Source organism: Callorhinus ursinus, unplaced genomic scaffold (genome assembly GCF_003265705.2).
Source record: "Callorhinus ursinus isolate GAN/ISIS: 27379988/994484 unplaced genomic scaffold, GSC_fseal_2.0 scaffold7, whole genome shotgun sequence".
NCBI classification, from domain to species: Eukaryota; Metazoa; Chordata; class Mammalia; order Carnivora; family Otariidae; genus Callorhinus; species Callorhinus ursinus.
The window spans coordinates 61,253,573-61,325,661 of record NW_027397069.1 but is presented as its reverse complement, the minus strand read 5'-3'; the positions used below and the strand labels follow the sequence as shown (position 1 = coordinate 61,325,661).

At 38.6% G+C, this 72,089-nt stretch overlaps 1 protein-coding gene across 2 annotated transcripts; it reads right to left on the bottom strand.

Moving 5' to 3' along the window:
* Positions 1-16,812: 16,812 nt before the first annotated feature.
* Positions 16,813-67,631, bottom strand: SOHLH2 (spermatogenesis and oogenesis specific basic helix-loop-helix 2). Of its 2 annotated transcripts, none has more exons than XM_025875032.2 (11): positions 67,511-67,631; positions 57,958-58,172; positions 48,426-48,487; positions 48,241-48,345; positions 46,610-46,709; positions 44,570-44,680; positions 25,373-25,520; positions 25,130-25,221; positions 24,120-24,241; positions 19,185-19,441; positions 16,813-17,792 (listed from the first exon to the last, which is right to left on the bottom strand). In XM_025875032.2, the coding sequence occupies exons 1-11, from the start codon at positions 67,556-67,558 to the stop codon at positions 17,772-17,774; spliced, it is 1,281 nt and encodes a 426-aa protein (XP_025730817.1). In that variant the 5' UTR covers positions 67,559-67,631; the 3' UTR covers positions 16,813-17,771. The 2 variants fall into 2 exon arrangements, with proteins under 2 accessions (XP_025730817.1, XP_073750775.1); XM_073894674.1 differs by having other exon boundaries at positions 19,185-19,309.
* Positions 67,632-72,089: the final 4,458 nt, after the last annotated feature.

The following is a 72,089-nucleotide window of genomic DNA, read 5'->3' as shown; positions in this document are numbered from 1 at the left end:
CAGTTACAGAGCAGATGGTGTGAAGTGGTCAGGTTCCGGTAAGATTTTAAAACTTGAGCAGACAGCATTTACTCATCAATCAGATGGAGGGTCTGAGGGAAAGAGAGGAGTCAAGCATGACTCAAAGTTTTCTGGCTCATTTACCAAGAGGGAGGAAGAGGGCTGGTTGGGGTAAAGTAATCAAGATTTCGGCTTCTGCTTTGCTTTAACGCACAGCCCTCTCTATGACCCGGTGTCTTTTCACACAGTATGTTAATTGGGCCCCAACCCTCTTGGCCATCTTCTTTGACCTGATACAGCTCACTCCTCCAAGCCTCCCCCTTTTATAATTATTCTGTGCCTTTCTCATATTCCCATTATGCAAGAAAGTTGGCCAAACATTATTTTCAGAAGTTGGTATCATACAAACATTAGGATTCTTCTTTTTTTATCTTGGACATCAGCCATTGAAATCACTGCTCCCATCTGAGCAATTAATTCCTGTTTTCTATGCAGGTTGTGATCTGCTGAAGAGAAAGGAAGAGTCCCTTAAGCCCCTTTTGGCAAGAAACTTTCTGCTCCTGCAGGAGGGTCAAGTTGAAAAGCCCCATAACACTTGCAGGGAAACACTGATAAACATCCCCATACTCTTCTCATCCTATCTCCTTATAGCTAGCTCCCTGGCCCATTTAATCATATTGCATCCAGAAAGCTGCTTGTCAAAATGGTGACGGTGATCAGTGTGAGGTGTCAAAAGTAACTTATTACTAACAGTAAAGATAGATATGAAAATTATTTATTTTTTTTAAAGTGAATTGGAGTTAGCTAAAGTGTGTTCCTATATTTGTAACTCTCCCTTGCATGCTGGACAGGGAATAAAGTAGAATTACCACTTGCTGGTATGTTGGGAATGCCATCAAACCTTGAACATCCCTGTAAACCTGAGCAGTCCTGTGAATGGCATCCACCGTGCGAATCAGTAGAAAAAAGATTGAGGGCTGCTGACTTAGCTACCTAAAATCAGCCATGTGGAGGGACTCAAGAGAGGATATGCTGTCTTTACAAAGCTTAAAAGTTTATTAGAGACTCCAGATGTAGAGAGAAAGACCAATTTAATGCTAGTGTTTCCTGCGCACATGGGGTGCTGGGTTTATAGACCTGCCGTGACTTTTTCAGTGATCACCTCCCCCTCTTACAAACTCCCTCCCCTTGCCTCATCTCACATGCGGGGCTCCATCTGTGTTATTGATTGGTGCCTCCAGCAGGCAGGAAGTCCAACAAAGCAGCCTGAGAAAGCAGCAGAAGCAGCTGCTTACCCAGGAGGATTTGGGGGGGTTATCTCTTGACACAAAACTCATTTGCCCCCACTGGCCTCAGATGGGAACAGTAACATCATCAGCAACAATAATCATAGCAGCTAACACATAATGAATGGTGACAATGTGCCAGGCCCATTTTTTCAATGAATTTTCCCACGACCTGGAGAGGCAGGCTCTATTAAACTCCTCCTCAAATGAGGAGACCAAAGTGTAGAGGGGTAAGGCCACCTGTTGGTAGTCACCCACTCATTAATGATGGAGGCTTGTCTGACTCCAAAGCTCTTACACTTTTGGCTTCATGTCTAACCGGGCTTCAGAGTGCCAGTTGATTCACCTTTTTTGGTCAGACAATACAGACAAAGGCATTGTATTCCATTGGTTGGTAGAAAAAATAAATATTCTGAGCAGTTGATGTAGGGACAGCAATATTCAGGTTTTGAGTTACTTGAAGAAAACCATGGGGTGCCTGGGTGGCTCTGTCGGTTGAGTGTCCAGCTCATGGTTTTGGCTCAGGTCATGATCTCGGGGTCATGAGATTGAGCCCCGAGTCTGGCTCTGTGTTCAGTGGGGAGTCTGCTTGAGAGTCTCTCCCCTTGCCCCTCCCCCACCCTCCTCCCTCTCCCTCTCTCTCTCCCCACTTCTTCTATATCCTAGCCCCCTAGCAACCACTTTTTTACTATGAGTTTTCTTCTTTTTTAAAAATTTCACATATAAGTAATATCATGTAGTATTTGTCTTTTTTTGTCTGGCATATTTCACTTTGCATAACGCCCTTTAGGTTCATCCATACTGTTGCAAATAACAGGATTTCTTTTTTAAGACTAAATAATATTTTGGGGCACCTGGATGGTTCCATCAGTTAAGCATCCGACTCTTGATTTCAGCGTAGGTCATGATCTCAGGATTGGGGGATCAAGCCCAGCACTGGGCTCCATGCTCAGCATGGAGTCTGTTTGTCTCTCTCCTCTGCTCCTCCCCTGTGCTCTTGTTCTCTTTCCCTCTCTCTCTCAAATAAATAAAATCTTTTAAAAAAAGACTAAATATTTTATATGTATAAATATATTAAGATGTGTATAAATATGTATTTATATATAAATATATAAAATAAACTTATCATATATATTTTTTCTTTATCCCTTCATCTGTCCATCAACACAAGTTATTCCCACACCTTGGCTATCATGAATAATGCTGCAATGAACATGAGAATACACATATCTCTTCAAGATAATGGTTTTGTTTCCTTTGGACACATACTCAGAGATGGGATGGCTGAATTATATAGTTCTGTTTTTAATTTTTTGTGAACCTCCACACTGTTTCCCACAGTGGCTGTGCCAGTTTACATTCCCACCAACAGTGCACGAGAGTTCCCTTTCTCCACATTTTTGCCAACATTTGCTCTTGTCTTTTGACAACAGGCATCCTAGCGGGTGTGCAGTGATAGCCTTTAAGTCTGATGTAGCCCCACATGTTGATTTTTGCTTTTGTTGCCTTTGCTTTAGGTGTCAAATCCAAAAAAGTACATCTAAGACCAATGTCAAAGAGCTCACCACCTATGTTTTCTTCTAGGAGATTTATGGTTTCTGTCTTTAATCCAGTTTGAGTTGTTTTTTGTGTATGATTTAAATTGGGGTCTGTAATGTTCCCAGATATAAAATCCATCAAGTCCCAGCCCTATTTCTTGTCCAGAGTGCTACAAAAACCAACGCAGGACCAAATATTTGAATCTGAGCAAAAATGTTAAAATTTCCACTTCAAAAGCTGAGAACTCTCAGGACCAAGACAAAATGTGCTGTCATAGATGAAAACCCAGACACATGTAATCCTTGGTTTCAACCAAGTCATTTAAAAGCACTTGTTACCAAGGCACCTGTGTGGCTCAATCAGTTAAGCGTCTGCCTTCGGTTCAGGTCATGATCCCAGGGTCCTGGGATCAAGACCTGAGTTGGGCTCCCTGCTCAGTGGGAAGCCTGCTTCTCCCTCTCCCTCTGCCCCTCCCCCTGCTTGTGCTCACACTCTCTCTCTCTCAAATGAATAAATAAAAATCCTTAAAGAAATAAAAAATAGACACTTTTTTTAAATTTTATTTATTTATTTCAGAGAGAGAGAGAATGAGAGAGAGAAAGCACGAGAGGGAAGAGGGTCAGAGGGAGAAGCAGACTCACCGCTGAGCAGGGAGCCCGACGCACGACTCGATCCCGGGACTCCAGGACCATGACCTTAGCCGAAGGCAGTCGTTCAACCAACTGAGCCACCCAGGCGTCCATAAAGACACTTTTTACAAAGAAAACAAATTTTTGTTTTTCTCTTTGCCACAAGTGCTAAGAATAACAAGAATAAATGTAAACAGTAATGCAAAACGCTGGATAGTGTGTTACTATACCTCCAATATGTATGTCCAGGCAATCTGTAGATTCAATACTGCTCCTCGGTCAGTTTTTGATGAGCATTACCATCCTGTCCTTCCCTCCTGGAGCTGAAAGTAGTTTGGTTTTCTGCCTTTGAGTATGTTTTTCATGTTTTGATGTAGTATTAATTGCTTTTCAGACACAAATTTTCAGAATACTGAAATTCTATTTATTCTCAGTCATAAATTATCCTATTTTAATTTTTTAAATTACAGTTGTTTCCAAAGGCTATTTTTGTTGTGAAGGTGTTAATTATTTTCTGGGCCTAAATTGTGATAGCTGGCCTAATTATTGCAGTCCAACACTGAGCTTGGTTTATTATTGCCTTGTTTAGCTCCACTGAGGGACTGACCTAAAATGCCTCTTCTTTTTAAAGCTGGAGAATAATGTGATAGGATTGTTGCAACAGTTTCCTAGCCAATCTCTCTGCTTTCATTTTCATCCTCACTCTCCAGCTCAATCTATTCTCAAGGTAGCAGCTGAATGAGATTTTTAGTGCAAAAATCATATCTTGTTGCTCCTCTGTTAAAACTTTCCAAGGGTTTCATTTCACTCAGAAAATAAATCCTCAGGCTCTACTAGGCCCTATGTGATCTAGCCCCTGATACACACCACAACTTGATTAAATCTCACAAACATAATAATGGGCAAATGAAAATACACACAAAGAAATACATATTATTTCAAATAAATACATATTATTCCAAAGCAATTTTTCAGAACAGGCAAAACGATGTGTTAAAAGTAATGATAGTTATTTTGGGGGAGGAGGGAGTTATAGTAAGTAGAAGAGGGAATAAGTTTTCTGGGGTGTAGAGAGTGTTCTATTTCTTGACCTGGGTATTGGTTCACTGTATGTTCACTTTGTGATAATTCATTGGGTTGTATACCTACTATTTGTACATCTTCCAGGAGGTTAATTATACTTCAGTAAAAATGCTTAGAGAGAGAGAATGAGAGGTGATGAAGAAGGCAAACATAAAACAATTTTGGGGGTGCCCGGGTGGCTCAGTCGTTAAGCATCTGCCTTTGGCTCAGGTCATGATCCCGGGGTCCTGGGATTGAGCCCCACATCGGGCTCCCTGCTTGGCTGGAAACCTGCTTCTCCCTCTCCCACTCCCCCTGCTTGTGTTCCCTCTCTCACTGTCAAATAAATAAATAAAATCTTAAAAAAACAAAAAACAATTCTCTCAAGGAGTTTTCCTTCTAAGGAGACTAGAGAAATGGAGCAGTAACTGGAAGGCAGTGAGTGTAGGTGGAGAGTGGAGTGTGGAGAAGGAAGTAGAGTCAAAATATTTCTATTTGTTTGTTTGCTTTTAAAGTAGGATCCCTGCCCTACGTGGGGCTTGAACTCATGTCCCTAAGATCAAGAGTTGCATGTTCTCCCAACTAAGCCAGCCAGGCGCCCTTTGAGTTTTTTCTTTTTAATGAGAGATATTAAAGCATGTTTATTGTGCTATGAGATCTACTCTGTACAAAGGGACTATCCAGTGTTTCAAGGCGGGGAGCAATTGCTAGAGGGATTTCCTTGAGTAGTCAAGAGGGGATGAGACCCAGGATGGGGATAAAGTGGGAGGCCTAGAAAGGAGTGTGGTACAAAGGATTTTGCTGATGACTGGATTCCAGAAGAAGAGTTTGGGTTCAAGGTGGGGTGGGAGGTTGGGTCCAATAGGAAATGTCAAGAGCTATAATGGTGGGAGAGTAACATGAGAACCTTAGGACTTCTGGTGGAGACTGAATTAAACAGGCATGGGACTAGTTCGTCCCCTGGCCTGGTAGGGGCAATTGTTTCTAATTATTGCCTCTTTGGGGATTGGTTTCACTTGTAGTGGTGGGGCAGATTGTGTTGTGATTGGAGGGAAAAAGGCAAGCTGTCTTTATGCCCTTATGTCACCTCTGGAGGAGAAGAAGCTCTTGAACTTATAATGAATTCCTAGATATGGGATTGTGGAATTACGAGTATGTACATTTAAAATCTTGACCAACATTGCCAAAAAGGTGATGCAAATTTAAACTCCTGCCCACATGTGACAGTTTTCCCCCACTCCCTTGCCAATACTGAGTTACAGTTTATAACCTTTGCCAAATCTAGTAGTGGGGAAATAGCTCATTGTTTTTATTTATCAATGATTATCATAAACATCTTTTCATACATTTGCTTTCCTTATGCTTCTTTATGAAAATGTTTATTAACTTTGCCCATTTTTCTTTCTGGTTGCTTGTCTTTTCCTTATTGATTTAAAGAGCTCTTTATATACTGGAGAAATAAGCCATTTGCCAGTCATATTAATTGAAAATATGGTGTGTGTGTGTATATGTTTAATCACATGGGTCTGGGTTTCATTACCATTCTTTAAAAGAAGTCACCACTTCAAGTTTATAAAAACATACATCTGTTTAATAACTGTTTTGATTTTGATTTTTAATTCCTAACTCTTTAATATATCAGGAATTAATTATGTTGAATGAGGTAGGAATGCAGCTTTACTGCTTCTGTCTTTTCTCCCAAATAGCTAGCAGTGGTCCCATCACTGCTTCTGGAACAATCTACTTTCCCTTAACATACTTGAAATGCTAACTTTATCTTCCCGTTTTAAAGGACTTACCATTCAACTCAAGAGGAAGGCTCATCTGGATCCAGTCACATTCTATCAAGCTAAGGACTTACCCTTCTTTCTCAGCACATTGAGTACTTGGTACTTACTTCGTATTCCTGAACTCTGTATCTGGGGTTACATTAATCTGGGTCTCTTACTGTGTTTCTGTGTCTTTAGTTTCCTACTAATTGCTATCGACTGGAAATAAACAACTGATCAGTAAATACAGTCCCTTCCTACATCTGCTATAAAAATAGAAATTTATTACCTTATAAAGCCTAACTCCCTGGAAATGGTTGCTCTCTGAAAATATTGGCACTTCCTTAAAGTACTCACAATCTCTCACTTTCTTGTGTTCTCTCTCTGTGCACATATTCTATTCAAGTACAATCTCTCTTAGTGATAAGATCGAAGCTACTCAGTTAAATGGCCATTAGAAAGAATGTTATCAAAATTATTAAAATAAAACATATGCTTTAAGTATTTGTTTTATGGAATGTTCATATCCCAGAATATGATTCTCAACTGCCGACACTATTAGATAAATGAGGCCTTGCTGTAGTTACTGGTGTATGTGTTCTCTCAATAAGGTCACTTTCTCACAAATGAGAAAGAACACTCCCAGAGTTATACCAATAAGAGCACCCACTCCATACCCACGATGCTGAGCATCCCATTCTCTAACCACTACATCTGATCTTACCCCCTACCTCATCCTTACATCTCTGTGCTCTCTCTGGTGCTGTGAAGCCAATGGTTTTTCATCCATACAGGACAAAGACCTCAATCCACCCATCCTCTTTACTGTGTCCTTCCCACACTCCTTACCTAGCCAACATTCCCCAGTTCTTTTTTTCCCCCCAAATGATACCTTTCTAAAAAAAATTGGGGGGGAGCATCTGTGGCTCAGTTGGTTGGACGTCTTTTAATTTTGGTGCAGGTCAAGATCTCAAGGTCATGAGATCAAGCTACACATGGGGTTCCACACTAGGCATGGAGCCTGTTTAGGATTCTCTCTCCCTCTCCCTCTGCCCCCAGGCCCCCACACTCTCACAAGCATGCATGTGCACACTCTCTAATATATATGTATGTATATTTTGAGGACAGTTGACATACAATGCTAAGTTACTTTCAGGTGTAATACAGCGTTTTTCAGTAGGTTTATACATTATGTTGTGCTCCCTCGTTCATTATCGTGACTGTCTTGTATACTCCACTGACTCCCTAGACCGTATCTTGTCTGTCAGAAGTGCTTAGTGAGACTCCAATTAAATCTCTACCTATTGAACAGCGTCCTCCAGGCAGCTGAATCTGCCTGGAGAAAAAACAAACACGTGCTGGCTGGTCTCACTTCGGTTCATGACCATATGCTTCAACTGAGGGCTCGCGCTGCACAACCACCCTATGCTGCCATAGTTTAATCACGCTCCCATTCTCCTAGAAAGCTGTCAAACATCCTCCTCTCTTTCTCCAGCCTTTCAAAACTCCCACCACCACATCTATCCTCTCTCCTGCACCTGGGCTCACGTATGCTGCCTTCCCTCCTACCGCCACCGACAGGATACACCTGCTCTTGTCTCCGCGATCCTCTGGCTTTACTCAAAGAAGTTGCCTTACAAATATGTCCTTCTTCACGGGATAAATTCTATCAGCATGCAGACATGTAGAAATGTCTCCTATTCTAACCAAACATACCTCCCAGCAACTGCCCCATTTCCCAACCCTCCTTCGTGGCAAAACTCCATTTAGAGCTGTCTATTCTTGACGCCTCTACCTCTTCTCCCATTCTCTCTTGAACCCCTCCCATCAGACTGATATCTTCACTAGCCCATCCAAACCTTTATTTTTAATAACTACGTTTCAGCGCTCATAGTCAAAGCACCATCATCAATTGCCTGGATTACTGAAAGAGTGTTCTAACTGCATCTCTCCACTTCTGCTCTGGGTCCCCAGTCTACACTCTGCCCAGCAGTCGCACTGGCCCTTTCAAAATGTACCTCAGATCACGTGCCTCCTTGCTCTATCTTAGACTGGCTTCCATCTGTTAGGAAACCACAGGCCTTTGAGAATCTACATCATATTGGTCCCCATTCTCTCCTCCATTCCACTCAAGCCTCATGGTCCTCACGGCTCCTCCTCAAATACACCCACCCCAGAGCCTTTGTAGTGCTTGTACCTCTTACCTGGAATGCTCTCTCCCCAGATCACTCAAACAGCTTGCTATCTGACTTTAGTCAAGTTTCTTCCAAATGCCAACTTTTCAACTTCTCTCCCCTGACCTGTTTATCTAAAATAGCATCCAAACTCTCCCTGTCCCCACTTTCTCTCTTCCTTAAGGTATTTATCACAGCTCATAACTAGCTGACATGGCATTTTATATTTATTTATTTCAGGTATTCCCCCCTTAGAAATTAAGCTCCTTGAAGTTAAGGAGTTTGCTCGAACGGTGCCTGTTACGTGGAGGGTTCTCGATAACTATTTCTTGACTGAATATATCACACAGATATATTTTGATAACCATGCAGAGATATAATTATGTTGTTTATTGTAATAGTTTGTAAAAAAAATTTTAAATGAAGAAAAAATAAATCTGTCATTGGGAAACTAGTTAAATATATTTTGAGATATTCTTAAAATAGAACACAAAGTCAGCTATTTAAAAGAATGAAGTCTTGGGGCACCTGGGTGGCTCAGTCATTGAGCGTCTGCCTTTGGCTCAGGTCATGATCCCAGGGTCCTGGGATCGAGCCCCGCGTCGGGATCCCCGCTCCACGGGAAGTCTGCTTCTCCCTCTCCCATTCCCCCTGCTTGTGTTCCCTCTCTCGCTGTCTCTCTCTCTCTCTCTGTCAAAATAAATAAATAAAATCTTAAAAATAAATAAATTAATTAATTAATTAATTAAAAGAATGAAGTCTTGACATACCGGTATGGAAAATATCTATAAACAAGTAGGGGGGAAAATGAATGCAGAACAATATTCTATGATTCTAATTTTGTAAGAAATCTAAATGTCTCTCCACATGCATAATTCATATGTTTTTGTGTGCCTAAAAGAAAATCCAGAAGGAAACATACCAATCTGTTAAGAGTGGTTACCTCCAGAGAGAGCACGATTTCAGGGGAAGAAAGAGATTTTTACTCTATGTTATACAATTTTGTTTCAATGTTATAAACCCACGTTACTCTTATAAAACAAAATCTTTGATAAGATCAAAAAGGCACGAACGATTAGTGTTGGTTGATGGTGTCTGAGGGCAAGAAAGCAGAAATTATGTGGGGAAACGACCAGTGGGATGCTGCATGCTTTCAGCAAAGAAGGGGCAGAGAGCGAAGCTTGTGCAAAAAGGAGTAAGAAAGTATAACGAGCAATTTGTTTCATTTATTGAGCCCCTACTATGGGAAAGGTGCTATCCTCAATGACATGTTGTGTGCATTTTCTCTAACCCTCAGAACAAACTTGCAAGTTAGGTATTAGCTCTACAGATGACAAAAATGAGGCTCAGAGAAACTGAGTACTCAAGAGCCCTGAATAAAGACCAGAAGCAATGGAGCTGGGGTTCAAATGTGCCATGCTACCTCTCACATAAATGAGCCCCTAAAGCTGGCATATGATGGTGGAAGAGAAACCCTGGACCTGGAGATGAATAACCCAGGAGTAGGCTCCTTGGCAACCCTAGAATCATGTGGAGAATCCAAATTGCTTATTCCCTCCCTGCTACAAAAATGCTTCAGCCTGACTCTGGTGGGAGGTGTGGGAAGTGGTGGGCAATGGGGAAGAGGGTCTCAAATATAAGTGTTCTGCTCTTCCGGCTAGTCACAGAGGAAGGCAGGCAGCTTCTGAGAGAGACCCTCACTGTTTTGGGTCCTACAAAGCTGGAAGAGTGGCATGAAATGATATTGAGAACTGTGATTCTTCTTCCTCCTGTGTAGACGTTGTCCTGGTGAGCAGAGAGGCTGCAGGAAGGGAAGCAAAAATTCTCTTGCAGCAAAATAATAGCAACTACCACTTAGGGAGGGTCTACTGCATGCCAGGAACTTTATACACATTATCTTCAGTCCTCAGAACCTGATCAACTAAGTGAATACTGTCACTTGCATTTTACAGAAGAGGAAACATGTGCAACTAAGTAAATAATTAGCTCAAATTTATGCCACTAATAAGTGGTGGAACTAGTCTTCGATCAAGCCACTCTGACCTCTAACCTCATGCTTTTTTCCAAGACACTCAACCACTCTGGGAAGCTTAGGGGCCCACATGTAAGGCAGTCATCCAGAGCTGAACAGAGCAAGAGCATCAGGCATTGATGATGAAGAGGTGAGGGCCAGGGAAATGTAAAAGAGCAAGTCGTATTAGGGACATACTGTGGGAAGCCTGGACTGGCCATAGAAGGAACACAATCACCCATGGCTTGGCCTTGCCTTTAAGGGGTAGCAGAATATCCATGTGTAGACAGTGAAAAATAATTTGCAGCTGGAAGCCCACTGTGACTAGCTTGGCTTTGCCAATGGGATCTGATTAGTATTCTTGAGCTTCCATTAGCATTTGAAGGAAATACCCAAATGACATAAAGCCAATCCTAGTAGCTGAGATTTAACATTTTAACTCCATTTCTCTAATGCAGTTAACCTGGTTAGGTACCCTCTTTTTGCAATCTATTTTGAGCCTCAACAAGCAAACCATTCATACAAGCACCTTCAAGTTCATCTCCCCCAAACCAGGCCAGAGGACGTGCCTCCTTGTGGAGTGAATTTACATCATTTGCTACAGAGCTGGGGAACTGGGAGTATTTTTCCCAGCCTTAGCTGGACCAGAGCCAAGGTTGTAAGTACAAATCCTTCAACATGATCTCCCTGTAACTGCCCCTTGGGCTGACACAATCCCACACCAAGAGCAGCATTTTACTGCATCCTTTGTTTTCCATTTTAGGGAGAATTGATAGTGATACTAAGTACAAACACATTCTCTGCCAGTCAGGTTCTGTGGCAAAGGTTTTTAAAAAGGAGCTGAGAAGTCTTGTGGCCAGTAATAATATTTACATTGAAACTCAGCTCTTGCTACAGAGAGTGAGGGCAGTGATGGTCAAGAAAGGAATTCCCTTCCCCATATACAATTCTCACATGACTCAAGAAAGCAAGGGAGTATTTTGAGCTCAGAACAAATCCTGCAGTCCTTTCTCAGTTACTTAAGATTAGGATTAACCCTTTAAAAAGGCTTTTTTAATGCCAAGATAATATGTTCATATTCAAATTTTTCAAACACTATTTTTTACTTCTAAAGAAAAAGAAATAACTTAATTGGTATCTCCCCCCCTGGCCCCTTCCTTTGACTCTGTCGAAAGCTTAGAGGCATTTTTGTCCAGGTCTGGACTCACTAACCCTATAAAATAATTGAACTTCCTTTTACACTGGAAAAAAGTCTGGAATGTCTTTTTAGCAAGATGTTTAAAATCACTATTTTACCAATTAGATGTCATAAAAGGGTAGGTCTATAGTGCTCCATGAGGAGATAAAACCAATGCTTCAATCACATTGGCTTTCTTTTTTGATTATAGTAAATAAAAAAGTATTTTAAAAAACATAATTACTTATAGGGAAGTGAATTCTATGGGTTTTTCACCCCTTAATGCTTTATAAACAACAGGTTTAAGAGTATTAGAATACCACACCATGAGAAACGCAGTATGAGACCAAAGCCTAAGGCGGGGGAGGCAGGGGGAAGAAATCAATGTTTATTCTCGTTTGCACCTACCCTGACATACACATGGCTATGGGAAAGATTTTCTCCTTTCCAGTAGTTTCTAGTTCAAAACTGAGATCAACTTCAGATCTATGGGGGAAAATAACTGGCAAGGACTTTTCACAGTGCTTGCAGTACTGAGATCTTTTGTTGGGGTTTAAAAGTGGCATGGGGTCTCATAAGGCTTAAGCCCTAGAATTTTTAAAGATGTGGGCTATTATTTTGAGACACAAGAAAACAGCCTGAGACAGGATGAAAGGAGACAGAATTCAGTGTTTGAAAAAACACACTCCACCCAACACCCTCACATTGGCCTTAAGACTATTTGGGGAAGAAATAAGTGGAAAGGAATTATCTGTTTGCAGGGACTTCTTAGGATATACGGTTTAGCAGACTTTTCAGAAAAAGTTTATCTGTGCATTTTTGAAGTCTGTTTCCCTGAAGTTTCTCCCAGCAGTGCTCAAGCCCACCTAGTTTATAACCTGACTTCTAGAAATCCTTGTTTCCAGCAAAATATGAAAAATCTTTTTTTCTGGAGTCTGAAGAGTAAAATTCACCAGCATACACGATACTAAGTAATGTGATCACATGTGCGTCTTCCTGTTTTTTGTTTTCAGGAAGAACATTATTCTGGGATGTAAAAAGAACCTTCAAAAATACAGAAATAAGAGGTTTCACTGTCTTCCATGGGAGTGTCATATTTCCATGGTGATGAAACAAGCTCTTGATACCGGATCAACCAAGGTGATCCGCGGGCTCCCGGCTTCCTTCTTCTATGTAACAGGGAGACTGGCAGAAGGAAAAAGAGAAAACCAATGGTGTGCCCAAGGGTTGCACAGAAAATTGATGGACTCTGGCCTCAAGATTTTATGTTATGTCGATGTCGAGTATTCAAAGAAATGACATGTTTTCCAATATTATTTTGCAAAAGTGGCATTCTGCTTTTAACAATAGCTTTAGAGTAATTTTATAAAATGTGAAAGATTTAATAAAAATGAGAAAGCACCCGCCTTCACGTAAGCAGTTTCCACTGCCATCAATATGAACCAAAGGGAGCAAAACCCTACCTTACTTTTTTTTTTGGTTTTCACTCTTCATAGTTATACTTACTCAAAACTCTCTGGGTCTTGAACCTTTGAGTTTTCCCACAGCTATACTCTGGGCATGAAATGTTTTTACCTAATTATCTGACTCACCAAAGCAGTTTCTGAAACTCAACTCCTCAGCAAAACCTTTCCTAATCAACGAGTGTGGAAGTAATTATTCTCTCAATGCTGACCTGTCTAGTTTAGGAGACCTATGCTCCTCATGCTTCACCTCTTGACATCAACCCTTAACATACATGTGATTAGCAGGTTATAAATCTAACAGTGGCTCTCAGACCTGGCTGACTATCAGAATCATTCTATTCTGGGTACTAAGCCCCATTCTAGAAATATGGAATCAGAATTTCTGGGACAGGAGTCCTGATATGTATTGTTTTCATAAATCTACAAGTGCTTATGATGTACTGCCAGGTTTGGAAGTCAGTGATGTATGGTTTTACTCTCTGTCTATTCCATTTATGTATCCTCTATGAGTATCTGCAACCATTTATGTGCATTGGGATTTTTGTTTTTTTCTTTCTCTTTCTTTTCTCTTTCTTTCTCTTCTCTTTCTTTTTCTTTCTTTCTTCTTTTTTTCTTTCTTTCTCTCTCTCTCTTTCTTTTTTCTTTCTTTCAAGACCACCCTGAGATCATGACCTGAGCTGAAATCAAAAGTCTGACACTTAACTGACTGAGCCACTTAGGCGTCCCTATGTGCTTCGGGTTTTTAAATAGGATAATCAGATACCCACAACACATCTGGCCATGTTAAAATGTGGATTCCTGAGTATTAGCCTAGCCAAGTCTACCAATTTGACCCTGTGGGGTATGGCCTGGGAATCTGAATTTTAACATGCTGTGCTCCGCCCCATCCCTTCCCCAAAGTGATCTCCCTATATGGGAGTCACACCAGAATACCTACAGAGACCAGGCGAGTCACTTCAATGAATGAGGCAAGCTAGGTGGGAAATGACCAGAGTAAAACTGATGCCCCACAAAGAGGGGTAGGCATTACCTACCTGAGCGGTTTGTTGCTATTTTCTCACACTAGAAATAGACCAAGTATTGCCTGAGTTTTGAATTTTTCAGAACTTAGAGATTCAGAGAAACTTCCCACAATTCAAAAAATAACCAGCAAACAAACACAGCTGCCACTGACAAGTTGTGCCCTCTGCCTCTGAGGGTTTTACCAGAGCATCCCAAATCTCTGGTAACTTACAACGCCATGAAACACCATGGGCCTGCCCGACTGACTCCTTATGATGAATTATAATAGAATTGCAGGGTTAGAAGGCCCTTATGAGTCATCCAGGCCAATCCCACCATTTAATGTTTGAATCCCCAACTTGAACATTCCCCCATCCCGGGTGATGACTCTGCAGACCACATCATCTCTCATCCAGATCTCCCACCTCTGCTAGCCAAATCTGAATGCCTCTTGGCAACCTCCATGCGGATACCCTACACACAACATGTCCCCACACAGAACTGTCATCTTCCAGCACCAGATCTCCAAATGTTCTTTCCCTGTGTTCCCTCAGTGGCCATCGGTACTACCTGTCCAGCTACCAAAGCCAGAAACCTAGGTGTTAGCCTTACTTCTTCACAACCCCCATACTGGAACATCTACCAAGTCTTGCTAACTCTGCCCCCTTAACATTAATCAGATTTGTCTACTTCTCTTCATTCCCACTGCCAATGACTTATCTCTGGCCATCTCTTGCTTGAATTACTAAATAGCCACCCCCTTCCCCCAGTTTGTTTTAGCCCCCTTCAATTCATTCTGCCTTTAATTCACTGAAGCCAGAGCAGTGATTCTAAAATGAAAAGCTGATTATGTCAATATCATGACAGCAGTGAGTGCCATGATAAGTTCAATCAAGGCAGTATCACGTAGCCCTTGGCTGTCTCTTTGCTCCATTCTTTCTCCATCCCACACCTGAACTCCATGAACAGCCCTGTGGAATTTCCTTTACTCCTCCATTTGTGCTATGCAATGCTTTCCTTGGTACCTTTGCAAAAGCAGTTCTCACTGCCTGAAAACTCATCTCCCTCACTTGTCCCCACATCTCTGCCATCTGGCTTAGCTATGCCTCCTGGTTCTTAAAATCTCAGCTTAATCATTATCACAATTATCACAACCCGGTATTGAATGCTTTGTATATGCCCGGGCACTGTTTTAGGGACTTGTACACATATCTCATTTAACCTTCACAACAACATTAGGAGGCAAGTACTTCAGAAAGGAGGATATCTTAGATGTTACTATCCTCAAAAGCCTCCCATGAGTCCCCTGAATGGATGCCTGATGCTTATAGGTACCCAGTAGTACCTTATATTTTCTTCTGTCATAACACCCACCAAACTCCACCATAATTCTGTTTTACCTGTCTCTCCCAGTAGACTCTAAGTTCCTGGATACAGAAGGTAAAAAAGACTATGCCTCATGTACAGTTGTGTTCCCAGCATTTAAGACAATGCCTCTCAAATAGTTGCTGAACAAATTAATACATGACTGGATAATTCTTGAGTTATTCAACATTTGAGTGTTCTCCTTTAAACATACAACAGTGGTGTTTATAAACATTACCAAGTACTGTCATTTCTGCCATGTTGGGAGACCATCTAACTCATATATTAGAAAAGAGGGGAAGGAAATAGATGTAAACAGACTGATAAACTATTAATGAAAACTATAGTGATTACTAAACATCAACTTTCATTCTTCCATCTGTCTTTACTTCAAATGGGTTCCTAAGTGCTTGACTATGTCTCTTGCTTTCCTTTCTCATAGTCATTACTCAAGTTCAGACCCTTATATCTCTTGTCTCCACATCCAAGCGCCTGTGCCTCCATCCATCCATCCAGCAAGATGGCTGACATTGAGGATATAGAAGTGAGGAAGACTAAGTCTTTCTCCTCAGGAAAAAGTCTAATAATTTCCCTGGGCCACAGAAAGGGCTCAATAAACATTTGCTTCTGCCCTTCCTCCTTGTTCAAACAGGGACAATGTCTGTTATATCAGCAGTGTGAAACCTACAAGCTGTCACTTTTTCTAGGCAAACTCCTTGCACCTTTTTCATTGTAAAAATAACACTGCCACTGTCTCACGACCAGCCAAGATGATTCTACAAAGGAAAAACCTGCTCTTTTTTTATGGGCTAAGGCTCAACTAACTCTTCCTCCTAGGCTGAGAGTTGAACTTACTTGGAAGAGCATAATTTAGAAACAAATTTGGACACCTGCATGAAGTTCAGGATCATGGGAAGCAGCACTGGAAAAAACAGAGCTTTAACAATGGATCTAGTAGCCTTGCTCTTTATGTTGAAAGGAAAAGGGGACTGAGAGCAGCAAGGAGCCAGGATGTATGGCTTGCACTCCTCAGGTCTTCTGTTGAGTTCCCAGCCACAGATTGTCTCTCAAGATCCTCATGTGCACCTAGGGAAATCCCGATGCAAAGTACAAGTCCCAGTAACAATTAAGACCAGTTGTGAACACAGGAAGTAGTCTTGAGTGCCCAAAATACCTCAACAGGTTCTCTTACAACGTCAAAGCAATCACTCCTAAAAGCAAGTGAGTCGGGCACACATTTATAATAATAAGCATAGAATCTTAGTTGGAAACTTTTAGTTCCTTTATAAAGTTTTTCAAACATCTACAGGTTCCATCATCATGGCATCCTCAAAGAAAAGTTACACAGTTTTAACATAAAAATTAGGCTATGCCTAAAGTAATATTTAAACTTTTCAAAAATCTTACTTTTTGAAAAGTAAAATTAAATTCCCTACATCATACTACTAAAAGAGGGAACACATATTTATTAAACAAAACAAAAACAGGTTACCATTTTCAGGGTCAAAATTGAATATTTTCTTTAACAATAAAACTTATATTATGCATAAGACCATTTCGGTGAAATATAAAACAAATATTTTCTCCCCTTATTTTCAGCAGTCTTTCCTAATATTGGTAGGGAGGAGGAGATGAAAAACAAAGAAAAACCTGTTAGGCTGTAACTGAAGATCCAGAAGGGAAAATCTACCTATTAGCTACCATTTCACTCAAGGGATTATGAAATGCAGAAACAAACACATCAATTTATTCATTAGGAGTCAAGCGAGGAGGTAAACACTTCTCTCAAACTAAGACATCTAAGTTTGGATGGTGAATAACGAAGGAAGCACTCTAAAATGTCAGATCTAGAAAGAGAACACCTAGAAATGAGTGACAGGAATTCACAGTGATACTAAAAATAAGAATCAGGTTGCAACATCTATACTCAGTGATGCCAGAGTATCAAAGCACCTTCCTAATCTTACCATTTTATCAAGTGGATCATAAATTGTGGAATCTTTTGTGAGAGGGGAAAAAAAAAAAGTCTAAGTCACCAGGCCATTTGTTCTTGTAGTGCTCTGGCTAGGGAGATCCAAGTATATATGAAGACAGGTGAAAGCGGGTGGCTAGCACTTTTGCTATCCGTCTGCAGAAGCTTTTAGCACATTTATCAGAAGCCATACAGTGCAAGCTCTTTTGATATTAGGTCTCTGGGTGTAGCTTTCAAGATCATTCTTTGTTCCATTCTTCCTGTATTGTCAAACTGCACCCAATAGGTGGTCTAGAGTGTGAATTTCAAACATGTGCTATTAATATGCCCAAAACTGTTGCTGCAAAGGGGAAAGAAAACCACATTAATTGAATCTTGGCCTGTTCTTACTCATAATGTCACAAATAGAGTTCCTATGTCTTAAAGCAATATGAAATGATTTATAAAACCATGTGAAATCTTCAGGTGAAAAAACCCATTAAAAATGTATTATTTACTGTTATTAAAAGTAATTATTGTCTTACAACAATTCTCCAACAAAAACTACACACAGAAGTGTAGGTGAACAATAAACAATCTCTTTTTCATTTACCCTGGTTTTCCTGTTGGTATACTGATGATCGTTAGCAACAGTATTACAGATGTAGATAATTCATATTTCAAAATTTCTTTGTAACTGTTTTTAAAATATTTTTCTCATAAATGTTTTTTGGGAAGGTCACTATTATTCCCATTTTATAGATGTCATTTGGAAAATAATAGTAGCACCTACCTCAAAGGATTATTCCAGGGATTCATTAGATCATCCACATTAAGCACACAGAGTATTTGGCACATTACTTATTGAGTGCTCAAAACATGTTAGCTATTATTAATATGCAAAATTATTAACAACTATAGTAAGGTTATCGGAAGTCCATTTAAAACAGGCCAGGCTGGTTTGGGTCTTCTTCTAGAACGGGACAGTTCTTCCAAAAAAAAAAAAAAAAAAAGATACCACTGTTTATATATACTGATCCATCTGCCTAGATTGCTATTGCCCTGCTCACTTCCAACTCCTGACCGCTCTACTGGGCTAATTCTTATTCTTCGGATCTCAGCTTAGATAGTATTTCTTCCAATATTTCTTCCAGATTATAGTACAAATACTAGGGTGCTCCTCCTCCGTGCCCCAGCGTGGATCACAATTTCTAGCTTCTATGTCTACTTCCCTATGACACTAAGGCAAGGATCCCGTCTATTTATACACTTCATTCTTGGTGCTTAGCACATTGCTAGAACAGAGGGGATGCTCCATAAATATCTGTGAAAAGAGGACATCTGGGATCTGAAATCAGCCCAGTTGGTGTTGGAAGATCAGATTTTCACAGAGTATGGTTGCTGCTGCCAGCCAAAGAGATCAAGAAGCAGGCAGTTAGGGGCCAGGTGAGGGTGAGGCTGGTGAGGTGGGATGTGGCATCCTAGAAGGAGGAGGGCTAAAGGGAGGGGCTCTAGAGGAAATCAGGTTCCATCTGGCCACTTAAGGTCATACCAGCAGTGCCACATCCAGATTCACTGATCCTGGATATCTAGATACCAGTCCTGCAGCATGGGGAATGCGAGCCTGGGTTAAGCACACCTGGTCCCAGTCTAAGAGACTTCTGACCAAAGTATGAGCAACACAATGCCAGCCAGGGGCCCCTGATGGCTGGAATGAAAGAATCTGTCTGACCTAAGACCCCAGCAGACTTACCAGACAGTTGGGATGCGTTGTGCACGTCTGGCCCAGCACAGAATTGCAGTGCTGAGGAAGAAACTTTGAGACTCTGGGCACAGCTGATGGAAAATGAACTGAAATGTTCTGATTTGTTACGGCAGCTGCATCATAGGAAGGGATGACTTTAGAATAGTATCTGACAGCATGGAAGGAATTAAGGGAGAGAGCTTTGCTGGGAATTCGAGTTTTATACATATCACCAATTGCATCCTCTGAAGTGGAGCTGGACTGACCTTTCATAAAAAAGAAAACAAATATCCATCAGTATTCACAACTCTGTAACTTGGAATTACTGTATTTGAAATAAATTGTCTTCTATTTCATTTCCTCATGTTACAAGCTTATACTACTCTTATACTCCAATGCTGATGGCAGAACACAGTCAACTTTTTAGCAGTGGCAGTTAGCACAATACACATACTATAAATCAGTGTTAGTGTGTTATCAGAAGACAGATTTTCGAGGAGTACCAGATCTCTGTGCCTGTGTTTGTGTGTTTGTGTGTGCCTGTGTGTGTGTGCATGTGTGTGGCTTTCATCATAATCAAAACCGTGACCATCCCTATGATCCCTACGAAGCAAGGAAGAAGGAGAAGGAGAAGGAGAAGGAAGAAGAAAGTAGAACTCTATTCAGTCACAAATAAAGTTTGGTCGATTTTCTATCAATGAAGTGGGTTGTATAATTATATATCCATATTCTGTACAGTAACTAGAAGGCAGAAAAAGATATAAAAATATATTATGAATGTTATCAATTTAATCTGAAATAACACTGTGAATACCTATTTATTTTCTATTGGACATTAATAATAATGAAAGTAAAGAAATTTTATGTCCACTTTACAAATGTATCTAGAATATTTGTGAAAAATCGTTTTAGCAAATATGTACAGAGATTTATGGAAAGGACAGGTAAAGGTAACCTAATAAACTCTAAACACTGAACTAGATCAGCGCTTCTGTGTTATGAACCAGACATAAGCAGACACCTGGTGACCTTGGGTGGTCATTTCACTTATCCAGCCTTCAATTTACTGACCTAGGTGGTACAGTGACATTGGAAGACTTAACTGATTTCAACGGTTCCAGCGCTCTTTCTAAAACAAGTTGGCAACCTGCATCATGAGCTATATATGTGCTCACATTCTCAAACTCATCCATCACACACTTCCAGGTATCTAGCCCAAGGAAAAGTCCAAAATATAGAAAAATCTATGTATGGTGAAATATTTCCTTTCATATATATAGAATCACTTTCCCCACAAAACTACAAATACTAAATGTAGCAATTGGAGGATGATTCAGAAGATTTTTCTAGAAATTATTTGATAAACCACTAAAACCATTACAATGGTGGTAAGGGCTGCATAAGAAAAAATTAAAGTATATATGACACAATGTTTAGTAAAAGAAGACAACAAAATTGGATGTCCAATATGAGTACTACTGTAGAAAAATATACATAGAAAAAGACTTGAAGGAAATACATTAAAAATGAACAGTGATTATCTTAGCTGCGCTAGTGAAGGAATAATATTGCTTTCCAAATGGAAAATTATATATAAACAAAATTAAAATTTGGGAGGGGTCTGACTCAATGACCTTCAAGGTCTTCCCCAGGCTGAACACAGTCTATGATCCTAGTATATCTGTGTCTTCCCAGGAGCAACTGCTTTAGGTGATGAAAACCAAGACATGCTGGGGCACAGAAAGGCCAGAACTTACCACCAGGAAAACAGTGTTTCAGAGTTTCTGCAGAATATAAACAGTGAGAATGCAGAAGTAAGCATTGTATGTTCAAGAAGTAACATTGACAGGCATATGCCTGTGGCCCGACCTCTTTCTGATTTAATCTGTGCTGACTTAATCGTTCTGGGTGATATTCAGCCAAAACTACTTGAAGTAGATTAACCATGGCTCATGGCTACCCTTTTTTTGCTTTTCCTCTCCTCTGCTCCAAATCTGGAGAAAAGTCTAAATTGACTAATAAAATACCCTGAAGCTTATTTGACTTTAGAACAAGGAGAGCTATATTCCATTTTTGACTTTAGTCACCATTGCTAGTAACATCATTTGTTCCTGCAGCGTTTACTATGTCCGCATATTATGCACAGTGCCTCTACTACAGCATTTAAAGCACTATAGGAATTGTATTTTGTTTTTGTGACCCTCTCTGCTACTGATTTGCCAGCTCCATAAGAACAAGAATTCATCTTGTTTGTCCTTGTGGCCCCATCTTTCAAGCAGGGACGTTTAAGCTGAGAACTATGTGAACGGGGAGTTCCACAGGTAGAGGATGGAAAGGACATTCCCAGAACAGGGAAGGTGCTGAGGTAAGCGTGTGGAATCCCTTCGAGGAACTAAGCACAAGAGTGACCTCAGACTCAGGCAATGAAGAGAGAGGTCAGGGTGTCCTGTCACCTAGCATTCAACATGAAGATTAGGAGCTCAGTTCTTTACTGGTTTCTCAATGAAGAGTAACCTTTAGGAATAGAAAAGTCACAAACTGGTAGTTGGGTTCTTTTACTCTGGCTCTGCTTTTTTCCATCTTCTTATTGCTACAAGTACATGGGCATGCCTAGACTTTATAACACAAATAGGAAAAATGCCTCACAGTGGGTAAATATTTGTTTCACAAGGAATATTCATATAGCGAAGGTTTCTTGAGTACCAACTGCATGCTGGTCAGTGCTCTAGGTACTAGAAATACGGCAATGAACAAAAGAGGCAAAAAAAAAAAAAAAAATTCCCTGTCTGGGGCGCCTGGGTGGCTCAGTTGTTAAGCATCTGCCTTCAGTTCAAGTCATGATCCCAGGGTCCTGGGATTGAGCCCTGCATCAGGCTTCCTGCTCCACGGGAAGCCTGCTTCTCCCTCCCCCACTCCCCCTGCTTGTATTCCCTCTCTCGCTGTGTCTCTCTCTGTCAAATAAATAAATAAAATCTTAAAAAAAAAAATTCCCTGTCTTCATGGAGTTGATATTTTAGTGGGAGAAGACAGGCCGTAAGAACATATCCAAATAAAGAATATTAGAAGGAAATAAGTGCTATGAAAAAAATGCAGTAGAGAAAGTGGATAAGAAGTCCCATGCATTATGTGATGCTAGAAAGGAGTACGCAGTTTTAATTGAGGGGTTGAGACTCACTGAGAAGGTGACATTTAAGCAATTAAAGCAAAGATGTGTAGGAGGTAAAAGGTTAATATGTTAAATGCTTAGTACATAGTGCTCAATTAATTTGAGTACTTCCCTTTCCTTTAGATTATATTCATGTAATAAAGCCACCAATGTGCTTCTCATCTATCAGGAAGATGAGATTTCTACTGGACAGTCACATGCAAAAGAATGAAACTGGATGCCTATCTTATACCATACACAAAAATTAACTCAAAATAGATTAAAGACTTAAACATAAAACCTGAAACCATAGAACTCCTAGAAGAAAAGAGGGTGTATTGGAGATACTTTTTTGGATTTGACACCAAAAGCAAAGGCAACAAAAGCAAAAATAAACATGGGGGGACTATAATATCAAACCAAAAAGCTTCTCCACAGCAAAGGAAACCATCAACCAAATGAAAAGGAAACCTATGGGATGGGAGAAAATATTTTCAAGTCACATATCTGATACGGGGTTAATATCCAAAATATATAAGAACTCCTATAAGTAACAGCAAAGAAACAAACTGATTTAAACATGGACAGAGGATCTAAATAGGAATTTTTCCAAAGAAGACATACAAATGGCCAATGGGTACATGAAAAGAGGCCCAACATCATTAATTATCAGGGAAATGTAAATCAAAACCACAAGATATTACCTCACACCCATTAGAATGGCTATTACCAAAAAGACAAGAAATAATAAGTGTTGGTGAAGATATGTACTTGTGCCCTGTTGGTGGGAATGTAAATTGATGTAGCCACTATGGAAAACAGTATGGAGGTTCCTCAAAAAAATTAAAATAGTGCTACTATATGATCCAGCAATCCTATCTCCGGGTAATTTATCCAAAAAAAATGAAAATACTAACTCAAAAAGATATAGGCACCTCTATGTTCATTGCAGCATTATTGACAACAGCCAAGAACAACCTGAGTATCCACTGATGGATAAATGGATAGAGAAAATGTGATTGGTATAGATATATAAATACACACACACACACACACACACACACAGAAATATTATTCAGCCATAAAAAAAGAATGAAATCTTTTCATTTATGACAGTATAGATAGACCTTGAGGGCATTATGCTTTGTGAAATAAGTCAGAGGAAGACAAATACTGTATGATCTCATTTATATACAGAATCTCAAAAAACAAACAAACATATAAAAATTGAGCTCATAGGTACAGAGAACAGATTAGTGGTTTCCAGGGGTGGGGATTGGGGGGGGGATGAAATGGGTGAAACCAGTCAAAAGGTATAAAACTTCCAGTTACAAAATAGAAAAGTCATGGTGATATACAGCATGGTGATTATAATTAATAATACTATTCTGCATATTTGAAAGTTGTTAAGAGATTAGATCTTAAAAGTTCTCATCACAAGAAAAAAATATTTTAATCTTATTGACAGATGTTAAGCAGACTTATTGTGGTGATCATTTCACAATGTGCACACATAACAAATCATGTTGTACACCTGAAGCTAATATAATGTTATATGTCAGTTATTCCTCAATAAAAAGAAAATGAGCTTTCTGGGAACGATGGTCAATTTTAAACCCAATTTCCGAGATAACACCATATGAACGTCTGTGGCCATCTTTTGTACTTCGAGCAGGTAATACCAAAAGTACTCTAGCTACACTCCTTTCCCTGGCTACAGCAATGAATGCATGGGAGTGCAAGGGTGCCCAGGACACCACGCAAGCCAAGCCTACTACAGGGTATCAGGTGCAGCTCACCTGTCACGGCTTCATCCAAGGAGCCCCCTGAGGCAGGAACAGAGTACACATTCAAGCACTTATTAGCCAGGAATCTGATCCCTCTGACAGGTGAGTAAGTGCTTGTCAACACACCATTTTCCCTTAAAAGAGCAGGAAAAAAAAAAAAAAAACCTTACACAATTCTCCAAGAAGACTACATGAACACTGCTGAGTTCAACTGTTCTTCTATCATTCAAGTTCTAAATAACACAGATGGAGCCTACACTACGGATAATTTAGGCCTAACAACAAATGGCTGAACAGGATTCATGATGATAAGTTTAGAATGTACAGGAATGATTTGCTTTATAATTTTTCTTTGTTTATATATTCTAATAAATTTAAAAAAGAAAGCATTCATTTGGCACGTCACATTTTGTACTAGCAAATTCTTTAAAAACCCCCAACTGAAATAGGGCTGGACTGCTCCAGGGCCCATGACCTCCTGTGACAGAGGAATGCTAGAATGCATCCTGCCTCTGTCGGTCTGCCAGTCACGACCATCACTACCGATAAAGCCTTATTTTAAGATCTTCAGAATTAACAAGAGAAGAAATAAGAGTGAGTCAAATGATGAAAGGACATGGGCCTGAGAATATTACATATTTTATCACTGCGACTAAATGACACACATTGGCAATGGGAAAACTTCACGGATTTTTTTTTTGGGAGACAGAGTGTGGGCACATGGGGGGCGATGGGGGGGTAGAGGAAGAGCAGAGGGAGAAAGAATCTTAAGCAGGGTCCATGCCCTGCATGGAGCCCCACAATGGGCTTGATCTCACAACCCTGAGATTATGACCTGAGCCGAAATCAAGAGTTGGACGCTTCACTGACTGTGCCATCCAGGTGCCCCAAGTTCACTGATTCTTAATAAATACTTGAGTTTTCACAATGGGTGGGTTCAGTGCCTGTCTACAATACTTCTAGTGTTAGCATCAGAGGAAACTAACAAGCCAGCTTCCAATTCATAAGAGTCTTCATCATACCTTTGTGCCATGATCGTGGCTGGAAGGGATAGCTGGATGGACATCTGCTGTTTCTTACAAAACCTCCTATTGCTCTGAAGTACTTCTGTAATCTGAGAGAGAGAGAGGGAGAGAGGGAGAGCTATTTAGATAGATATTTTTTCATATACACAAACACACATACATTTCCAATTATAAAAAATAAAGCTGTGGCTTTAAAGCACCATGTATGAGGATAAAATTCAAGGGCTTGGAGTCAAATACCTGGCCCATAATGGCTGGAGGGATTTTCTCCCGGATGTACTTCACATAATCAACTGTTGCCTCAAGAATCGAAGCCGAGTCATTCTTTCTTCCCTTTATATATGGCAACAGAGTACGCAGTTGCTCACAGCAATACTTGATTCGTTCTCTGAGCAGAGAATTGTAATAAATCAGGAATAATTAGTCTCACTTTCTTCTTTGTACACAAGGACAAACAATTCTTCCTCCTGGGTTTGTTTGCAGAGGAACTGCCTCCCTCTCCATCTAGTCTGTTTCACAGAAAGGCCGTGTCCCCCTAAGCCAGCAGCCTCCACAGCCCTGGAACCACAGCTTCCTGGGGCGTCTGCTCACACTGCTGCCAAGTACAATGTCTGTGCTGAGGGCAGCCCCAGGTCACTAGCCCCAGGCCCCCTGCAGTGTGCAGAATGACCCTGCCTAGGGAACCTCCCTCAGAGAAGGGAATGGCATGCTACACACAGGTGCTTCTGCGATTCACACTAGAAGCCTAGCGGATGAAGACAGTCAGGAGATACTCATGTCACTGTGACCTGGACCACATTTCCAAAATCAGATCAATTAGTGTCATGTGCTACATGTAATTCTGTGTTCTGAGCCAAAGAAAAATCAGAAAGCTGTTTTCTTCCCATGAGGTAGGTATGAATGGAACAAATAAACCAATATGCAAATGAGAACATCATTCAGGCTAGTATCAGCCTGATAACCTAAGTCTTTCGTAGCTCCGAAGGGAACTGCATTGGAAATGTAAATCTAAGCCTTTGGTACCTTCATTTATGCATGTGTTCACTTAACCAACATTATTAAACACCTGTTTTGGGCTGAATAGCACCTTGACATATATAAGGTCAAATGGTGGCTCTGTCAATTACCAGCAGGAATCTTTGGCAAGTCACCAAACCTTTCTGAACCTCAAAATGGCCAAAAAAAAAAAAATCCATTAAAAAATCCAATTTGGGGCACCTGGGTAGCTCAGTCAGTTAAGCATCTAACTCTTTGATTTCGACTGGGGTCGTGGTCTCAGGGTTTTGGGACTGACTCTGCAACAGGCTCCACGCTCCGCAGGGAGTCCACTAGGCGTTCTCTCTCTTCCTCCTACTTCTCCCATTTGTATGCACATGCTTACGCTCTCGCTCTCTCTCCCAAAAATAAATAAATAAATAAATCTTAAGAAAATTCAATTTGACATATAGCCTGTGAATAATTCAAATATTCTAGGTCAGTGGTGTTTTAATTGGACTTGGAGCATCTCTGAGGGTTCTACAGAGGTGTTTCAGGGACTATTCCAGAAAAAATGTCCACAATTTGACGATGTGTATGAAGAGCTCTGAAATTTCTCATACCCTTTGACATGCTACTTGCACTTACAAGGACCTAAAACACAGAACAAACTTTTTGCAAAATGATATCCATTATAGCAGTATTATCAGTAAGATATAAAAAACAACCTAAACACAAAATAGATGGATACTTAATTAAGCTATAGTATACTAACGCAGTAAACAATTCTCTGGCAGTGGAAATGAAAAGCTATAAATCTTATTGGGGGAAAAACAGGATATTTTATAGGATATAAGTATAAAATATAAGGCAGCATATAAAATATGGTCATAGACATCAAAGTAAAAATAAAGCATAGAAGAAGAAAGTGAAACCATCAAGTAATAGTTATTTCTGGATGGTTGGGTTATGGAAAATAGTTTCTTCCTTTTATTTTTTTATGTTTCCCAAATATTTGTGCTAGGTACAAGTCACTTTTATACTAAAAAATCATATTATTTTTTTTTCCAACATTCATTAGGAAAATGTTCAAACACACAAAAAGAATGAAAGAATTTAGGATCTTAATTCTTGAAAGTTGAAAGAAGTAAGAATTTGTGCAGAGAAAATGTATATACTGCACCTACCTAGAATCTACAATGAACATTCACTGTCCTTGCTTTGTCATATATGAAGCATTCCCCTGCCATAATCAATCCACTGTATTATACTGAAGCATTTCAAAGTAAGTTGTAAACTTAAGGCACTAAACTCTTAAACATATTAGCTAGAATTAATTTATTTTCAAATAAAAGTTACATAAAATACACAAATCTTAAGGGTACCATTCTATGAGTTTTGACAAAGGCACAAAACTATGTAACAAAAACCCTAATTAACATTATTACAACTCCAGAAAGTTCTTTATGTTCTTCCCAATCTTTGAAAAGGGTCAAAAACATTTCTGATATTTTTCCATCCCACATTTGTTTTGCTTGTTTTTGACCTTCATATAAATCAAAACTTACAGCATGTGCCATTTTATGTAAGATTTTCTTCTTTCACTAAGCACAATATTTTTGAAATTTGCCCATGTGGCTGTTGATTATCAGTAGTTTGTTTCTTTTTATTGAGTAACAGCATTCTATAGTATAAATATGCCACAGCTTATTTATCCATTCTCTTACTGATGAACACTTCGGCTGTTTCCAGTTTTTGGTCATTATGGATAAAACTGCTAAATCATTCCATACGTCTTTTTGTGAATGCATGTTTTTATTTCGCTGGGAACATATCTAGGAATAGACTTAATGGGTTAATTTTATAAATTTATAAGAAACTGGTAGAACTTTTCCCAAAATAGTACCATTGTACACTCCCACCATCAGTGTATGAAGGTTCCTGCTGTTCCAGATCCTTGACAACATTTAATATTGTCAGTAGTTCTAATTTTAGCATTTTGGCCTTTCTGAGGAATACATGGTAGTACCTTGTGCTTTAATTTGCATTTCCATGACAAAAAATTATGTTGAGCACTTTTTTTGGTGCTTATTGGGCACTTGCATATCTTCCTTTGTGAAGTGTCTGTTCAAGTATTTTATCTTCATTTTAACTGGATTGTAGGTCTTTTTGGTATTGAGCTTTAGGAGTTCTGTATTATCTGTAATACCGGAATTTTGTCAGCATACTTATTTAGCAAGTATTTTCTCCCAGTCTATGGTTTGCCTACTTATTTTCTTAGTGGTGTGTTTTGATAGCAAAAGTTTTAAATTTTGATGAGTCTAATTCATTTACTCTTCTTTTATGGTTATTGATTTCTGTGTCTACGGAACGGCTGCCTACCCTCAGCTTGTGAAGACATTTTCCTACGTTTTTTTCTAGAACTGTTCTGTCCAGTACAGTCCATTAGACTGGTCTATATAGACATATATAGCCATTAGTCTACATAAATATAAACTAGTTAAAATTAAATAAAACAAAATTAACTTCCCAATAGACATATTTCAAATACTCAACAACCACATATGACTAGCAGCTACCTTATTGGACAATGGATGCAAATATAGGGCATTTCTAACATTGCAGAAAGTTTTATTAAACAGTGCTATTTTAGAAGCTTTATAGTTTTAGCTTTATAGTATAAATCAGTCTATGCTCCATCTTGAATTAACTTTTATATGGTATGAGTAAGGGGTCAAGGTTCACTGTTTTTCCATTTGGATATCCAGATATTCCAACACCATTTATAGAAAATATTTTTATTTCCCAATAAGTTTGCTCTGGTGATTTACTGAAAATCAAATGAACACAAATGTGTGGCTCCTTTGATCTATTGGTCATTATGATAGTAACATATTGATTACTGTAGCTGTATTTTAAGTCTTGAAGTCAAATAGTTTCTTCCATTTTTGTTGTACTTTTTCTTTCAAGATTACTTTATTCTAAGTCCTTTTATATTCTAGGCCTTTTTCATTTTTTAATCAGATTATCAATTTTTACCAAAAAACTCCCTACTGGAATTATGGTTTATATTCAAATAAAGTTATATTTCAATTTGGTGAGAACTAACATCTTAACAATAATGATTCTTGGGGCGCCTGGGTGGCTCAGTTGTTAGGCATCTGCCTTCTGCTGGGGTCTTGATTCTGGGATCCTGGGATCAAGCCCCACATTTGGCTCCCTGCTCAGCGGGAAGCCTGCTTCTCCCTCTCCCACTCCCCCTGCTTGTGTTCCCTCTCTTGCGGTCTGTCTCTCTCTGTCAGATAAATAAATAAAATAATGATTCTTTTGATTTGTCATTATGGTATAATCCATGATTTAGGTTTTCCTTAGTTTCTCGCAGCAACATTTTGAGTGATCAATGTATAGATCCTATGTGTCTTTTTAAAAAATATTTTATTTATTTATTTGAGAGAGAGACAGAGAGAGAGTGAGCATGAGCAGGGGTAGGAGCAGAGGAAGAGGGGGAAGCAGATTCCATGCTGAGCAGGGAGCCCAATGTGGGACTCGATCCCAGGACACTGGGATCATGACCTGAGCAGAAGACAGACACTTAACTGACTGAGCCACCCAGGTGCCCGATCCTATGTGTCTTTTGCACGTTTTTTCCTAAGTATTATAAGGCTCTTTTACTCTGTTGTAAATGTAATTATTTTTAATTTTAATTTTTTAAAATATTTTATTTATTCGAGAAAGAAAGAGAATGCAAGTGGGGGAAGAACAGAGGGGGAGGGAGGGGGAAAGAATCTCAAGCAGACTTCCTGCTCAGTGGGGAGCTCAATGCAGGGCTTGCTCTCATGACCCGGAGATCACAACCTGAGTCAAAGCCAAGAGTCATACACTTAACCAACTGAGCCACCCAGGCACCCCGAATTTTCATTTTCTAATTGTTTGCTGCTTATATATAAAAATACAATTAATTTTTGTACATTGATCTTATATCCTGCAACCTTGCTATATTAATTTTTTGGTTCTAGAGGTTGTTTTGTGGGTGTCTTAGGACTTCATACACAATCATGCCATCTATAAATAAGAAAGTTTTGCTTCTTACTTTCTAATCTGTAGGTTATTTCTTTTTCTTACCTAATTGCAATGGCTAGGACAGTTTAGTCAATAATGAATAGAAGTGGTAGGAATGGACACTCTTACTTTTTCCAGATCTTTCTAAAGAACATGGTCAGATTTTCATCATTAAGTACTACTAGCTACAGGTTTTCACAAATGCCCTTTAACAGATTGAGGAGCTTCTCTTCCATGTCTGATTTGCTGAAAGTTTTTTTTTAATTTTGAAAGAGTATTGAATGTAGTCAAATAATTTTTCAGAATCTGTTAATCATATCGTTTTTCTCCTTTATTCTGTTTAACGTGAATCACATTGATGTTTTGAATATTACACCAGCTTTGCTTTTCTAGGATATAACCTGTATGGTCATGATGTATTTACATCTTCATATATTACTTGCTTTGATTTGCTAAAATAATGTTAGACATTTTTATGTTCCTGTTCATGAAGGATAAATTGGTCTGTAATTTTCTATTTTTTAATAATATCTTCATTAGGTTTAGGGTTATGCTGGCTTCATGAAATGGGTCAGGAAGTATTCCTTCCTCTTCCATTTTCTCTAAGAATTTAAGGTTAGTATTCTTTAAATATTTGACAGAATTCATCAGTAAAACCATCTGATCTTAATATTTCCTCTTTGGTAAGCTTTTTAATAACAAGTTCAATTTCTTTACTATATAGAACTATTCAGATTTTCTGCTTCATCTGGTATCAGTGTTGATAAATTGTATTTTTCAAAAATGTGTCTATTCTGTCTAAATTGCTGAGCTTGCTGGCATAAAATTCTTCAAAATATATCCTTTTTATATTTAAATATTTATAGGATATATAGTGATAATTCCTCTTTTATTTCAAGATATTGGTAAAATGCTTTTGGTCTCTCTCCTCGCCTGCCTGCTTTCCCCACTTTCTATTTATTTTGGATTTAATTTACTTTACTTTTTCTGGCTCCTTAAAATGGACTCTTATTAGGTCATTGATTTTTAGACCTTTCGCCTTTTCTAATATAAGCATTTAAAGCCATAGTGTTTTCCACAAGCTTTGTTTTAGCTGCATCTCCCACATTTTGAAATATGCTTTTCTCACCATCATTCAGTTTGCAATATTTTCTAATTTTTCTTGTGACATTTTTCTTTTACCCATGGATTATTTAGAAGTATGTTTTTAACCTTTCAAATATTTGAGGTTTTCCTTTACATCTAATTCTTACTGATTTTTAATTTAACTTCATTGTCAGGGAACATACTCCCAAATTCAACTGTCTTAAATGTAACAAAACATATTATATCCCCCAGCATACAATTTATCTAAGTGAATGTACCATGTGCCTTTGAAAAGAATGTGTATTCTTCTGTGGTTGCTGTATATAATGTTCTATAAATACCTACTAGATCAAGGTGGTTAAAAGTGTTCACATCTTCTATATCTTACTAATTTTTGGTGTCTAACTGTTGTATAGAGAGGGATGTAAAATCTCCAACAATGTTTACTGATATTTGTATCTTTAATTCTGTGAACTATTGTTTCAATTACCTAGTCACATACTATTTGTGACTGTTATATCATTCTGATAAGTCGATTCTTTCATCATTATGAAAAGCTGCCCTTTACTTCAAGTGATACTGCTTGTCTTGAAGTCTACTTTATTTGGTATTAATGTAACCAGTCTGGTCTTCTTATACATATGTTTCACAGTATATATTTTTGTATTTATTTACCTTACTGTGTCTTTATATTTATGGTGGACAACAGATAAATGGATCTTGTTTTTTTTGTTTGTTTTTATCCATTCTGACAATCTGCGCTATAAGTTGAATATAGGTGGATGACAGTCTACTGTTTTACGACTTTTTTCCTGTAGTTTCTTTGGCTTTTTTGTTCTTCTGTTCCTACTTTCTTGTCTTCATTTTGAATAATTTTTAAAATCCAATTTTAATTTGTTTATTGGTTTCAAAGCTATGCCTTCTGCATATCTCTTTGTTGGGCTAGGGTTGTTCTGGGGATTATAATATATAACTTTTCACAGTCTATTTAGAGTTAAAATTTTATGACATCACATAAAACATATATGCTGCAATCATGTAAGTACCTTTGCCCCACTCATCCTTCATGCTATAGTTGTCACATGTACTACATCTATATATACAGTTGATCTCTGAACAGCATGGGTTTGAACTACATGGGTCCATTTACACACAGATTTTTTTCAATAAATACAGTATAGTACCTTAAATGTATTTTATCTTTCTTATGATTTTATTAATTAATTTTATTAATATTTTCTTTTATTTGGCTTTGTGAGAATATAGTATATATATATATATACACTATACACACATATACATATATAATATAAACTATGTGTTAGTCAACTGTTTATGTTATTGGTAAGGCTTCTGGTCACCAGCAGGCTATTAGTAACTAAGTTTTGGGGGGAGTCAAAAGTTATACACAGATTTTTGACTGCATGGGTATCGGTGCCCCTAACCTTTGTGTTGTTTAAGAGTCACCTGTATTACCAGCTCCACAATATAATGCTATAATTTTCACTTATAACAGTCTGAAGCATTTTATATAAATATAGAGGGAAAATGTCTGTTTTCTAATATTTATTCACATATTTATCATTTCTGATTCTATTCAGCCCTTCCTAAAGATCCAAGTTTCCATTTGTTATCATTTCCATTTAGCCTAAAGAATATCCTTTAGCTCTCTTACCCTGTAGGTCTGCTGGTGTCAAAATCTCTGAGTTATCTTTTACATGAAAGTAACTTATTTCATTATTTACCGTTAGGAAATAATACCTGATGGAAATATGATTTACACAAAGAAGTGGTGGGTATCAGACATAATAACTATGGTAGCATACATAAAAGGCTAATTTATTTCTAATTTATTAATATCTTAAAAACCAAAAGTAGGTCTCTGACAGATCTGGAGCAGTTATGTCTGCTGCTCAGGTTTCTACTAGAGATGCAAGAACAAAATGTTCTCATACTTTCTACCTGTCTGATTGTGGCAGCTAAGACTAAATGGGAGAATAGAGGGGGAAAAAAACATGGTAATACAGAAAAAACACAGAGAATTTTTGCAACTCAGAAATAACCTTATAAACAGTGAAGATACTGTTTAACTTTAAAAAAAATCTAAAACCTGAGCTAAAAGAAAAAACAATAGTTACAGGTTAAAATGACTGAAAATTATTTACCACTTCTTCAATAAAGGTATAGGGTCTATTTCCCCTCCCCTTGAATCTCTGCTGGCCTGTGCCTGCATTAATCAAAAGATATCCAGAGAAATACCTACAACAGTTCTAGGACTAGCATTTAAGGAGACATAGCTTCAATACTGGCCTCATTAAATCCTGAGCCATGAGCGAAGACTGGCTAGCTTGCTGAAGAGACCATGTGGAGAGGTGGGAGGAGTACAGGAAAAGAGAGCAACTGATCTGAGCACAACGTTTCAACCACGCCCCACCTAGGGACTATCCGTGTGGATGAAGCTGGCTGGGTGCTCTAGACAGGCCATTTACCACGGGGGTAACCACAGTAAATGCCATGTGGGGAAGAATCACAGAATCAAGGTCTACTAAAATTGATAATCCATAAAATTGTAAGATATGATGAATAGGCTGTTGTTTTAAGCTACCAAGTTTTAGGGCAATTTGTTACATAGCAAAAGATAACTGGAAGAATAGCTTACAATTTAAAGCAAAAATAATAAAACGTGGGGCTGATAACATACGTAAAAATAAAATGTGTGACAACAATAACAAAAATAGAAGGTAAGTGGAAATATACTACTGTATATTAAGTATCATAATATCAAAACAAGGTAGACTATGTTAAGGATGCATATTATAACCCTAGAGCAACCACTAAAAATAGTAATTTTGGCTCAAAAGCCAACAGAGGAGATAAAAAGGAAGGCAAAACACACTTGATTAATCCAAAAGAAGGCAGGCAATGAGGGGAAAAAAGGAAAAGAAAACAGAACTAGTGAAAACCAAATAGAAAAATCATGGACCTAAAGTCAAACTTAACAGTAATTATATTATATGTAAATCAAATAAACATTCCAACGGAACAGCAGAAATTGTCAGAATGGACAAATTAAAGAGGAAAATAAGATTCAGCTACATGCTGTTTACAAGAGATACTCTTTAAATATAAAGACATATTTAGGTTACAAAAAACCGTGCTTTCATAAGAAAGCTATACGAATATCAAAGTAGATTTTTAAGATGAAGTATTAGGATAGATAATTAGAGCTTATCATTTCCTAATGATAAATGGTCAATTCATTAAAAAGACAGGCAACTGGGGCACCTGGGTGGCTCAGTAGGTTAAGCTTCTGACTTCAGCTGAGGTCAAGATCTCAGGGTCTTGCGATTTGAGCCCTGCATCTGGCTCCATGCTCAGTGGGGAGTCTTCTCCCTCTTCCTCTCCCTCTTGCCCCTCCCCCAACTTATGCTCCCTCTCTTTCTCTCTCTCTCAAATAAATAAATAAAATCTTAAAAAAAAAAGAAGACAGGCAACTAACAACAATTTCAAAACACATGAAGCAAAAACTGACAGGAATGAAGTAAAAATAAAGCAATCTACAGTCATCACTGAAGATTTTAACTTAAAATAATCAATAAGGATACAGAATATATATGAAAAACACCACTAATTCTACCTTATTAATATTTAGAACACTATAACCCCAAACAGCAGAATACACATTTGCTTCAAGTGCACATGGAATACTCATTAAGGGTGACCATACTTTGGGCCATAAAACAAAGCTCAGAAAATATCAAAGGATAGAAACCTGGCAGAATATATTCTCAGATGATAATGTAATTAAATTATAAATCAATACCTGGAAAATCTCCAAACATTTGGAAATTAAGTTACACACTTCTAAATAAGCAGTGGTCAAAGAAAAAATTACAAGGGATATGAGAAAAATATTTTGAACTAAAGGATAGTGAAAATCTAATATGTCAAAATTTATGAGATGCTGCTAAAGCACTGATAAGAAAAAACGTTTATAAATGGAAATTTATAGTTTTAAACATTTTTATTAGAAAAGAAGAAAAGATGGGCACGTAGGTGGCTCAACTGGTTAAATTAATTCTAGATGCTAGTTATAAAAATTTTGGATATATGAATAAAAAAATTGCTTACAACAAAATTTACCATACACATTCTTTTATATATGTTCTGTGAACTTTTTTTTTTCAGTCGGTTAAGCGACTGACTCTTGATTTTTGGCTCAAGTCATGATCTCAGGGTTGTGGAATTGAGCACCGTTTTGGGCTCTGTGCTCAGCAGGGTGTCTGTCTGAGGATTCTCTCTCTCTCCCTTTTCCCCCTGCCCTTCCCCCCTCTTTCTCTAAAATAAATAAATATTTAAAAAGAAAAAAGAAAAGGTTAAAATAAATGGTTTAAGTTTCTACCTAAGAAAATAGAAAAAAGAGCAAAGTATAGAAAAAAAGGAAATGACAGAGTGGAATCAAATATAAAAGGGGCAAATATTACAGAAAATCAATGAATAAAAATTTGGTTCACTGAAAAAATTAGTAAAACTGATAAACCCCTTGTCAGACTGATCAAGAAAAAAAAAGAAAACAAATTTTCAATGCCAGAAATGAAAGAAGGAATATCATCAGAGATCCGCAGACATTAAAAGGATTATGAGAGTATTATGAACAAAAAGTCATTCAATAAACTTAACACCTGGGGTTAAATGGACAAACTTCTTGAAAGACAGAAATTAAACCAACTTAGAGGAAAAACACAGAAAATCTAGTCCTATAATCATTAAAGAAATTGAATTCTATAAATTCTGTTGAATTCTATAAAATTCTATAAATTCTTTCAGAAAACAGAAGAGGAAGGAAAGAAGACTTTCTATTTCATCTTATCAGCATTTCCCTGATACCAAAATACAATAAAGGCATAAGAAAATTAGAAACCAATAACCTTCATGAACACAGATACAAAAATTTTTAATGAAATATCAGCAAACCAAATTAGCAATAAGTAAGAGAATACGACAAGAAGAGTATAGCATTTTAAAATAATCAATGTAACCAGTAGGTTAACAGGAAAAAAGAGAACATCTATAATCATCTTAATAAATACCGAAAACACACTGACAAAATTTTGCATCCATTCATGATGAAAACTTGAAGTCGGAATAGAAGAAAACTTTCTTAAACTGATAAAAGGTATGTATAAAAACAGAGCCTACATCATAAGCAATGGTAAACGACTTAACACTTTCCCTGTGAAACTGTAAACAAGGCAAGGATGCTACTTTCATCACTTCTAATAAAAACAACTGGTGAACCTAGCCAGTATTAAGGCAAGAAACAGAAATAAAAGCCACAAAGACTGGAAAAAAGATGTCTTTATTCAAAGATGACATAATTGTGTATGTGAGAAATCCACAAAAAAAATGACTAGAAGTGATGAATAGATAAAGCTAGGTCATGGGATAGTAGGTCAACATACAAAATAAATTTAATTCTAGATGCTAGTTATGAAAATTTTGGATATGTGAATAAAAAATTGCTTACAACAAAAAATTTTAAAACCTAACAAAACATTCAGAAATAAATGTAATAAACTACAAAACACTGTTGAAATAAAGGCCTTTAAAAAATGGAGAGATGGACTGCCAGAATCATTACTGTTCAACATCAATTTTCCCCCAAACTGATCTATTGATTCAACACAATTGTAATCAGTATCTTAGCAGGATTTTTTAAAGGAAGAAATTGACAAGCTTATTTTAAAATTTACATGAAAGGGGCGCCTGGGTGGCTCAGATGGTTAAGCGTCTGCCTTCGGCTCAGGTCATGATCCGGGGGTCCTGGGATCGAGTCCCACATCGGGCTCCCTGCTAGGCAGGGAGCCGGCTTCTCCCCCTGCCTCTCTCTCTCTCTGACTCTCATGAATAAATAAATAAAACATTTAAAAAAATAAAAATAAAAATAAAATTTACATGAAAATTCAAAGGACCTTTAATATCCAAAGCAACTTGAAAATGAAGAACAAAGTTGGAGGACTTTATCTGATTTTGAGAATAGTAAAGCTACATTAATCACTACATGTAATACTGGAGGAGGAGAAGATAAATAAGCAGATCAGTGGAACAGGGAATCTAGAAATACACAGATAATTATATGGTAATTGATTTTTATGAAAGTACCAAAGCAATTCACTAAAGAATGGAAAGCTTTTTCAACAAAATTTTTAAAATCTCCATCTGAAAAAAAAAAAACTCAACACTTCATGCCATGAATAAAAATTAATTTAAGATAAATAATCATAAAAGCTAAAACTATAAAACATCTTGTAGACAACATAAGGACATGTAATTGCAACTTGGTGGTAAGCTAATACAGGATAAAGTATGATATATATTTTTAAATATTGATAAATTAGACTTCATCAAAGTTTTTTAAAAGCTGCTTGCTGTTCATGAGAAGATACAACAGTTCACAAAAATGGTTATCCCCAGGCTAGAAGAAAATATTTCAAGACATAAATTTGACAAAAGATATGAATCCAGAATATTAAAGAGCTCCTACAGGGGCGCCTGGGTGGCTCAGATGGTTAAGCGTCTTCCTTCAGCTGAGGTCATGATCCCAGGGTCCTAGGATCAAACCCCACATCCCACTCATGGCTCAGTGGGGAGCCTGCTTCTCCCTCTCCCTCTGCCTCTCCCCCTGTTCATGCTCTCTCTCTCTGTGTATCTCTGTATCTCTGTGTCTCAAATGAATAATTAAAAAAAATAATAAGTCTTTAAAAATTAAATTAAAAAAAAATAAAGAGCTCCTACAACTCAATAACAAAAACACAAGTAAGCAAAAGGTTTTTTTAAGGGGCAAAAGATATGAACAGACTTTATAAAAAAAGATACAGAAATGGCCAGAAGCCACGAAAAGCTGCTCAATCTCATTAATCATCAGGAAAATACAAATTTAGAATCACAGTTAGATCACACTGCACAACCAAAAGAATTACTAAAATGGAAAAGACGAACAGTACCAAAAGTTGATGAGGACAGGGAGCAACTAGTACTCTCATATACTGCTGGTGGGAGTGCAAAATGGTGCTACTATTTTAGATTTCTGCTTGGAAGTCTCCTAAAAAAGAGAAACATACACCAATCCGTGGTACACAACTCTATTTCTGAGAGAAATGGAAATCTAAGTTCACAAACATATATAAAAGAATGTTCACAGTAGCTTTCTTCTTCTTTTTTTTTTAAATAAGCTCAGGACCCTGCGATCAAGAGTCTCATGCTCTACCAACTGAGTCAGCCAGGCGCCCCCACAGTAACTTTATTCTTAATAGATAAAACCCAGAAAATGAATAACCAAAGTGTGGTATATTTACACAATGGAATATTCCTCAACCGTAAAAAGGAACAAACCACTAAAACACAACGTTAATGGATCTTAAAATGTTTCTGGGTGAAAGAAGCCAGACCTAAGTGTACATATTGATGGTTCCATTTATATAAAGTTCTAGAACAAGCAAAACAAATCTATAGTGATAGAAATCAGAATAATAGCTGCCCCCAGGGGATGGGAGAGGACAGACCAGGAAAGAGCATGAGGTAATTAAAAATGCAGGTTTTAGGGGCACCCAGGTGGCTCAGTCCTTAAGCGTCTGCCTTCGGCTCAGGTCATGATCCCAGGGTCCTGGGATCGAGCCCCACATCCGGCTCCCTGCTCCGCGGGAAGCCTGCTTCTCCCTCTCCCGCTCCCCCTGCTTGTCTTCCCTCTCTCGCTGTGTCTCTGTCAAATAATAAAAAAATCTTAAAAAAAAATGCAGGTTTTATTATTATTCTGGTATGGGGAGGCCAACGGATCAGGAGATGGCTGCCATTAAAATGACAGCTTGTTACTCACAGTTCCTAAGAGGAGGGGGCCACTTCACACCACACAGGGCCACATGGGAAAGCACCAGGGGCAGTTAGGAGGCAGAAGGAGTCAGAAGAAAACAAGGGCAAGAGCCTTTACTGTGGTTTCTGAGAGAAGAAACAGGCAGGGTAGGTAAGCAGGCTTAGGATTGGCCAGATTGAATAATTTCAGCAGGCTCTGGGATGTAGGGGCTGTCCCAAGTTGTGTGGCAGCACCTCACCCTGAGGTGATAAGGGCAAGGCAATATTGGCCTGGAGCGTAAGAGCCAGATAGAGGAGGCAGGTGTAGGGTGGTCTCTGGATGGGTCAGTTTGCACATATGCAAGGCATGCTCATTGGCAAGTCATTTATGATCTCCAAAAACTAGTTACCTGTGGGATGGGCAGTCTCCCCATGGCCAGTAATTTCCCCGATGTCAAAACATCAGAATAAAAAGACATGCTTACTACACAAGGGAACATTCTAATATAATGGAAAGGTTGTGGTTTAGATGGGTGTATCCATTTGTCTGCCCCGTGACCAACCCTGGTGTTTCCTTGTGTAGCCCTAAATGGTGTGATAATACTTCCTCCTCTAGGGAACAGTGGGTAACAAACCATCTTTTTAAAATTCATCAAACCATACACTTAAACACATGCAACTTACCTCTCAAAGACACTAATTTAATCTTCTGATATTAAGTATAACTCTTTATCCTAAATTCTCGAATATTCCTGAGACTATAGAGTGTATTAGCAAGCATTATGGATCTAGCTTTGTTCATTGCTTCTTAAATCTTTCTGGCTCTCACATCAAGATTAGGAACTTGAGGTTAGGACAGGGCAGGAAAATATTAGACCTATATCCTTAAGTGATAGTGGAGTAAACAGATTAAGTAAAGTTTCATCCTTTGAGTGAGACAACTCAAAGTGACCTCTTGTGAGCAGAATTTCTTTAAAGTCTTATGTATTAACTAAAAATGTGTATATATCAACACATGGTCTGAGAGAAGATATTTGCAATATAGATATTTGGCAAAAGGCTAGTAAATCCAGAATATATAATGAATTTCTAAAAATCAATAAAAAAAACACAGAAAAACCCAGTAGAAAGATAGACAAAAAAATGGACACTTCACCAAAGAGATTAAAAAACATACACTGAAGATTTCATTGTATGTTAACTTCATTGTATCTCCTTGTGTGTTAATTATACCATGATATTTTTTTTTTTAACTAAAAGAAAACAGAAGAATGAAGAGGAAACATTTAGTGAAACTGTGAAGGATGTTACTGTTGGCTCAGAGAAGTAGAATAGGCTCCAGAGACTCCATGTAGTCTTGTCCTTTTCTTTTGTGTATGTAACAGCAGTAGACGACAACAAGTCAAAGGGCATGTTTTGTCTTTGTTACCAATCTCAGTAGCCAGTAGCCAGCTTGGTTATGATCCAATCCAAATAAGTCAGGACAAGAACAAATCTGGTTTCATTCTCCCCCAGTTAAGAGTGATTCTGAGAGGCTGTAAGGGATCTGAGGCCAAAGACCTCGGTCCAAACTAAGTCCTTGGGTCTCTCCTCTGCACAAATGTGTCTCAAGCAAACAAGAACTCACAGAGGGAAGAATTTTGGCCAGATCAGACTTGAGATCCTCTGAGAACTAACTCCCTGTTACACATTCCTTCAATTTCTAAGACTATGGCAAAGCTCGCTTTCACGTCTTTCCAAGTGAGTAGACATCTCCAAAATGATTAAACCACCATCATTTCAGATTCATGGACGCACAAACAAAACGATGACATGGCATCACTCTGAAAAGTATACCTTAACAAGATGAAAACATATTTAATGTATTTAAAACACATATGACAAAAGGGATTTCATCAAGAATATCAGAATGAGGTAGTCAATTTTTATTAATCTGTTCTGATAAAGTAAACAGAGTTGTTAGACTTGTACAAACTGAGGGTTGCTGGAGTGGAGGGGGGTGGGAGGAAGGGGGTGGCTGGGTGATAGACATTGGGGAGGGCATGTGCTATGGTGAGCGCTGTGAATCGTGCAAGAATGTTGAATCACAGACCTGTACCTCTGAAACAAATAATATATGTTAAAAAAAAAAAAAGAAGATAGCAGGAGGGGAAGAATGAAGGGGGGGAAATCAGAGGGGGAGACGAACCATGAGAGACTATGGACTCTGAGAAACAAACTGAGGGTTCTAGAGGGGAGGGGGGTGGGGGGATGGGTTAGCCTGGTGATGGGCATTAAAGAGGGCACGTACTGAATGGAGCACTGGGTGTTATACACAAACAATAAATCATGGAACAGTACATCAAAAACTAGTGATGTAATGTATGGTGATTAACATCACATTAAAAAAAAAAAAAAGAACTTCCCAAATGCAAATACTCAAAACCATCAGCCAGGACCATTATCTTCTCAACATTAGTCAACATCATGTTACCTTATGCTGCGAAAAAAAAACCAAAGGGAGCAAGACAAGACAAAAGCGTGTGTAAAGCAGCTGATTGGGAGGAGAAGGAGGAAGGGAAACAGACTAAGATTCATGAGCATCATCATAAGGGTTAAGAGGAGGAAAAGGCAAAAAAATAATTAGGGATGGATTCTTTACTTTCTGGTATCTCTCAAGCAAATCTCTAAAGGGGAAGATGGGGTACCCTGGTAACAGCTTTTCTTTTTGGGAAACAAAGATTTCTAGTTCTTTAAATAGTGCCACAGGGGTACACACCCTCCAAAGCATCTTTTTAGTCTGGGAGATGAGTGGTTCTCAGATTTTAGTTTTCATCAACCATTAAAATGAAGAAAATACAAACAACATGGAAGTTTGGAGGACCCATACAGGACTTCCAACATTGGATCTCAACGTGAAAAATAAGAGAGGTAGCACCTCCCAATATCCTTCCATTGCAACCATTTAGAAATATCATAATTTAACACAAAATAAAATATGGAAAATAAAATCTTGGAATATAAATTGCATAATATATAGCTTTAAAAATACTCATTGCTCTGTATTTTTCTCAGTCAGTGCAGATCAGTGAAATCTATGGGTTAGCACTAGCCAGCAGACACTACCTAAGCTTTCATTCAGCCAAAGCAGCCAAACATGTGAGTGAAGGTCTTTTGGACTAAACTAGCCCATCCACCAGCCCATCTCACCAAGCCCAAAACTACCTCTCCATTGATCTCCAACAGATAATGGAGGCCATGAAAAGATGAATCTTATCCACATTTAGCTCTAGCTCCTTCTCTCCATTTTCAGTAGAAGAGGTGTTCTCCCACCTGGTTCTAGATTCCATAAGCTTCTATCTACTTAGGGATACCAAGTCCATCACCAACCCCCCTCTCCAGTTGTAGGGGATTAATATTATTTGACATTCCTCCCACTGAGAGGTGGGGTTCTATGTACCCTTCCTTTAGATCAGGATAGTTCTGTGACTGCTGTGACCAAAAGCATATGGGAGAAATAGCACCGAGCCAGTTTCTGGTCCCAGGCCTTAAGACAGTGGCAGCTTCCTCTCCCTGTCTCTTAGAACAGTGGAGCCTGACAACCCTGAGACTACCGTGCTGGAGAAGCTTTAACTGATAGCCCCAGCTGAGCTTAGCCTTCCAGCCATCCCTGCAAAGGCTCCAGACATAATGTCTTGGACTGTCCTGACTAGACCATCCACTAGCTGAATACTGCAAAGTGACCCCAGTTGATGTCATGTAGACAAAAGAATTGCCCACTGAGTCCTGCTCAAATTGTTAATCCATAAAACCATGTATCAAGCCAACAAATTTTGGTTTCATTTTTTATACCACAGATACACCATATTTTACAATACAGATAATCAGAATATGAGTATCTTCAAGACCTCTATCTCTCTTCCAGCTATTTTCTTCTGGAATATAAATATAAACATATTCAAGTCTGGCCCAATCTTATCAAAATTTCTCATTTTGCTCTAGATCCCCTTTTACAGATCACACACCCTAATTTTCTCTTTCCTTTCATTTATGCTCCCACCTTTAATTTTCCATCTTTCCACAATGATGCTTCTTTCCTAACCATGCCAATGAAATTATTTTTGCCAAGACCAATGATGTTTAGGTTCTGCCAAATACAAATAGTTAATTATTAGTTCTCCCCTTACTTGCTCCCTGCCATGTGATACTCTTGAACACTCATTCCTTTAGGAAACTCCTCTCCCTGGTCTCTTCAATTCCAATCCCTCTTGGCTTCCTGATCTTTCTTTTCCCCGATTTCTTCTCTGCTGCCCCTACCTTACATAGATTTTTCCCAAGGTTCTCTTTTTTCCATTTATCTCTTCTCTACATGCTTTGCAAAGTCATCATATCTATCCCTACTACAACCACTCTTTAAGTAGACGCTGTATCCTGAGAGTTCTAAGTCCATATTTCTAGCCTAGATCTTTCTCTAGAACCTCAGGGCCAACTCCTGACTGGACAGCTTCGTGTAAACCTGGAGGTGTTCACACCCAACAAGCGCAAAAATCACCTCCCACTGCCAGCCTGCCGTTCTACTGAACTTCCCAGTTGGTGGATGCAACATCTACTTGCAAGTTATACTTGACTCCTCCCGCATCCATGCTTACACTGAATCTACCCACTTAGTATATCTGGACTCAGTTTATTCTTCCTTATCCCATTTCTAAAAACATAGTTAGGTTTCTTCACTTCTTTTGACAGATTCCACAGTCTTCTAGATTCAACTCACTCTCTAACATCCTGCTAGAGTGTTCACTCTAGGTGCAAATCTTATCACATCACTCCTTTGCAAAAATCCTCGGGGGCCTCCCCAACAATTTCAGATTCAAATTCAAATTTCTTAACACGATGTGCACAACCCTTACCTACTACTTCTCGTCTCCTGCCCCCTCCCACTTGTGCCATTATAGCCAAGTACATGGACACAGCACAGGATAATAAATTCACTGAACTTTCTTATACTGCCGGCCTCTGTACCTGCTTTTCCTGCCAAATGAAACATCCTCCCCTGACTTTTAAACCAAATTAATAGTCACTTTGCATTCAAATCTCAATTTAGCATCATTTCCTCAAGAAAGCCTTCCTGCTCCCTCATTCTGTCTTAGGTAACTTTCCCAGGATGCTTACTATGTGCTCCTCTCTATAACGACGGTTATGAAAACATGATTTTCTATGTAATAGCCTATTTATAAGTCTGAGCACTAGACTAAGATCTTGAAGGCAAGAATTTATTTTTTTATTTGGTGCTGTAATCGTATTTTGGCACATATCAGATATTCACAGATAATTTGCTGAGTGAATAAAGGAATGAATGAGTGAGTGGCATGTATTTAGTTGCCAGTTACTAGTTTCACAGAGACTTTTAACAGTACTACAAACAATTATGGAATCATGAAAGTAATTTTTTCCATGAAAGGAATAATACTAAAAATGGACTATACCATAATTCACCTTCTCAGCTTTTCCTTGCTTGAATGAAGAAGAGAAATCTTTTTGCTTTTCTCAAAATCTGGCAACGGAGCCTTTAATTCAAACCCAGTGTCATTTCTTAGAGATTCAGAGCTAGAAACAAGAGAAAATAATGTTATAGACTTAAGAGGAAAATTGTCAGGCAATATTGAACAATAAGCACCAATACGGTAATCAAAGGTGTTTCTCTAAGTCCCTTGCTTCATGCAAAGGTGCAGAAAATACCAAAACACTTCACCTTACATATTTGGTGCAGAATATTTTATTTCAGAGACTCTAAAGAATTTATGATCAAGATCATCATAAATCCAATGATTATTCAAAATTCTAAAATATACAGATAAAGAGTAACAGAGGATTAAAGTGTAAGCAGGATTAAAATATTCTGACCTCATTGATTATGCCTACCCCAAATTATATGACTGTCTTGAAAGGTGTATTACAGGAAGACAACACAAAGGATTAAAGGACCACAGTACACTATTTCAACTTGATCAGCAGAGATCAGACTCCTTCCATTTAGATACCTTCTGATTCTACCATTTTTCTAAAACTTCTCCAAGCATTTTGGTTAATTTTTAAAAATATTTCCCTAAGAAACTTATATACTAATACTATCTCCTTTATCCCAAGGGACATAACTTGATTTGAAAATGTACTTTTATTTGTAATGGTAGAATTCTGAGGAAAAATAAAGATTTAAGACAAGGAGGGTTCAAAAAGAAGTTACAAGACCTGTACCTCTGAAACAAATAATATATTATATGTTAAAAAAAAAAAAAGAAGATAGTAGGAAGGGAAAAATGAAGGGGGCGGAAATCGGAGGGTGAGACAAACCATGAGAGACTATGGACTCTGAGAAACAAACTGAGGGTTCTAGAGGGGAGGGGGTGGGGGGATGGGTTAGCCTGGTGATGGGTATTAAAGAGGGCACATTCTGCATGGAGCACTGGGTGTATGCACAATGAATCATGGAACACTACATCAAAAACTAATGATGTAATTATATGGTGATTAACATAACATAATAAAATAAAATAAAATAAAAAGAAGTTACAAGTAATACAAGAAAATCACAAAGCCTTCCAAAACCCTTCCCAACCTCATTTCCTGGATAGGTATAATACAATAAATTTCTTTCAGGTTAAAATGTTAAATAAGATGAAGAAACCTGTGATATCTCTGTACTATTTAAGTGAGCACATCTTTGGTTTACCCACACTTATTGGTTGCCAGGTCTTTTCCTTGTTCAAAGTAGTAGATAGTCACATTTCTGCAAAGAGTTGATGGTCACATTCTACAAATTCTGGAAGTGACTGACTCAAAATTCTCACCATCATCACCCATGTCCTCAGCAGCTCTGTTCATTCCTTGTAGCCCTATGCTCTATTTAAAATCTCCTTGGAAATCACTTAAAGTGAATAAAAGAAATTCACAAAAACTGAATTTTTATAAGCAGATAATGCTAGCATGAGAAAGGTCTGACCCCAGTTCAACTTCCTATTATCCAACGCAGGTTTAAATATCAGTTCTATCAGTGGAAGAGGTGGGGACAGAAACAGACCTTTCTTAAAAGTTGTTTTCAGTAATTGTGGGGACAGATTCATGAGTTCAAAAAAGACATCAGAGAGCTTAGTGGTAAGTGGGTAACATCTGAGGCTGCTCTTGCCTGTTTAAATACTGGGGTTATATGTAAAATTTTTGTTCAAAGAAGATTCTACTATTCTACTATTCCCTAGTGTTGGGGAACTTACTACTGTGCAATTCACCCTGGTCCCCTCTGGCCAACCCGGATTGCTATGAAGTACTTCCTTATATTGAAGTGAATACCTCTGCAATATGTATCCACAGTCCCAGTTCGGGACTCTGAAATACAGAAAAAGTCCCATCCCCCTTCTATAACACAACCTCTTCTTCCTTTTGCATCACCCCTAGCACTTGAACTAGTGTTCCACAATCAGGAAGTTCTCCAGAAGTTATACAGTAAGAACTGTTACTATGAAAAAGTGAAAAAAAACTAACCAAGCAAATAGATCAGTAGAAAAATATCCCAATTGTTCACTGCAGGACTTCTGCTGGGGCAATCCCGGTTCTTCAGGCTTCACAGCATATTCATTCTTAACTGAAAGTTTTAAAAGGGGGGCTATTTTAATTCTAAAATCACTGGTGGGGATGATGTTGATCGTACATACAAGCCCTCATCAAAAAGCAGTTGCCACTTTTTATTCAATAGACTTTACAAAGCAGTATTTTTTACAGAAAGCAATTTATAAATTTTAGTTTGCAAAGCATGAAATCACCCAGGTTAGAACAAAAAATGAAAATATACATTCTATTCACTCCAGGACATTCTCTTTCAACCAGATTCTAGTAAATTAGTGATAGGTGTGCTTAAAACACATTCAACTCAGTTTATTTATTAAGTTCTTATATAGAGGTAAATGTCAGAGAAAGAAAATATGTATGAGTCTATGGTAGGCAGTTGTATTGTCAAAATATGACATCTGATTTTTTTTTCTTTCATTTTCTTTTCTTTTCTTTCTTTCTTTCTTTTTTTTTTTTTTTTGCAGCTGCTCATCCTCAGAGCAAAGATGAGATGACCAGAAGCAGACGTGCTTATGACCAATAGGGAGGGTGCCAGACAGGTGGTGATGAGCAGCTGTTCTGAGAGCCAAATAAGAGGTTGAAAACAGGATCTGGGTCACCAGTTAGCCATTTCCAGGAAGAACTTTGAGGCTGCAGGGGCTGGGAGCCACTTTGGAATGTTACAGAACAGACTCACTAATCTTCCCTGAATGTTAAAAAACAAAACAAAACATGAAAAAAGGAGGGGTGTACTGAGTCCTATATCATCTGGAGTAGGAGTTTATACAGGATAATCCTGAAAGTGTTTTTCAGGCCCATTTTAAGAAAACATCATCATAATTTAAAAAAAATTCCTAGCTAGTATCCCAGGCCTAGGAAAACCATAAAGAGTCATTGACCAACAATGATTCCAGTAGAATTTAATTTCAGATATTGGAGTCTGTCCTTTTATAAGCCAAATTAAAGTGAATTTAATTAGCTTAAGTATTTAGATGCTGGTGATACACATAATACAATGTAGGTGAAGAATTTAGAAATGGGAGATCTAATTGAAGCGGTGACACTAATTATCTGTATCTAAAAATCTAAAACAGAAAGGATAACCACCCTACTAACTTAAAGAAGTAAACTAATTTATGAGCAAGTATTTTGCAAAGCAGAAAGTGTGATACAATTCAAGGTTAGTGGCCCTGGCTTTTAGACACTCATACAATGACATGATTAATTCCATTTTAAAGAATAAGGAATGATGGTAGCAACTAGGGCACTAAAAAGAAAAACCTTGTGCCTGCCGCAGAACTGTATTTGTCCTTGGGCAACACATTTTCAACTGTGGAAAATGTAAATTTTTTCTTCACAGGTAGAGAACGTATATTTCATTTTATTTACATGTCTTCCCTTTAGACCATGATTAATAGGGACTACGTGTTCTTTACAGTACATAGTATACAGTTAATCCTTAGCAAATAAAAGGCATAAGTGGAAAACAACTTAAAAATGTAGAAGTATAGCTTTTGTAAAATTTAATTAGAATTTTTCAAACCTTTGGATATTTGGTTTTCACTCACCAGTACTTGAGAAATAGATTTTCCAGTATTTTACCACAATACTCATTTTCTCGATGGTCAGTGGCTCACTTAAAGTAATGTCGGCTCCATGCCCTGAAACACAACCTAAGAGTTTTTGTTTTAAATATTGACCTTATGAGTTTTATTTGGAGAAAAAACAAATAATATGTCCAGCAGGCACATACCTTTAAAATTTTCAGGGGTGATAAAAACAAACAGCAAATGCGTATTTTTCTTCTTGCCAAATCTGAGAGGAAAAAAGTGTTAAAATGAAGCAAAATCATCATTTAAAAAACTGGGATTGAATATTTTACCTTATTAAAAACTAAAGTGATTTCCTTTATGTCTGTAGAACTTAAAATGGTGGCATTACTATGGAAATTTAATAAAAGTAGCATCTCAAATTAGCGATGTTTGAAAAGCTGGAACATTTTTATTCTTGCTTTTAAAAAAAGAGCCTAAATCATATCCAGATTCTTGACCTAACCATCAGTTAACAAGAAATTTAAGGAAAAGGAAATATTTTAAAGAATGCTGTGGGGATGAAATCAGCAAAATCCAGAATGTGAAAAATTCTGTAAGACAAATGACCCCTTTTAAAAATAAATATAAATAAAGAGTTAGACACAAAGAAATTAAAACAGAGGAAAGGGAAAATTGAATCTTGACTTGTATAAACTAACAGTTTAAAAAAATCATAAGATGGGGCGGCTGGCTGGCTCAGAGGAGAATGTCACTCTTGATTTTGGGGTCGTGAGTTCAAACCCCACATTGGGTGTAGAGATAAACAAAAGTTTTAAAAAAATAAAAATTAAAAAGATCATAAGATAAGCAGAAAAATTTGAACACTGACTGGGTATTTGATAATTTAAAGAACTATTATTAATTTTCTGGTGTGATACTGCTATTATACTATTATACTATTATTACACTGTTGTTATTACACTATTTTTTTAGAAGAATCCTTATCTTTTAAAGGTATTTATTAAAGTACTTATGGATGAAAGAAAATGGTATCTTAGATTTTCTTTAAAATAATTCACCAGTGAGCAGGAGTGGGAAAGTAGGAAGGGGCAGAGATGAAACCACATTGGTCATGTGTTTGTAACTGTTAAAGCTGCATTATGGGTACAGGCAAGTTCATTACACTATTCTAATTTTATATGCTTGAAGTCGAAAAAAATAAAACAAAGAAATGTGGTATTACAATAAACTACACTGAGGAGTGCAGTAAGTTGGAATTTCTGATAATCTAATGGGTACTGTGCACTGGCATTAGCTAGGAGGAAATTATTTTCCAAGGAGAATATTACTGTGAACCAGATTTTAAAGAGAATAGCTCCACTGCCTAAGAAAAAAATAACTATTCTCTAATGCTTAAAGCATCATTTATTATATTAGCATGTGGTTATATGTGGTTATTATTTATTCCTTAAGACAGGACCCTCACTAAACAATATTGTTAGGTTATCTTATATATGCATTGAAAGGAAAGACACACTATTCTATGCTCCAAATTATATTACAGTTGACCCTTGAACAACAGGGGTTTGAATTATGTGGGTCCACTCACATGTGGATTTTTTTTGATAAATATAATACAGTACAAGAGTAAGTGTATTTTCTTTTCCTTATGATTTTAGTAACATTTTTTGTCTAGCTTACTTTATTCTAAGAATATAGTATATAATACATATAACATCCAAAATATGCGTTGATTGTTCCAAATTATTGGTAAGGCTTCAGGTCAACAGCAAGCTATTAGTATTTCAGTTTTTGGAGGTAATCAAAAGTTATACGTGGATGAGAGCCACATTTGAATTGAGATAGACTGAATAAAACAAACCGGCATTCCTAAAGAGGGTGGTTTTCATCTAATTAATCGTAGACCTAAACAGAACAAAAAGTCTGAGTAAGAAGGAACTCCTCCAGCCTGACTCCTGAGCTGAGACACTGGCCTTTTTCAGCCTTTAGACTCAGACTGAAATATCGGCTCTTCTTGGGTCTTAAGGCTGCCAGCTTTTCAAATGAAATTTATACCATCAGCTTTCCTGGTTCTCAGACCTTTGCATTCAGACTGACTACACATTGGCTCTCCTGGGTCTCTGGCTTGCCAACTACAGATCTTGGGACTTCTTGACTTCCATATGGCATGAGCCACTTCCTTAAAATAAATCAACTTCTCTCCTTCTCTATCTCTAGGTAGATGGATGGATAGATGATAGATCGATAGATAGATCACCATCCTATTGGTTCTGTTTCTCAAGAATCCTGATTAATATAGCCACACTTTGTTTATCCATTCATCTGTCTATGGACATTTGGATTGCTTCTACCTTTTGGCTATTGTGAATAGTGCTGTTGTGAACATGATGTGAAAATATTTCAGAAACATCTTTACAGATACACCAGAGGAATGTTTGGCCAAATGTCTGAGTACCTGTGGCCCAATTAAGTTGAAACATAAAAATTAACCATCACAGTGTTATATGCATACAATGGATATTATTCAGTCTTTAAAAAGAAGGAAAAGATGTTAAATGCTCCAATATGGATGAATCTTTAAGACATGTTAAGTGAAATAAGCCAGTCATAAAAAAGTAATGATTCCACTTATGTGAGGTACCTAAAGTAGTCAAATTCATAGAAACAGAAAGTAAAATGGTGGTTATCAGGAAATGCAGAGAGGGGCAAAGGGACAGTTGTTTAACAGGAATAGAATTTCTGATTTGCAAGATGAAAAAGTTCTGGAGATATATTTCACAACAATGTGAATACACTTAACACTACTGAAATGAACACTAAAATATGGACAGGATGGTAACATTTGTGTTATGTAATTATATTACAATAAAAAAATACTCTCTGCAAAAAAGTTATACATGGATTTTCGACCGTGCTAGGGATTGGTACCCCTATCCCTCATGTTGTTTAAGGATCAACTGTATACATAATTTATATACCTGAGTCATATACAGTGAAAACCCACTATGTGCCAGACTCTGTGCTAGGCCCTAGGGGATATCATGAACAGACAGGAAAACAAGGTCTCTGCTCTCATGGAATTAACGGTTTCTGGGGGGGGTCAGATGTTGAACAAATCACTGTAGATAATTAATTAAGTAGCCAAATATGTACCCGGTGTTGTGAAAGAAAGTCATAGAGGCCAGCAGAAGTTCATACCTGGGAACTACCCTACTCTGCAGCCTCAGGCTTTCAGGCAGAAATGCCTCCATGGCTGACTGGAAGTTTGCCACACAAAAGGTAGAACTGGGCGGTATGGGGGTCAGAAGCAGATAAGCAGTAAAGTACGTTCTGGACAAACAGAACAGACCTTGGGAAAAGGCCCTGGAATATACCGAACAGGTAAGTCTGAGAAAGTCAAAGAAGTCCAAGATGGCACAGAGTCTCTGAGGGAGAGACACAGAAGACCAGAGAAGGTACATAGAGCTTTAGGCTGAATTAAAGATTTGGTATTTTATTAAAATGGACGATGGGAAGCTATTAAGCTATTAACATGATTATATTTGCATTTTAGAAAGACCACTCCGTCTATGATGGGATGGACGGAGGGTGATGGCACAGGGTGAATTTGGGAGACCATATTCCAAGTACACAGGCAAGAACTGATGGTAGAGAAAAGCAGACATACCGGAGAACCTTCTTTAAAAAAAAAATAAATAATTCAGAATATTTACTAATTACTTCAAACAAGCAGGACAGTGCTAACATGTGACATGCACACAACTGAGGTTTCTTCAGGCTTGACTCTGCTCTATGAATTCTGAGGTGTTTGGGCTAAACAAGAAAAAAAGGAGAGAATGCACAATTCTATGAGGAAATGAGAAGCTCAGGCAGAGATACTACCACCAAAACAGGCATATGTGGGAGGAAACCAAGACTGACTGGCGGACTGAATGTGGAGGTAAGAAAGGCATATGAGCCTATTGGGACTGGAAGGGCATGGTGTCATGGAGGGTGACAAGAATGTCGCCTGCCACAACATAAGCATTTCATTTATAATTTTAAGTGGGGTATAATGGAGGTATGATAACTGGATGAGGAAACAGAAGTGGAAGGGAAAAATGGACCGAACAAAGAGGACCGCAGAAAGAAACATACAAGATGGTCTCGCCCAACTTTTGAAATAAAAAATATTTTGCTGATTCACAGAGTAAATTATAAGCTAAAATACTCTTGAATTAGAGAATTTTAAATAAAAGAATCTTGGCTTTTAGAAATATTCTGCGTCTATTTCTTTATTTTACAAATTGATGTTACTGGCACAAAAGTAGGTTAGATTTGGATACGTGAATTTATTTGCCCTCATGATGACTTTCAGATTTCAAGCTTTACACCAGACAGAGTTGGAATTCCTGGATGTTTTTCATTAGCACAGAATCAATTACCCACCCAAACACTTCCCCTGCCAGTGAAACCCTAATTGTGATGCTGTATAGGAGCTCCACTAATCAATAGAATTCCCAGAATCCAACACACTGGTCTGGAGCTCAGCTGCTCATTCATATTCTCTACAGATCGATAAGCTAAGAGTTCCCAGGATCACCAAAAAAAAAAAAAAAAAAAAAGTCCTCTTCTTAATTAATGAATGTTCCTTAAAACTAAGCAACACAAAAATAAAGCAAAAATCTCTTTCATCCACCCCAATTAATAGCACTTCTTCCATATACCAAAATCAAATCGCCGGTTCTGAGAACTTAAGCACCTTCTCAGCTGAAATCTCTTGGGTTTTAAAAATTTGCAATTCATTGGGGGACAATTCATTTCTCCTCATGTTTCACACAATACACCATTTAAATGTTGAGACAGTTCCTGAGACCATACTCTACATACAAGATTGGATGTTGATATTCTAGTGTCCCTTCCTATGCCTGTCTCTGGTATTCTCTGGAACTGAGTAATAAGCTCAAACTGCAGCAGTACAGATCCCCAATCTTGACCCTATCCCCAGGTCTGGTCCCTGGTAGCTGAAAAAAATAAAGAAGATCATATAAAGTGTCTTGAGCTGATTGTACACTCAACTGACTAAAGAACCTCAGGAAAGCCCTGGCCTCTGAAATCTATCATCTAATAAGAGGACAAGTGGTGTCTTATAAGTCCCTGTGAAGCCAGCAGAAATTTCTAAACTCATTTCTTTTAGAGTCACAAGGACTTCAAGGGACAAAAGCCAGTGTCACTTTTGGGTAGTAGCCTGCTTGAGTACAGTTATCCATTATGCCATCTGTGGGCCAAATGCAGCCAAACTAACCTGGCTGGCCTATTTGGGACTTGTAACAAATAATGTTCCTTGCTAATGACTTAATTAAAACAACCATTTTCAATGAGAAAATCGAGAGCTTTACTATTTATACATGTGAAAACACTAAGTTCACTTGCTCCTAATAGGGCACCTCTGATAAAATATAGTTGAGTTCTGAGAGTTTATTCTGGTCAGTAGTGATGGTTGGTGTGCTGTTCCCATCATGCTATTCTTCAGAAGAGCTGTGAACCTCTTAAGTCAGGTTCACCACATTTACACTCAACCATCAATTTATAGAATAATGTTTTTAGCAAAACTACTTCGTATTTTATTGTTATTTTGTTTATCATCAAGCATTCAGAGGGCTAGGTCATGCCAACTGGCTAGTAAGATTTACTGAGTTGCTCTGTCAAGTCAAAGGGGTTTTGGAATTGGGGACACAAAAGGACAGCTTGTTAGATCCCTGTGGTTCACAAGATTAGGTTTTCTTAGTGAATTAATAAGTTAACTGATCAGACAATTGAAACTACATGGGAAAAATAAAATCAGATCCAAACTTGATTTGTCGCCAGAGCAGATGGAACAACATTCTGCATTCCTTTGCTACTGCTGAACTACACGGAGCTCACAAGAATCACAGAATTCTAAGAACTGCAGAGACATTTCATGGAATGGAAAACCACAATTTCAGACAGGATCCATACATTGCTGATGAGTTTAAAACATATTTTAATTTTCCATACCTGGCTTTGGAAGGTAAAGTATCAGGATGTGTCTGAATTATCAAGTGTCTGCTCTTTGAGTGTGGTTCAATTTTGGAAGTCTGAAGCCAAGCAAATGAACCCTAGGACTGTCTTAAAATATTTTATCAGTGGGTAGTAGTTGAGTTCATTTGGCTCAATAAAAATGTATTCATAAAATGAAATCAAATTGGGGAGTACTATTAAGAATGTTAACCTATAATTGAGATGTGCCATATTTCTTTTTTTTATGATTTTATTTATTTGAGAGAGAGAGAGAGAGAGTGCACAAGCAGGGGGAGCAGCAGAGGGAGAGGGGGGTAGCAGGCTCCCCGCTGAGCAGGGAGCCCGACACAGGGCTCTATCCCAGGATGCTGGGATCATGACCTGAAGGCAGATGCTTAACTGACTGAGTCACCCAGGCGCCCCTAAGATGTGCCATAACTCTTGAGAATGTCAGTCTTAAAGTACCAATGTTTTTATGGGCGATTAAAATTGATCACTGAGGGGTGCATGGGTGGCTCAGACAGTTAAGCGTCTGCCTTCGGCTCGGGTCATGATCCCAGGGTCCTGGGATCCGGCCCGCATCGGGCTCCCTGATTGGCGGGGAGCCTGCTTCTCCTTCTCTCTCTGCCTGCCACTCTGCCTACTTGTGTTCTCTCTCTCTGTCAAATAAATAAATAAAATCTTAAAAAAAAAAAACTGATCACTGATTAGCTCCAAGCTAAAAACATAGTTCTTCTATAACCATAAATTTAAGAATCTTTTTAAATAAGCTGCTTACATTTTATTCTAAAATAAGCCTAACAGGGTGCCTAGGTGGCTCAGTTGTTGAGCGACTGCCTTCAGCTCAGGTCATGATCCTGGAGTCGCAGGATCGAGTCCCATATCGGGCTCCCTGCTCAGTGGCAAGCCTGCTTCTCCCTCTGCCTGCCGCTCCCACTGCTCATACTCTCTGTCAAATAAATAAAATCTTTAAAATAAAATAAAGTAAGTTTAACATTACAACTAACAGGATATATACTTCATTCTTATTGTCGATAGAAATCCATCTATCTTCTATGTATATAGGTTTGTGATTATGGGCTCTAATACTGCAAATAAATGGGAACATTTCTATTCTATAGGAAGCTCCTCATTAGCTGGTGAAACATATAAAGTCCCAAGAGAGAGAAAAGTAAGATAAATAGTTATATATTTTGCAGGACTCATCCAGATTTTGAGATATTACAAAGCAACAAGGATCTAAGAGGGAAAAATCTAAAATGCAGCAAAAAAAAAGCTAAACAAGACATTTCATTTTGGTTTAGACATTAAATGTCAGCTCAAACTCAAAAGATACAGTGCTTTAGGAATGATGAAGGTTTAAATGCCTTACATATGGGGCAGTAAGTTTATAGGACTTATTACTCTAAAACCACAGGTTCAAAAATATAAACATGTATAAACCCACAAGGGTTTAAATAATTCATAAGTCATAAACTTATAACAGTTCTGAGGGTAAGAAAGGGAATTCCACAGACATCCTAAGCCTCTGAGGCCGGCGTCACAAAAGGCAAGGATCCCACAAAGAAAACTATCTCTTTTTTTAGGACGGAAGACAAAAGCTAGAACGCACTGTCTGCCCTCAATGGCATTTCTTTCACACATCCACACAGTCACTCACTCATACTCCAGCTAGGGACTGAATACCTGCTATTCGTCAAGTCCTATCCTTGATATTGGGAACAGCAGAACAAGACATAAGAAAAACCCATCCAGGTGTTTTCAAATGATCCTCTTTTCCTTTTCAAACAAATATTTTTATAGCAAAATAGAACTACCATCTGCATTTCTGTATATTTAGTGCCTTCATCTACCTTCTTTTCCCTGAAAAGAAGTTTTCAGCTGTGTTATTCAGAGCAAAGAAACCACCAGTGAGGAGAACCCACAGAGGTGAGCATCACACAGGGAGTTCTCTCCTCTAACCTGCTAGCTTTTAATAATTGCAACTAGATATAAAACTTGTTCTTAAATAGAACTTTAATCTTATCCTGTTCAAAATGTAGCTTCAATGTTGAGCAAATACAAAGACTCTGCTACATTCAGAGGGACCTGGCTAGGCTCCCACTCTTGGAATGAAGAGAGAGATCGGCCACACTAATTTGTACAGTACTCTTCCAAAATCATATGTATGTTTAGTTTATATGAAGTGTGGCATACATTGAATCCCAGAGGTGTGAAAGAAGGGTCTTCAACACAGAAGCCAAGTAATTATAGGCTTTTACAAAGAACATGAAGAGAGAAGAGTTCTGGTCTGAGTTTTGCAAAAATGAGTCATGTGGCCTTAGGCAAATCACTTCACCCTTCGTTGTTTGTCATGTAGGGATGACAAAACCCTGCTCTACCTCCCTCATAACACTGTTGTAAAAATGTTGAAATACTATAATAAATGTGATATTATGATGAGGTCCCAGTCAGGGGAACTCTCTTTATAGGAGTCGTTTTAAAGGTATGTAATAAAATAGGCATATCTTCAGAAGGAGGAGAGTTCACAACGTATCTTGGAAATGAAATCCACTTTGAGGTAGTTTGCCTGGTTTGTCTAGAGTTCATATTCCCAATGGAAAGACAAAAGAAATGTAGAAGATCACCATTCTAAGAAACCTCAGGAGCAGCATCTGTCTCTCTTTTTAACAAGGAACTCATCAATTTGGCTTCTTCCCATTTCAACTTTTCTTGTCGCCTAACATAATATGTTTGCTCTTTTTTATTCAGGGATAACAACATTGTCTCTGAACATCCTCCTTTAGACATGAAAGGCCTATCTTGTAATTATTACAAGTCCTTATATATTCCATTATCTGCGATTATACTTTCTCTATCAAATCTTCTCGTAGAAGGGGAAGAAATTTGTTTTGACCTAACCTTATTTAAAAAACATCCGAAATGGGGTGCACCTGAGTGGCTCAGTTGGTTGAGCATCTGACTCTTGATTTTGGCTCAAGTCATGATCTCAGGGTTATGAGATCAGGCCCCACATCGGGCTCCGTGCTGAGTGTGGAGCCTGCTTAAGATTCTCTCTCTCTCCCTCTGCCCCTCCCCTCCTCTCTCAAAAACAAAACAAAACAAACAAAATGGCTCAAAATCCTATGTAGTGAGGCAAGAAAGCACCTAACTCTCCCACCACTAGACTCCAGATCTCTAGAGTGGAGTGGGTCAAACAGAAGCAGAATGTCTATGGAGCTACAGGATGAAATAAAAATATTGGATGTGATATCGATCTGGACTCAACAGATCCAGGGAGCCTCAGGAATTTTTCACATTAGAACATCTTTAAAAAGATAATTTTAGAGTTAAGAATGCTCACCTGCTTTAGTATCTGCCATCACAATTAATGAACTCAAAAGATGTACCATTTTAAATGACATAGTTATTAAAAAGGAGTACCTGTGGGATTAAAGTACTGTATACCAAATAAATTTCTATGACCAATTAATTCTCACATTCTCATCCACATCAATTACTTTTTAAATTAAAAGGATAATTCTTATATTAGCATGTCAAACTGCCAATAAAAACAATATGTATACCTATTCTGCCCATGAAAATATCTCTCATCTTCAAAATGAAAGCATAAATAGTACCATCTTTTAAGGTAGTTGTTTTTTTTTTTATAGAAATGGCTTTCAATAAAAACTATTATAAAGGTACAGAGCAAAGGTTTTTGAACTTCACCTAATTAATTTGATAGCTCCCAGCTCCTCGGCCGTTGGTAAAGAAGTCATCTTCAGGAAAACCATGTCAAAGGGGTGGTCCTTCAGAAGTGTGGCTGCCTGCCCCACATCCCTGATGGTTATGGTGACTTTTGCCATATTTGAAAAGGATTTCTGTGCAATATCTGCCAAGTACTGAACAGTGACATCTCCAACTAACAAGAGGTCTATTTTTGCCTGAAAGAGAAGGAAAAAAGCAGAAGTACCACCTAATTAACATCTGAGCATACAGAAGATGTCATGTACTAGAGGATACAATAAATAAAGGTGACAAATAACACAATAACCGACTACAGACTGAATGGTCACCTCAGGGACAGGAACTATTAATTTCTTGTCTTCATTACCTAGGGTGGTGAATGGATCTGAAGGTCATGCTATTTTTAAAATATTTTTGCATACAAATGCTATTCTACTGTGGTTTTCCCGTGGGTTTCTCTCTCATCCTAGGAACAACAGATAGGATTCTTAAGGCCCAGTTTCCCAATCACTCATCCTGCTGAAAAATCTGTTTACTAGTGAGAAAAACAAACTGGTGGCTCTCCCAAACCATTTATTTTGATGAAACATACATTCCAGAACACAGAGTAAGAACCAAATTCCTAAATTCCAAGAGACACTCATGGTCTTTTCTTTAAATAGATTATACATGCTACTCAAAACTCAATATTTTGGAGCCAAAAAAGCATCTTTCTTTCCTTTTGGGGTTATTTTCAAGCACATTCAATTAGAAAAAATATAATTTCCATCTTTGCCTTTTACTTTCCTATGTTTTATTCTCTATAGTTATGGAACACAATCCACTCTAACTGTTAAAGAATGGGGATGCTTGAATTAATGCAAACAGTGAGCAGAGAGTTGGAAATGGCAGATCACAGACAGGTCCACGTGAGAAAACAGATTTGGGAGCTGACCAGACTTGAAGCCTAAAGAGTGGGTGAAAGAGTTGGAAATACCTATGAAGAGAAAGGCAGCTTGCCAAAGACACAACTCTGTAGGGCAGGATGCTGGTGAGGCTGTCCCACTATGGGGCTTCCTCTCCCCTTCAGCCTGGTTTGCCAGGGCTTGCTGGAAGGAACATGTGAGGTTCAAGTAAGTTCAAAGTAAGCAAAACTTCGGCACTTCTCATTTCTATCTGCCTTCTAATATTCTTCCTTCTTTTGTTAAAAAAAATAAAAGAGGTGATTCTTCATTTACCCATTTAATCCCTCCATAGAAGCAACCACTGTCAACAGTTTGGTCTATATCCTTCCAGATGATTTCTACCATACACATACACACACACACACACACACACACACACACACACACACACACACACAGCTTTTTTTTTCATACAGGGGGTATTATATATATATATTTTTAAAGATTTTATTTTTTGACATAGAGAGACACAGTGAGAGAGGGAACACAAGCAGGGGGAGTGGGAGAGGGAGAAGCAGACTTCCTGCGGAGCAGGGAGCCCAATACGGGAATTGATCCCAGGACCCTGAGATCATGACCTGAGCCGAAAACAGACGCTTAACCAGCTGAGCCACCCAGGCGCCCCAGGTATTATATTTTTAAAAGTGAGTTGCTTTTCTCACTGTAGTCCAACAATTCCTCGGGTCTTTTTAAATGTTACCTTAATATGGATTCTGCATATGTCCTCATGTTTGTTCCCAGATATTTCAAAGTTCTAGAGTCATTGTAAAGGGAATAGGTTTTCTCACTCACTATATTTTCTAATTGATTACAACTAACACAGAGAGTGCTACTAATTTCTGTATGAAGAATTTGCTTCAAGAACTTTACGGTGGGGCGCCTGGGTGGCTCAGTTGGTTAAACAACTGCCTTCGGCTCAGGTCATGGTCTTGGAGTCCCGGGATCAAGTCCCACATCGGGTTCCCTGCTGAGCAGGGAGTCTGCTTCTCCCTCTGAACCTCTTCCCTCTCATGCTCTCTGTCTCTCATTCTCTGTCTCTCAAATAAATAAATAAAATCTTTAAAAAAAAAAAAGAACTTTACGGTATTCTCTCTTTAGTTCCAATATGTTTTAGCTGATTCTTCTGAAATTTTCGACATATATAATCATATTGTCTTCAAAAATGATATTTGGGGGGGGCGCCTGGGTGGTTCAGGTGGTTAAGGGTCAGACTCTTGATTTCAGCTCAGGTCATGATCTCAGTGAGGGTCATGAGATTGAACCCTGTGACAGGCTCCGAGCTGGGCAAGGAGCCTGCTTGAGATGTCTCTCCCTCTCTCTCTCTGCCCCTTCCTCACCCTCCACTTGTGAGTATGCATGCACACTCTCTAAAAAAAATAAATAAAATAAAATAAAATAAATGACACTTTTGTACCTATATCCAGAATTTATGCTTTTTATTCATTGATCTTAAAACACTGGCTAGAATATCCAAAACAATGATGAATAGCAGGAGTGACACTGGGCATTCTTGTCTTGTTCCTGAGTTTAGTGGGAATAATTCAAATGTTTTTGCCACTAAATATGATACAGAAAGTTTCTGGTCCATACCCTCTACCAAGTTAAAGAAGTTTCTTTCTATTAGGAAGCTAAGAATTTTAAATCAGAAATAGGTGCTGAAATTTACCAAATGCTTTTTTAGTATCAACATGATCATACCTTTATCTCCTTTATTCTATATTCTATTAGGTAGTGAATTACATTAATAGATTTCCTAATGTCAAGCCATAATTGCCTCACTGGGATAAACCTATAATGTGTAGACTAAATTCATTCATATTATTTTAGATTTTTCCATCTATGTTCATAAGTAAGACTGGATACAATTTTGCTTTATTGTATTGTCTTATCTGGTTTGGGTATCTCAGGGTTATGCCAGCTTTGAAGAATGAAACAAAGTTTCAATATTGTTCTATGGTCTTGAATATTTTATAAAACAGAATTATCTGCTTCTTGAAATTTAGATAAACATGTCTGCAGAATCTGGGCCTGAAGCCATTTACAGAGATGGATTTTAGAGTACCTTTTACAGTTCCTTAATGATTACCAGTAAATTTAGATTTTCTACCATAAGTGAATTTTGTTCATATACATATTTTTTAATCCACTTTCTCTCTTTTTAAATGTACTAGTTTTTAGATGTATATAATGTTTATTATATGCATTGTTATTCTTGCTTTCTAACTGGAGATTAATATATAATTAAATTTTCCTATCTTCTTTTTCTTGATGATGCTTTATCAGAGACTATAAACTGTGTGGTCCTCCATGATAGCCACATGTGGCTATTTAAATTTATGTTAACTAAAATTAAAGTTTGAAATTCACTTCAGTTACACTAGCCTCATTTCAAGTGCTCAATATCCACATATGGCAAGTGGCTGCCATATCAGACAGCATAATTATAGAACATTGTCATCACGGCAGAAAGTGCTTTTGGATGGCACAGTCCTCCAAGTGGCACTATGTTGTACCCCACAGATTTTGATATATATTGTGTCTATGTTCATTCCTTGCTAGTTTGTAATTTCACTTCATACTTCCATTTTAACCTCAGAGTTAAACACCTTTATGAAATGTTTTCAATTTTCAACAGTATGGTGTTTTTAGTTTTGGTTTTTAATTTTTTTGGCTATTGACTCGGTCATTTCTTATTTCAGTGCATTGTCAACAGCAAATGTATCCTATATGACTTCTTCTTAGAATGTGGATATTTTCTTTGTGGTATAATACATAGTTTTTGTTAATGTTCCATGGATACTTGAAAATAATGTGTATTTTCTGCTGGGCATATATTCTTTAATTTTTAGACAGAACTTACTGTTTTCTTTCTTACTTTAGGTCTACTTGATCTTTCACTTTATGAGATGTGGTAAAATCTTTCCTAATTATATAGATTGTTGAATTGATCAATTTCTCCAACTACAGACTCTGTATCTAATTTTGGGTTAAGTGTATAGAGGTTCATAATTATATATATTCACATAAAACATAATTATAATGTTTAATATATATTATATAATAACCTACAATGTTTATATAGCATATTTTAAATATATAGATCACACATTGATAATTTTATGGACAGAAAACTATGTATTTGAAATATACTTCTTTGTCCTTTTTAATGCTTTTCACTTGAAATTTTTTTTCTGGTATACAGTAGTTTTTCATATCTTTATTTTTAGCCTTTCTATATCATTTTGATTTTGTGTGAATTTTGTAAATAGCATATATCTGAATTTTTAGGTTTCTTTTCACAATCTGTGATTTTAGTTTTTAATGTAGGAATTTAATTATATTAATGGTATTAATTAATGTACATTAACTAATATTAATTATAAAACATTTATAACTTAATGTGAAATGGTCTTATTCTCTTCCTTTGTTATTTCACGATTCCCATCAACAGCAATTTTGTTTCCTTTTTTCCCATGCCTTCTGTTAGGCTGATTGGATTTTCCTTTTTTCCTCCTGCTGCTCCTACGTAAGACTTTGGGAGTTAAACCCCTTATTTCTATTACTTAATAGTAGCATTAGGGCCAACAATTCAGTGCTAGTTTTACCTGGTAAATACTTCCAAGGTCAAAAATCCCTTGCCTTTGAACCTTGATGCTATTGGTCCATTTTCTTCTAGCATCCAGTTGTTGATAAAAAGAATAAGCTGCTTTGTTTTCCTTCCTGTGCTTTTCTCTTTATGCCATGGGTTCTGATGATTTTCTAGGAGGTGTCTGGTTATAGATCTTATTCATCCTACTTGGCATTCAGTGGATCTTTGGCTCTGAAAGTTTTCTTCTATTTCCCAATTCCTTCTATCTTCATCCCTCCTTGCAATCTTCCAGGAGATGCAGGACATCCACAATTGATCCTTCATGTCTCCATTTTTCTCATAGACAGTCTCTTAACTTTATTTTTCATATCACCAGCTCATTCTTCAGTCCTTCCAAAGATTTTTATGATTTCAGTTTATTTAATGTGAATTGCTCACTTCTAAGATTTTTCTTTTTTGGTAATTCCTCATAACCTGCTATGTTCAGGATGTGATACCCTCACTGAGAATACAAATTAGAATTTTAGAAGTTTTTTCTATCCCCTTAAAAACCTGTCTCTGGAATAGTTGTATCTAGTGTCTGCATTTGTGTCTAGTTCTGTTAATGTCTGGAAATCCTTGGTTATCCAAACATAAATACAAATCAAGGATGAAGTCGACATGTACAAGTACTCTCCCCAGTGGCTGCTTCCTTTGAAGGGACAAGTGTGGATTTGGTGTGAGTGGGTAAGACACTGGAAGCAAGGCTGGAGACCAGAGAGGCTGGGGCCAGCTCATTGTCGAAATAATAATAACGGAACGCATTACCCTGAAAGCCAATACTTTAGTTTATTTCCCTCCTGGTCAATTATAAAAGTTTGGAAATCACTAACACCAGGAACCCAGGTCCTACACACAGTTCATTCTCTTCAGGATGAAGTAGGGGTGAGGGGAAAGTCTAGGGGACCACCTAGCCCAGGTGCTCTGCATATAGCTAATTCATTACCAGGTGAGCACACTCTGGTCAACTTCCATCAGTTTCTTCTAACATTCAGCCTGGGCTACCACTAGAATTGTTTTCCCTCTGCCTTTCGTCTTTAGATCTTTAAGCTGTGGTTTTTGTTTTCTTTTCTTTTAGTGGCAGTTTGATCACATCTGCTTTCTAAATTTCAAGTTTTCCTGTGGATTTTTTTTTTTTTTTAATGTTCAGAAAGAAGCTGCTTTGTTTAGACCAAGATTCCATGAAGTGCTATATATTGCATTTGGTTAGGTCATCCTTGGACCTCTAATTTGGAATACCTGCTGCCTCCCCAACACACCTTTTTTTTTTTCCCATGATATTTCCTTGTTGAAGTATCAGCACATGTTTAAGTATGTCCTACTCTGGGGTCTGGGTTGGACCAGGAAGTTGACTTGTGTGCTCCATTCATCATCAGGAGCCAATCTCATTCACCTGACCCACCCTGTTTTAAACAGGTAAGAATTCAAACTCCCTAGCGTAACCTTTCAATAGCTTAATATCAACCCATGTCACCAGCCTCATTTCCTTCCATTTCCCTCAAATACCCTATGTTCTAAGAAGGCAGCATAACACTTCGGAATTTCTACAGTACAGAGTATCAGGACCCTTCTAGAGTGTTTCCTTTTCATTTTATAAACATCCTTCATCTCCAATAGCACTTTAGGAGCAATGTGGGACTCAAAGTTACTGTGATGTTTTTGAGTCCAGATTATGAATCTCCACTGTAGCACAGGACTTCTTCTATACCAATATATTCCCTTGTGAGCCAAATGCCAAGAACTGTAATGGTCATTAACAAGTGGTCATAAAAGGAGTGATTATAGTTTTGCTTTTTAATTAACATGGTTAACTGAAGCAACCTATGAGTGTCCAAAACTAACTTATCTACTACGGACAAGGTGACCATTTACCTTCCAAACTGAGACATTTTGAGAATGAAAGGGGGTGCTATTAATAATTGCACTAAAATAAGACATATAAACCAAGGTGTCCTGGGCTATGAATAACTTGTAAAACTTTCCACTACCAAGATTTTTCTCTTTCCTTTAAAACATCCTGCCACTTTGCATCTGCTTAAATGTGATTGTTACCTATTTATTCCCTCCACTGATGTTTATGGAGTCCCTACTGCATGGCAGATGCTGTGTTGGGAATACAAAGTGAAAAACAGACAAGGTCCCTGCCTTCACGGGGCTGACATTCTAATAATCCTTTTTTCTGTTGCTACATATAGCTTTCAGTCTTCGGAACACAGGAAGAATCATGTATCAGCCTCGGTTCTACCAAAGCTACTACTGATTCTTAACAGCTGGATGCAGTGGGAAGCGAGCAAAGGATTTCAAGGCACACAGACCAGATTCTGTTGCCTAGTCCAGCCACTTACTAGTGGCTTTGAGTAAGAAACTTGTGATCCTCGTCTGGAAGGTGATAATACTTAAATCCCAAGACTGTTACCATGTCAGTACAGTGCCCTGTACTTGGTAGTTATTGCCATGTTTTCTCAAATAATACCAAGCCTGCGCACAGAAAACATCAATCTGATGGGGAAGGGAGGATGTGGAATTAGAGGGGGAAAATGTGTCTCCATCAAGTGGTGAAAACAGCCCCAAGTCAAAAGACTCTTTGCATTTTGTTGAGCCATAGAGAAGGGGAATCAGGGCCCACCCAGGAGAAAAGCCTTAAATAACAGAAATCAGCGGCTCACCTGAACCCTTTCCTACTAGCGCTGAGGTTCAGAGGCTCACTGCCTCACTTCCCCCAGAATCTCTCAGCTAGTATGGAGAGAAGTCAAGAGCAAGCTCTGAGGAGCAGGACATGAGTACTGGGGGGAAATCTGAGAGGAAAGATCCAGAAAGGCATAAGATCATGCAGCACCACTAACAGGCCGTTTTGCACACGAGTCTACAGTTCTGTGCCATGGTGCAAGGCACTTCACAGAGGAGCATGAAATAAAGCAGCTCAGGAAAGAACTGCCTTGCTCTCCTGCCAGAGGCTTCCTTCCCTGCCCTACAAAATCCGTGCCATAGCACACGTGGAATGTTAACAATCAGATAAAATAGAACACTGCCCTAGTCCACTATCCCAAGGTAACTTGAGTTAACTCAATAGCTTCTAATCAACTTAAATCTGAATATTCAGTTAAAAATATCTTGTTGGCAGTGTAATATGAACACAGGTGACGAGAAGAATCCACTGGTAGGAATAATAAAAGGAAAATGAATAAAACTTTTTAGTATACTCTGCTGTGGGAAACTGCTTTTTTAGTACATCCAAAATTTTCACCTGTGAGCATCACAAATTGAACCGATGGCGAGACTTCATTAGGTGGGAAATTTTTTTCTATTTGAATTGCTTACTGCACCTTTTGTGTTTTTTTTAAACAAAAGCAATACATATTCATTGGGAAAGACTGGAAAATTAAAAAAAAGCCTAAAGAGGAAATAAAAAGCATTTGTAATTCCGCTACTCGGGGATAAACACTCCTAACACCTTGGTGTAGATCTTTGAGGTGTGGGCAGTTTTTTATATTTCGACATCATCGTCACCACTGGTCTTTAGCCACTCAGTTTGATTTCTAAATCACAGCACCACGCAGGGCACTCCAGTCTCCAGTGTTTAAAACACTGGATTTCCATTTGCAATCTGCAGCAGGCTAAACCCTTAATTAGTAACAGCAGGTGCTGAAGTGCTTAAAGCAAATCACTCCTACATTTTAGTGAGTTGTTATTTATGTCACTCTTATCACCAGGAGCAGAGCTGACAATCAGCAGCAGCTGCATGGGCTGATGCTCTCACTGGGCAATCGTTGGCCTCTGGTTTCCCCAGGAGTCAAGGGATTTAAACAGCTCTATCTGGAGAAACTGTGCAAGCTGCTCCTCAAATGCAAACAAAAGGTTCAGTAGGGGCTTCAGACTTTCGTAAGGGTAGGAAGCCTCCATCATTTATGTACTACTAGGTAATCAGACATTTTATTCAGAGTTCCATTTTGTGCAGCTTTGCCTAATCCTGCACCATAAAATACTATTTTTCCTTGGAGTTTAAATAGGTGCCTCCATTTTGAAATAATTAAGAAAACCGATTAAACTGGTCCACTTCAAAGTGGTAATTTCAGAAAGCTTGTGCTTAAGGAGTGAGGAGATTTAAGTACGCAGAGCATTCTAATGGCTAACTTCAGGAAGTCCAAAAGGTTTGCCTCTCAGATTTCTCTATCGAGATACGTGAAGTAAAAAAACCAACACCAGCTTGCCTTACTTTCTGGGGTGGGCCGAGGCTCTATGCTCTTTCTAGAGGGCTAATCATCACCTAATTTTTTTTTTAAATCTAAAACAGTCATGGAAATGATTTTATGCTTCTGCTAAGGGGAAGATAAATCAGGTGCTTTCAAAAGAGGCCAGTGGGCTTTTTGAGCTCCCGGGAGGGTGGGAGGACGTGTGAACAGCGCAGATGCTTTTTCCCGCCAACGGCTTTGGTCTCCAGGCACAACTGCCGGTTTGGGTGTAAGCCTGAGGAAGGACATGCAAGGGCTTTTTGGACCCCATGCCCGTAAGCAAACTGAAAAAAAGCATGCCAAGCTGTGCAGAGACAAGCATGCTCAAAATAAACTTTGCCGTGTTAAATAAACTTTGCTATATTCAAAGCAAAACCAAAGTTGTCGTCATTCACATTCTGTCTGGATACCTACTAAGTTCCGCTCCTGGGTAACCCTCCGAGGGACTGGCTTGAAAATTTGAGTTTGGCAAGCGTCCAGCGACAGACATGCATGTCTGTGTAACAAAACAGTTCAGCCGGCCGTCCTGCTCCGGCCTCCCGCCCCGGGTGATTCCGCCCGGTCCCCCGCCTCGGGCACCGGCTCGCGCCCCTGGAGGTGGCCCTCCTCGAGCCCTGCTCCTCGGCGTCCCCGGAATGAGAGATGCCTGTGCGGCGGGCCAAGGAGGCCACCGGGCTCAGGGCCCGCGCGCGGTTATAAACGCAGCTGCCTCCCCTTCCTCCGCCTCCTCTTACCTGGCCAGAGATTTGGCCGCGCTCTGGGCGGATAATTGAGGCCGCCATGGCCCGTTGCCCACGTGCCGGGTCCTGGGGCAGCCTCACCGCAGGAGGAGCTCGGCCAAGCCGCCGCGTCCCAGCCGCCGGTCGGCCGCACTGATGGCTCGTGGTCCGCAGCTGTGGGCGCGCACGGCAAACCCCCCCCCCCGCCTTAAAGTGGCCCTGCTGCCCCAGCCTGGGCACGTGGGGGAAGCTGCAGGCTGCTGGGAGGGGCCCTGCGGGACCTGGGCTGGGGGAGGGGCTGCCCAGGGTGGCCTGGGGAGGGCCTTGGTAGACCCTGTCACTGGCAGGCTGCCCACTCACAGTTCCAGTCCCCATAGGCGGGGAGGTCACACAGCGCCAGGCTTTAGTATACTGCCACTCTCGCCTGGAGAAAGCGGAAGCGCTGCCTGCCTCAGGCTGCTCTAAAAATCTTTGTACCTTATGGGAAATCTTTCAAGTTTAAATATCGAGCATTAGCAAACGGGTTTTTGTTTGCTTTCCTTTTTCCAAACAAACATATAGAGGCTAGAGAAGGTGAGTGCTGTTTAGGACGCTTTCTTTCCAAATCACTAAGAAAGTATTTTTTTTTTACAGATTTTAATTTATTTATTTGACAAATTATTTTAATTTATTTATTTAATTTATTTGACATTAATTTATTTATTCTCCCCTTCTCCCGTGAGAGAGGGAGAAGCAGGCTTCCCGCTGAGCAGGGAGCCCGATACGGGACCTATCCCAGGACCTGGAATCATGACCTGAGCCGAAGGCAGGCGCTTAACAACTGAGCCACCCAGGTGCCCCAATCACTAAGAAATTAAATTTTTTAGAAGTATTTCATTTTGTCCAGTGACTCAACTGGTCCCCATTTTCTCAACTGAGAAAGCTCGACCATCACAAAAAGTCTTCTGGTAGCTATGGCTATGTAACTCACTTTATTCAGCCTTGGCTAGACATTTGATTGAGTGGCAGGACCCATAGGGGAATCCTTTCTCTTGCAGGTCTTTACTACTGTTTCCATTGCCAAAAGTTGGGGTTGGGGGAGGAGGGTGTCAGAACGAGGCAGAGGATGGTATCTGATGGTTTGTCACTATGCATTTCCCTAGACTCTTTTTTTTTTCCTAAAGTTTTATTTTCAGTGCTTTTATTTATTTTTCTAAGGATTTTATTTATTTGAGAGAGAGAGAGAGAGAGCATGAGCAGTGGGGAGAGGGAGAAACAGGCTCCCCACTAAGCAGGGAGCCCAATGCGGGGCCTGATCCACAGGCCATGGGATCATGACCTGAGCCAAAGGCAGACGCCCAACCGACTGAGCCACCCAGGCGCCCCTCTCTAGACTCTTGATCTCCCTTGAACATATAATACAAACGTGCTGTCCTTGAATCACCAGTGCCGGCTGTCTCTGGGCAAGCCTTTGGTTTCCTGAGCAGGTGGTGCTGTGTTCTGAAGGCCTGATTTTGACCATGAGAGCATGCAAAAATATTATTGTGGTTCTCTGATTTTGATGGGAAGAAAATGTGCAGATGTTTCTGATGGAATCATTCTGCAATATTTTTGGAAGTAAATGTACACATTTTAATAGTTATGAATTTTGGCTCTTTATTGCTTTTCCAGCCAATCAGGAAACTGAGTATTTGGATAAATATCTCTGAGGCAATTAGTTTGCTCACCAATATTGGACAAAAGTGAAGTCATGCCCAGACACTGGGTGGGGGGTGAACTGAGGCAGCTTTGAGCATTTCCCCCCTGTATGGTAATCAGGGCATTGCTTCAGGGGTCTAGATGAGCAAATCTGATGCTAATATTGACAAAGACATTGCTGGAATTGACACAGACCCATTGTTTTTAAATTTGAGGGGACAATGCCCCCAAGTCTATGTGAGAGGAAGTAATCATTCCTTTGTTGGAAGAAGCAAGAAAAAAGAAATCTCTCCAGTATCCAAAATATAAGATTACAAGCTTCATAAGAATTAACTTAGATATTTTAATATTTTCTAGTTTCCTAAAAGAAAGACAAAGCAAGCTTACTTTATAAATAAGCAGCAGACATCTACTATAAAACAACTGGGGGTGAATTTGCTCCCCAAGGGACATTTGCCAATGTCTGGAGACATTTTTTGGTTGTCACAACTGGCATCTAATGGATGGAGGTCAGGGACGCTACTAAACATCCCCCAATACATAGGACAGCCTCCTATAACAGAGAATTATCTGACCCAAAATGTCCTGAGTGCTGAGATTGAGAAACTCTACTATAAACCTTCTAAGTTATAACATAGAATGCAAACCATTTAATTTTTTTGTCACCTTTAACATTCTTAAATCATACATATATTACTGGGCAGAAAAATGGGCAGATGGATGCTCTCCGTGGTTCCCAAAAATAACAATATGCTACTTATACTCTTGATGGAAAACTGAATATGATGAATTATAAAATAGGACAAGAATAATTGTACACAGAGAAATATATTTTAAAACTTGCACTCAAGGGGCACCTAGGTGCCTCAACTGGTTGAGTGTCCGACTCTTGGTTTCAGCTCAGGTCATGATCTCAGGGTCGTGGATTCACCTTTGTTGGGCTCCGTCCTCAGTGTGGAGTCTGCTTGAGCTTCTCTTCCTCTCCCTCTGCTCCTCCCCACCGCTTGCACTCTCTCTAAATAAAAATAAAACTTGCACTCGAAATTAAGTTGTTTCTTAAAATATAGTTTTCTGGGGCGCCTGGGTAGCTCATTGGGTTAAGTGTGTGCCTTCAGCTCAGGTAATGATCCTGGAGTCCCAGGATTGAGCCCCGCATCTGGCTCCCTGCTCAGTGGGGAGTCTGCTTCTCCCTCTGCCCCTCACCCTACTTGTGCTGTCTCTCTCTCTCAAATAAGTAAATAAAATCTTTAAAAAATATAGTTTTCTTGTCATTTAAGATCATTAGCATTCCTAGTATATGCTTTACATTATTTCCCTTCCAATTGTGTATTTTTCACAATATGCATACAACCCTGAATAGGTTTGTAAGTACTACAGTATAATGGTCTGTTCAGATGAGCTCTTGTAAAGAACCTATGCTTAAATGATTGGAATTTTTCCATCCAGCTATTTTACAGGAACTAATATATATAAAGCTATGTCCAGTATTATTGCTTACCTGGCTTGCTCTCAGAAACACAGAAATTTAGAACTCCATGGGACCCTAGAGATTACCTAATTGCCCTTCCCTTTCAAAGATGCTGAGGCTCAAACAATGTTCTTGTAAGTAGGACTATAGCCACAGAGTGGTTATAAGCTAGAGAAGTAACTAATTGCTGGTACTTCATTTTACTAATAATTTTTTACATTTAATAATGCACTGAACTCATTTTTTTTTTTGGTGTCAAAACCTGGGAGAAAATAAAAACACCTATAAACACCATGCTTACACTATCTTTGGAATATTAAATCCAGGAGTCCACCCTAACTTGACTAACCATTAAGTCTATTATAGAATTATAAACAAGAATATTTTCTTTTTCTTTTTTTATTTATTTGACAGAGTGAGAGAGAGAGAGAGACAGCGAGAGAGGGAACACAAGCAGGGGAAGTGGGAGAGGGAGAAGCAGGCTTCCCGCTGATCAGGAAGCCTGGCACAGGACTTGATCCCAGGACCCTGGGATCATGATCTGAGCCGAAGGCAGACGCTTAACCGACTGAGCCATCCAGGCGCCCCGATATTTTCATAATGTTAACTGAGGAAGGGGATTTTTGCTTCCACTTTTGCCAACGCCCCCCTCCTCCTTTCAAGCAATCCATTATAGAATAACCAGAATGGTCTTTTAAAATATAAATTGAAATACTAGCTCCCTTTCTCAAAATCATCCCCTCAGAAAAAAAATCCCAATTCTTTTCCATGTCCAACAAGACATATCATCTGACTCTACCTCTCCTGCCTTATCTCTTGTCATTCTTATGATCTCATTCAAGACCTCTAGTCACACTGCCTGCTTCTGAGACTACCAGGTAAGTGCAAAGCAACGCTTTGTCCTTGTTATTCCTTCTGCTTAGAATGTTCTTACCTGGGGCGCCTGGGTGGCTCAGTCGGTTAAGCGACTGCCTTCGGCTCAGGTCATGATCCTGGAGTCTCGGGATCGAGTCCCACATCGAGGGAGCCTGCTTGACCCTCCCCCCTCTCATGTGCTCTCTCTCTCTCTCTTTCTCGCTCTCTCAAATAAATAAAATCTTAAAAAAAAAAGAATGTTCTTACCTGTTTCCCCCCCCGATTGCTCCATTTCATTTAAGTTTTTGTTATGAAGTCATCTCCTCAAGCACTCCTGATCAGAATCTAACCCCTTACTCTATTTTTCTTTATATCACTTTTCTATGTTATATAACATATGTATTTGTTTTTACTTACCTTTCTCCCTTCTCACAGAGAATCTGTCTGTACTATCCACTGCCATCACCTTAGCCTGGCTCCTAGCAGGCACTTATGTGAATGCATGAGTTAAAGTTCCTTCAGTAGCTGACTGGTATATGTGGACTTGGGTCCGGGTCTTTCTGGCTGTCTATGACCTGTCCTCTATTTCATAAT

Coding starts and splice junctions, on each gene's coding strand:
- SOHLH2 (XM_025875032.2), bottom strand. CDS start 67,558: ATGGCGGCCTCAATTATCCGCCCAGAGCGCGGCCAAATCTCTGGCCAG. Junction 19,442..24,119: donor CTTGGATGAAGCCGTGACAG/GTGAGCTGCACC, acceptor TTTTTATGAAAG/GTCAGTCCAGCTCCACTTCA. Junction 17,793..19,184: donor CAACGCATCCCAACTGTCTG/GTAAGTCTGCTG, acceptor TCCCCTTTGCAG/CAACAGTTTTGGGCATATTA.